Genomic DNA, 60312 nt, shown 5'->3' on the forward strand with positions numbered 1-60312 from the left:
TGCCAAACTTTTTATGAACCGGAACATTCGATGATCCTTTAGTCTTGAAGTCGTTAATCCATCGGCAAATATATACTCAATACAAGATGTTTGGTCGAAATGCTTTGTTTTGGTTTATTACTTACGCAACGAGAAATGTTGAAGTTAAAGAAATGTTTATTTACACTCTAGAAATAACAACTTTTGCCCTGCCCATCTGGGAAGAAGCTGAGTACAATCCGTATTTCCATGTATTCGAATCCGGCCTCCTCTATTTTCTTTTAGTTTTACTTAATATAAATGCACAATGTGACATATAAGGAGATGTGTTACTGCTACTAGAGCATCTTGCTTCTATATATTATTTAGTAAGGATATAGCCTAAGGAAACCTAAACCACTTGATATTGATAATGAGAGCATCTTTAGGTGAGGCACTATCCTAGCATCAAACACCAAATTTTTAATAATTTGATGTCTTTTCATTTTAAAGAGAGTCACATGTTGATGAAAACACCAAAGCAAACACCACCAAAATTTGGTGTTTGTTTTGTAATTATCCGGTTTTTTATGCTTTTCACCCTTGACTTTTTTTGCGAAAACTGAGTAAGAGATTTGAAAAGAGAAAAAAGAAGAAAGTTGATATGCGACACATCACGCGCGGACAAGGGCTTGGGCTTCTAAGGTGGATTTATGTGGCGCAATTTTGCGAAAGCTGCATGGGATATACGGTGCGGTTTATTCAAAACCACGTCGTTTGATGTCAAATATTTGATATCGCTGATGAAGTTGGTTGGTGTTTTTTTGGTTTGGTTAAAATATTTGGTGTTTTTTTTTTGTTTCTCTCCTAAAGATGTTCTGATGCTCACATTGACAACTAAGTTGCGATAAATTACTCGACGTTGGTTAGGTTTTCGATAAAACAATATATTGATTAATGAAAATACATTTCAAGCAAGTTATTATAGGCCTTCGACTAGAATCCAAAATTTTATCCAATTACAACTCTTTTTCTAATCATTTTGATGTGAAATTTGGAAATCAATTTAATATGATTTTGTTTTGGTAATCACCTTAATGAAATTTATTATGAAATTAATTATGAATGCATTTCTTTAATTAAATTTTATTTTGGTATGTTTCTAATTTGATTTTCCTTTAGCAATTTAGGTAGCGAACAAGTCAGAAAGGGAATGTGAATTTAATGCATTATTATGTACCTTGGCCTATTTAACTCCGCCATTTCCTTTCATTTTGTCATAGTACGTCTTTGGCTGAGTTTTTCTTTCAGTATAGTTTTAGTATAGCTGGAGATTTTCTTCTTATAAGGGTTTTTATTTCTATTGGTTAAGCCTTAGTTTTGTTTTTCAGTTAAGTTCGGTATTGACTGTTGACCAATTTAGTTTTCATCCTTTGGTAAATGTGTTTATACAAGGTTTTGAGGGCACTGTTTTTCTTCTACTATAGATGCAGAATGAGGTTTCTAACATTGATTTGTGAATGGGATATGAACCTAATACTGGTGGTTTGTTTCCCTGCAAATTCAATTTGGAAAACACTGTAAGGTTTTATTTTCTGTACTTTGTTCTTTATATATACCAATTTATATCTGATCAATCTGGTTTCTTGATAAGTTGATAATGGTCGTTTTATCATTTATCTTGCAGGGTTGTTATGGTTATAATGATTTATCCTCTCAAGAATATAAGGTAATTTATTTTGTAAACGGAACATTGTTTATCTGGCAGGGTCTCAGGGTCTTTTGGAATTCTTGTTTGATGAGCAAAGTTTCTCATTTTCTTTCCACTCAAGTCTGCAACATGGAATTCATGAGTTTATTTGTGTTTTTTTGCCCGCGACCACCCTAGCTTATTTACTTTTTCTTTGTTTGTGTTTTATACTAAACCAAAGCAGTTTTAGAACAGTCGTGTGTCTTGTATATTAATTGAGTTACATCTAAAGAAACTCTACAGTAACATTGGTTGTGCTTTTTAAGGCTGAATCCAATGGTCTGTCACTATCTATCTCTATCTCTCAAAATAACATTGTTATACGGATAGAGAGTAGGTTTGGGTGAACCAATGGTTTGAACAATCCTACGCCACTTGACCTAGTGCGGTTTGAAACTCGCTTTTTTTCACGCCACTTCGACCAGCGCAAAATGAAAACCACAAAAAAACCATCCTACGCCACTTCAAATGGCTCTGTATGAAATTGTATTTTATATTCCACGCCCCTTCAAGTGGTGCCATTTGGGTTTTTGCAAACCACGCCATTTCAACTCGCGTGGAATGCACTCTCTATTCCTCAATAATACTTTCTATATACGGAGAGTTATATAAAGTAGAGGAAAAAAACCACCGCCACTCCTTCCGCTTTTGAGGGAATGGGGAGCCATTGCACCCAGCCTAAGCAATCAGTGAACTAAAGAAAGTCTTTCGGGTCCAATGCAGGGATTGCGGAGATGCATACTTACGATTTGGCTTCTTTAACCTATGGGGGCAGGCACCACTGCACCATCAACTACCCGGTATGTACATTTCAAGAATCTTTCCTTCCATTTTAGTATCTTTCACTCGCTCATCAAGGGATCTGAGGCGGTATCAAATGAACTCCAGCGTGTAGGAAAAATTTCTTACACTAGTGAGTCTGATCAAGTTTGTCATATGTTGCTCTTATCTCAAGGTTTGGAGGTGACATCATACATTGCTGTATCTTGCGCTCATCAACCATTTTTGTTGTTCGTCACAAACCTTCAACAAAGCGTATCAAGCTCTCCTTATAGTTATCCCATCCCTCATTAGGTGAAGTGTGAAAACTATAGAAAAGGTTGTGAAATTTCTGAGCTTCTTTTGTGTTGCTATTATCTCGGGATTTGGGGGTGGAATCATACATTGCTGAATCTTCCGGTCAACAACCATTTTTGCTGTTGGAACAGTTATACATATTCTACCCATATATTGCATCTAGCTGCAATTAACTGCATATTTTTGTCTATAGACATTGTAACACGAGAACAATAATTAATGAAATATTATATTCAATTTCTCTTCTCTTATGTTTTTGCAATGTATCCTTCTTCTATAAGTACTGATGATTTTCGATCTCCATATGCTGGTATGCTTCCGATGAGGTCTGACCTCAATTTCCGCTTGCAGTTATAATTAAGGTGAATATAACACAATGCATTCCGTGCGGCAAGCGAAAACATATCCCTTAATTATGACATAATCATCGAGATATTTAATTAATAGACTCCCAGCTGAGCGTGCAATTTCTCTGATTAGTCCTAGTCCATATTTTGTTGAGATGCACGCAAGCACCTCAAATTATTGCTTTCCAATATTACAGTTCCTTTAATTTTATGAATCCACATGCAAAGTCCATGTGAATTTTTATTATGAAAAGGCTATGCAAGTTGCCACCAAAAGCGACAAAGTTGATTTACGCTATGGCCGCATTCCGGGAGTATGCTTCGCTTTAATTCATAGTTCCTGCAACGGGATTCTTTTGATAATAAGTTTGCAACCTATTACAGCTATACCTGTATGGAATCCTGTTACTCAATAAAATTTTATTGTGGCAACTACTACCTGTGGTCTGTGGAAACTGCTACACCGCATGTGGGTAACAACAATGAAATGCTCAGCTAAAAGAGCTGAGCATGTATCTCTCTAGCGCAAACTGAGGCAGAAAAGTTCTTCAAAGATGATAACATCTGTGACAAATTCAATCGAATACACATATCTTTACCCCAAAAATAATCCAATACACAGAAAATGTAATACTGTATAATGGTAAATCCTGATACATAAATTTATACAGAAGAGAAGTTATGGCTCTCGCCAAAAATGGTAATACTGTATAACGTACATATGTAGTCATATAGACAGAAAATGTCACAAAGTTAACCTTTACAAGCTAGCTTCTACATTTTTTCACGGATGTAAGAAGACCCAAGAGAGTTCAATCACCAATAACGGCGATTAAGTATGCTAAGAAAGCCCTCTGCTCCTTTCTGAGATGGTGTAGACATAGGCGCGAAACAACTGCTCCTGAAATCGTTCTAAATCCAACTTGACATTCTGCCCATCCAGATAGATTTTCTTGGTAAATTGCCACCCGTTTGCATTTATACTGTCTCGATCATTAAGTATAGGGTCATCACTATTATACTTGTTGTATAAAGAACTCTCCTTCGGAAGGATTTTGTATCCAATGTACTTGAGCCCAAACTTCCTCGAGGGCTCACCGTAGTAAGTTTCTGCAGCCCAATCTGTGCCAAGGGGTATAATTTGGATTAAAACAGAACTGGGTCTCATGAAGAGGAAATGCGTCATGGCTGCACCATGGACTCCAACCACGGCATCAGTAGAATTGAGAACCCGATATATCTTGGCCAGCTCAGTTGTTCTATCTGGCTTCAACACCATCACTTTGAATCCAATTTTCTCTGCTAAATGCACTAAAAAATGTTGATCAATTATTGCTCTTGATCCACCTCGGGATAAGATGACCAGTTTCGGCTTTTTATTCTCTTTGTATTTTGCTAGTTCTGTTTCTTCATCTTCTTCCAGTGCAGATAATGTTGGTGATGAAGACAATAGCGCCTTTTCTTTCTCCTTTCGAATCCATCCTTGTATTCTATGCCAATATGCTTTGTCTAGAACGTTGTGGAAATCACTAATACTCTTGTTTCCTTGCACTAACGAAGAATCAATGGCAAGCTCGTCATGGATTTTGAGACCAACAATTACCTCAGGGAAGCAATGTGTTCTTTTGTCATTACTGAAGTCGATCACATGGTAATTGGATAGGCGGGATAAGACATCACCGTACCTACTCATCCACCATTGATGGTACTCGAGTACTACAAACACCACATTCTTCTTCATATGTTCGGAAGTGATGTACAGTGGTATAAGCCCATCATTAAAGTCATGGTAAACATTGCCAGTATAGCCTCCGGTTGAAAACACAATAGCTGGAACAGAGTGTTTAACTTCACACAGATGGCAAACCTTAGAACCTTTTTTTTCACAACAAGGTCTAACTCCATAATGGTATCCATGATGCCAGTCTCCCATTTCCTCGTATAGGGTCTAATAGAACATTTCTATACTAGAATAACTGCATAGCACTGCGTGGCGTGACATAGAAAGGAGATGAGAGGGTGAAAATTTGAGAGAGAGAATGAAGAAGAGAAAATATTAGAAGAGGAAGAGGAAGAGGAAGAGAGAGAGGGTGGGGTGGGTGGACCAAGTGACATTTTGCCCCCTTTCTAAAGTCGATACAAGAGTTTGCATGACTCATGGATTAATTAACAAACAAGTTGAATAAAAAAATAAATAAAAATAAATAAATAATAATAATAATCTTATATATAAAGAGCTGGTCTTCAGTGCGTCACAGCGTATGGTACGCCTTGCGCAGGGTAGATTTAGCCATATAGAGTTTGGTCTTCGGTCTTGTAGAAATATCGTCGCTAAAGTAATATGGGTCGTTGGATTCAAGATTACTTCAGCCGTCCAATACACACGCACCCCCTGGCATGAGTGGCCCAGAATTCACAGCGTATGGTACGCCTTGCGCAGGGTAGATTTAGCCATATATAAAGCGGATACCAGATTTTCCAATTAGTTCCCATATTCCCGGTTTTATGCCAAAGTTTTAAATTGGAAGGGTACCGGAAAGTTAGACAGCCACTTATTTTTTGTTCTTCATTGAAAGGGTAAATTGGACATTTAAAGTATTCCCATAACTAACTATAAAGGTCAACTTCTTCGGCAAACAGAGAAAGAGGCACCGTTTCGGCGGGTTCACAATTAAAAAAAAAAGAAAACCTCTCGTCTTCTTCGTTCCTAACCAATACCCAAATTAAAATCGTAACTACAAATTTGATAATTCCTAACTTGATCTCCATCAGAACAATTTCTATTGAACCAATAGCCAATCATTTTAAAGGTTAGTATGCATTTTTCTCATTGTTTACTTTTTTCCCTCTTAATTATTCTTTTAACTTCAAACTGAATTCTATGGGAATTCTTAATTTTAATTTCAGTTTCTTAATTTTGATTGCAAGCACTCCTTACATAATATTCTTCTAATACATTTGTTATTATCTTTCCAGTATGCATACTTTGTTATTCATGTTGACGTTGTTGTTTTTTTTTCCCCTTTTCTTTTGGTGTGTGGGTGACGGTGGTGGGGAGGGAGTTATTGTTGTTGCCTTATTTCTAAAGACTGATACAGATTCACTTTGACTATGCTCACCATTATGCACAGCAATAGAATTTCCTCGGAATCTTTGCTGTTCTTATTAAATACAAGAGTTTTTCGCATCACTATGTTCTAATTTTACAGAATTTGCTGTTACCTTCTGAATTTTGCCCTCATAAAAAAAAATGTAGGTGAAGTAATTTGTGAAGACTATGAGCTTGAATATGGGACAGCTCGTCTAGAGATGCATGTGGGGGCCGTTCAGTCTGAGGAGAGTGCAATAGTTATAGATGATTTGGTTGCCACTGGCGGAACCCTTTCCCTGCAATAAAGCTTTTAGGTGAGATTTTAGAGGTCCTCTTTTGGCTCTTAGTGCTTTTTCTTCACTGTGGTCATCTGCTTTCTAACATATGCATGGAACTGTTTGGGCATCATTTTACCAGAATGGGTAGGAGCGGTGTTATGCATTACTCATTGGTAATTCGTTCACAAGATAATGATTGATACATGAGACCTCCTAGGTAACGGATACCCATTTTGTTGTCGAATCGTGTACTTGCATTACTCTTAAATGCAAAAAATTTAGTGCCGCTTTGTTTCAGTGTTTTAAATTTTATTTTTTGGTTTGTTGTTGTGTAGGGCGCGCATCAATTCACTGTGTGCTCCTCGTCTGCGAAAATACGTTCTCTAATAGATAGGTATGCACGAAAAAATTTCTTCTCTCCACTCTAAGTGATAATTATTCGTTTTTTTGTTTATCGCCCACTATTATGATGAAACTTACTTGATGATGAAATATATTGTATATCTGCGTCTGGCAGCTTTTGGTCATATTACTTGGGACTTTTTTGCAGATGGTGAAGAGGACAAGGAGGAGTATTTTTTCAATGAAATTTTGGTTCAACCAGTATTGGAGAACGATATTTGCTTTCTAAGTAACGAGTTTAGGTTTGGTCCTAATCTCTGTTGCCTAATCTCTATTGGAAAAAATGAAAATCTTTTGGTTGCTTATTGCTTTTCTCTTGCTTCCTTCCAATTTTGAAGAAAGGGAAAGGAGTGGGAGCGGTGAAAGCGCAACTGACGATATCGACAGACAAGAAAACTTGAAAACATATCTCGTGTATCATCAAGGGTATTGGTCAAAATGATTAGTTTTATTTCATTTTGCAGTTACATTAAAGTTTTGGAGTGCTAGGTCTAATTTCATTTTTTCATTTTGCAATTAAATTAGAATTTTGGAGTGCTTCGTCTGATTTCCTAATTTAAATGGGGTTGTATGATGTTATTTTAAATGGGGTGAACAAGAACCCTCAAAACTATGGTTCTGTTAGGCACTCAGGTAGTATGAGCTCAAGCATTTCCTTACATATAAAGCGGATACTGGATTTTCCAATTAGTTCCCGTATTCCGATCTCTCGGCTATTATCAATGTGTTGTCTTCTTCACCAAAGTTAATGGATGCATTTTACTGGGTAAAGTTTCTATCCTCTTTTCTTCTTTTGCTTGAGTTGTTCTTTATTCCCAAATTTTAAATGGTTCAAATATAATAAACTAAAGGCCTGTTACGGATTGAATGTGCAAAACGGGTAGGAGCGGTGTTACTTCAAAAGGTGTTACCCCAAGAATATTTAGGTGCGGTATAATAAACCCGGCCTGTTACTCACATTGATCAGGTAAAAAGAAAAAGTACATTTAATAAAAGTTTAAGATAGATAGACAAGACATTATTTTTTATTTATTCAATACATAATTTCTTTTTGTGATTATAGATGCAGGCCAAAGTGGAAATTCATACTCTTAATACTATCTACCCAAATCCTATATCCGAGCGTCCAAAAGTGAGTGATTCTAAACTAATCGAAAAAAAAAGTTTTTATTTAATTGTTTACTTGGATAAGCAAGTATATGTATATTAGAGAGAAAATGTGTATACCAATATGCTATTACACGTTTTTACGTGTAATTAGAGAGAAACTTTTGAGATAAGCTAATTGTTTTCACGTTTTATTTAGTATGTAAATTTACATACTAATACCTTCATTAGTTATGTTGCCTACCTTCTTCATTACTTTCCAAACCCTAAGCTTTGCCTACATATTCACTTTCGACCACTTCAAAAACTCAAAAGATGCATACTTTAGGATTTTGTAGGAAGGTTAATGTAAAGTTGATGAACAATAGCCTTTTTATTCTTCCTCTTTTTCCTTTCTCACTCATTTGAAGCTTTATCGGGAAAAGCTAATTAGACTTCTAGGTGCACGAATGCTTAAATTAGTCCGCGTAATATAAACCAATCCAATCATTAGCTTACATTCCATAAGAAAAATGTCATATAACCCATTAGAAAGGAGAGCCAACAAATCTGCAATCAGAGAAACCAAGTGAATTGATCACATTGCAGGATTTTCCTAGAGGGCAATTGCACAATGAACGCTAATGAATTAGCGGTGTATCATGCCACTGGTTTGATACCTATCACTGTGGATGAAGGGGTTGTTACTGCAAATTTAGTTGGGGCGTCACTTTTTATTTTTTTTATTTTTTTCCAAGAGAAGGTTTTTCTACAGGAATCTTCCTTTTTTGTAGGTAATTTTGATCCTACTCCGGATTTTGTGGTTAAGTTTTTAGAAGTTTGGGGAGCAAAGAATTTGGGTAAAATATCAAGTAGGAAATATTCCTCTTAGAACCAACAAGCCCTTACAATTTTGCCTGTATTTTCTTAAAAATGAGTTGGAATAATTCCCACAAATTAAACACACTCTTGGTTCTTAATTAACTCTTACGAGATGTCTAAGATTTTGATGAGCTAGCTCGGCATGTCTTGGGACAATGGTCGACTTTGTTTTTTAGTGAGTTAGTGATCCGCTCTCGGTAGCTTCAAACCATTAATGGACTATCCGTGATGATTGATATGTATCTCTCTCTTTATTTAGGTTAGGGATGTGTAGAGATTTGTTTGACCACGATGAATCCACGAGGTGCGAAAGTGCAATATCAATAGAAAAACTCTCGGGGACTTGAGTTATAGTTATGTTTGATGAAGTATTCTTGAAGAGGATGAAAAAGTATGGTTAATATGCTAGCATGTTTTTTTCATGCTTTATAATGAGATAAGTATGGTGAATATGTGCATGTTGTGTGTATATGCTTTATAATGAGTTAGTTGTTGAGCATGCGTGTTTCTGCTTCGCTATAGAGGTGTATGCATGCCTGTGGTTGTAGATGTGCTTACCTGCACCTGAACGTGTGTTAGTGACTTCGTGGGTATGCTAGCAAATTTTTTTCATGTTAGTGCGTGTAAGGTGCTTGGGTTCATGGATGTATATTATTTTTAAAATCTGTATGATTATAATGTTATAAGCCATACCATTGTTTTTGGCAAAATAATTAAAAATAAATAAAATTGTTAGTTCTTTCAATCTTCAATCAACCATCGGTAAGTTCTATGCCTTAAAGTATGTTATCTATTGCCATCTTTTATTATTTGTAACGGGAGGTGTTTCAATTAGAAAATTGAATATTATTTTGTTAAGAATCATGTCTTGGGCAGGGCAGCTAATTAGAAATTCAATCCTTCTTGATACAGATATTACCATTTGAAAATTCTGCTGAATGGCCTGGAATCTCAACTAAAGAAACAAAGCCTAAACGGATGTGTAGAAAGTCCGAATGTGTGGTAAATATACAACCGCAATGATTTTTAAATATTTGATTTTATCAATTCTTTATCCTTTATAACTAACACGAGGGGAAAAAATGTGCGTATTATGTTGGCACAGGAAATTTATCCATACAATTTTAATGAAACCGTGGAAACTTCGCCACACTATCGGCCGCATCTAAGAGAATCCATAAAAATTTACCGGGTAATAGACTTTAATTACGTTTCAATAAAATGTTAAACTTCCATCTATTGTTATATTTAGTTTAAATAAAAGTTTGATGAAAGAATATGTCGTTATAGGAGTGAATGTGTGTGTTGTGGATATGGTAGTGTATGGTGTGGTCTGGTTTGGTGGAGGTGGTAGTGTGTGCGTGTTTTGTGTTTTGTGTGTATGTGTATGCTGGCAGGTCATGTGCTAGAGTGTTTGTGTGTGTGACGTGGAGTTGTGTTGTGCTGTGTGTGTGGTGTTGTGTTGAGTGTTGGGTTTTATTCTTTATTGTGTGTACTTGGTTTTGCATCTACGCCTTTGTGTGTGTGTTGGGTGCTTCTAACTGCTGCGTGCTAGGTGTTGTTTTCTCACTACTATTATTATTCTTTCGCTAGCTTTGCTTCCAAGTCTTGCAGCTCTTCTTTTTACCGATGCACAGTGGTGGTGTGCGTGTGGTGTGGTGAGTGTCTTTGGTTCAGATCATGTGCGAACCGGTGTGTGATCTTTGTAGTAATGTAGGTGGCGGGGTTTAGTAGTGTAGTCGACTTATTATCTTTAGCGATCTTTGTGGTTTGGGATTGGAACATGTAAACGGGTTATAGGATTTGAATCTTTGGAGATGGATTGGACCATGTCGTTATTATTATTGTCCTAAACTTACTGTTGTTTTATTATTTATGGTTATTAGATATTTTGTTCTTGGAATTTAATTTGTATTGCAACAGTGATGTTACTAATGTCTACTAGATTTGCTCTGCCATGTAATAGTTGTGCGATAGGATTTACATAAATAGGTGTTCTATCAAACTACTATATTTGCTCTGCCATGTAATAATGTTCGTTATGATATTGGTAAACAAACACTTTCTTTGAAGGCCCCTCACGATTCAGTTGCAGCTACTGCCTACCATGTAGTATAACCATTGTTGCTTAATACTACAATGCACTTCAGCTGGGCTTTAGCTGCTCCCTTTGGCCGAATCCTTTAACTTAGATAATATTGGGGAAATTAGTGACTTCGCTTTGCGTGAGAGCTCGTTTCTATCTAGATTCTTTGACTGTACACAGCTAAAAAAATTGTTCAAAATCATTATTTGAGTTAATATCGTGTTTTTTATTGTTTCATTTTATTATCATGCAGTCTATCTCTGCGCAGGTATGAGTTTTTCCTCTTTGAATAGCCGCTTACTGGCGCACATAATCAGCATTAGATTTGTTTTAACTTATGCCCTTATAGCATGTTCTCGACCTTTTAATTCGAACTTGGGAAGTGACTAGCGAATTGCCTAATTGAATGCCTCTCAATTAAGCAGGATAGAGAGAACAATAGTTTGATTCTCCTGAATAACTTTTTCCCATTTCCCCTAGGAAACATATATTACATAAAACAAACAAAAAAAAATGCATATTGCAGTTTTTCCTTATGTGAGGAATCATATAGTTTAACCTGATTCACAATCAACTTGCAGTTCAAGCTTTTGTTGGGTGTGTCATGCCTTGGTAGCTCAAAGCAAAATGGCTAAGAAAAAAAATAAAAAGTTTCAGGATTGAAGGATTAGGTACTCATAAATGGCATGAAACCAAACATTTACCAAGTAGGGAACAACGTAATGGTAATGTTAATGGAAAAGTTAATATTTGGCCTCCATTCTCTTGACAAAAATGTTCAACGAGACTACCATTTGGCTCAATATTTATATAATTCTCTGCATCCTTGCCATTGTCCATGCTACCGTAAGCCCAAGTCAAGAGACTATGCACAAACACCATTCATCCAATGCAATCGAGATGCAAAATATCTGAAATCAATACTACATAAAATGACCATTCATCCAATGCAATCAATACACAATGCTCCTCGGAAAACCAAGCCACCACTACCAAGTACAAAGCCATGTCACCAACCAAGTCACAACGTCACCACCAAATGGCAGTCGACAACAGGTGCCAGCGTGGCAGTACTACTAAAGTTGATTTTGAAACCACTGCTGCTGATACAGATATTAAGTACTAACTTGAAATATTTGGAATCAGTCCCAGTGATATGTCGCTTACTCTAGATGTAATTCAACGATGCAGCTAGAATCCATAATTTCTCCCTTCTGTCGTCTCCATACAAATGGATTGAAAAAATTCAACCCTCCATCATTTGAATAATTCAATCTCCCTACACATGAAATAGATCCACATTATATTAAAAGCTTTTAAATTGTAATTTTGCCACATAGCCATCTTACCGAAAGCTATTATTTACACATTCAATTCAGTCCACATATTATATCCGACTTAAATGTGAACATTTCTAAAAAAAATTTAAAAAATGGGTTTTTTTTAGCTAGCAACAATTTCTCTCTGTCCAACCTACCTATTTTAAACTGACCAAAATATTCAACGACAAAAAAACAATTGCTAATGGATTCGCTAGATCATTTTGATGACAAAAATAAGAAAAAGATTATTCTTCTTGCATTTTTTTTAGATATTTTAATCTTCAGTTTAGAATACACATTATGTTGCACAACATGATGTAATATTCTTATATCTTACAGGTAGTACACTCATATGAATCCAACAATGCTCCTCCATCACATATAAATGCTTGACAAGAGAATTACACGACTAGCAACACAAAGGTAAACTTCCTCAACATAATATCTATTTTTTAGGTAAATTAGTTTGTGGCATATACAATACTAATTACATACTAACTAAATTACAGGCGGTTAAATACCTCTTCAAATATATTTATTCTCAAAGATGGCGGGCGGCAAAAAAAATTATCAAACAAAGAATAAAACTAACGTATTCAAGTGTTTTTTTTTTTTTTTTTTTCTTATTGAAGTTTTTTTAATATAAAATATTTTACATAATCCATTCAAACAAATTTAATATGTAATATTTTACATTTTACATAATTCTTTCCTTTCATTTTTTCTGCCCCGAACTTTCATTCCTAGCACGTGCAAAGCACGTGCCCGTTTACTAGTAATAATAATAATAATAATAACACCATTAATTAATGAGTGACAACCTATAAATTTTGTCTTAGTTTGTATAACTTCGATCTAAAACATAGATAAACCATAATTCAATGTCTGGGTCTGCTAGAGCTAGAGGTGCGTGGGAACTTCAATAAAAAATTTTGGGGTGCGAATTGTTACATTTTGGACATTTTTCTAGTTAATTACTAAAGTATTAATAGAGTTTATCCCAGATTTGTTGGGCCTCTGATGCACCCCATGCAACCCTCGGTTCCACTTAGGGCTGTCAATGGGTTTCGATAACCCGATAACCGATCCGAACCAAACCGATAAAAAATAGTTTGGGTTTTGATAATTTTGTTTGTCCTCTATCGACCCGAAACCGAACCAAACCGATAAGATATTGGTTTGGTTTCGAGTTTGCCTTCTACCGAACCGATATGAACCTAAACCGATAAGATGACATTTTAGTAATATTTATGATTAATTTTGTATATGTTTATCAATTGTGTGGCTGAAATTAATTGATTTAATTTAGGATTGAATTGATTTTATAGTTTTCGGTTTTGGGTTGCAATATATTTTATCGGTTCTGTTCAATTTCGGATGAGAAATAATATTATTGGTTCGGTTTCGAGTTCTCAATTTTCTTATCGGTTCGGGTTCGGATTCGGATTTTCCAGAACCTGACCCAAACCGATCCATTGACAGCACTAGTTCCACCTATGTTCTAAAGAGATCATTTTCGAATTTGAAAAGCTCGAAGGAACATATAAATTTTATATACATACGTATCTAGGTTAAATTTAAGAACAGATCTACAAGATATGTGTAGTGTCGCTAATACAAGTTTGGGAAGCAAGAATACGCACTCACTTTCGTTATCCATAATTAATTAACATGCATATATGCCCATCGAGGCGTGCATGATGATAATTAAATCACCGAAAAATGGGGTAGGTCAAATTGCAACTATTAATTTGGATGGGGAGCTTGTTTAGTTAATAACCCTAAAATAAGTTGTAGTTAAATCCTACCACATCTCAATGCGTACCTTTCAACTACATATATAGCAATCAAACCTACTCCATGCAATCCACTCCTCAACCTAGAATTAGTCTCGCTAAAGCATATGATGTGACCCTCATTCACAGGGCGGAGCCAAAGGGTGTGCAAGGGTGGGCAACTGCACACCTGAACTTTCCCCAAAAAACCATTTATGTCGTTGGTTTCCCTTTTCCAAAGATGTAAAACTTTGTTATGATGTTATCCAAATGTATTACACCAAGAGTGTGCTATTTTTCTATCACTTGATTTACTTAAGATTTACTAATTGAGCTGGGCTTTCACTAACTTGAGAGCACCTGATCAAAACTCTCAATTAGAAAGAAAAGAAAATTTTTTTTTTTTTTTTTTTTTTTTTTTTTTTTTTTTACGGAAAAACCGCTACTCGATCAAAAACTTGTGCCCCCTCAAGTGCAGTTAGTGCCATTGATTCATTGAAAAACTCTAATCTCTCATAAGTTCTATATACAACTTTTGAGAGAGTATTTTAAGCCTTGCACATTGTCAAGAATCGACTTTGGAATCGTATAGAAGATGAGTATGTGATTAATTGTCTAGTAACATATATTGAGATCGAATGAAATATTTAAAAGTATTGATTTTGTGGCGATTATGCAATGGTTTTAGAAAATGGATACTTGTTGTGGACACTTCTATTTTTTTTTTTTTTTTGATTTCGAGTTTTTCAACAATTTTCTTTTTTGGATAATTAATATGCACATGTTTGAAATTTTTGCTTTTTGGTGTTAAGAATTTTGAGTTGCTTTTTTAATGAATTGCATGTTAATTTGTCTACCCTGAACTAAAATCCTAACCGCTCACCTTAGTTAACGACTCACCAGTCAACAATCTAATAGCCTATAACGCTTTTTTATGTAATTTGAATATATGTAGCAATTTTTTATTTTATTTTGCTGTTTTTATTTTTTAGATTGGTAAGCCTATTTTAAATGAGATTAGTAATTCGGATGCTAGCGAGGTTCGAACCCCAAATCTCTGATATCATCACTCAAAAATTTGACCAATCTAACTAAACTAGCTAGCACCCCCGCATATCTAGCGATTTTTTTTAGGAGGTCAGTAGCTTTTAGATCAAATCTTTGGCCAAGGTTTTCTTGGCCGAAGTATATGGTCTTAATTGTAGTCATTGCTCCTCACTCTCTTGGCAAAAATAAATTGAATGAAAATTACGTAAGCAATGAGAAATGATAAAGAAGTATGATTCTCACGTCAATATTAGAATTAAAAGTCAAATACATCAACCCTGCATTTGGTCGTCTCTTTGTATGAAAGATGAAAGTCACAAACTTCTTTTAGACTCTAGAAACAACAACTTTGCCCTGGCCTCATGAGGGGCTTCACTTTTAATTTTTAGTTGTCCGTGTCGGATTATTTTGGGAGGAATTGTCAAAATATTTTAGACAATTTCATTTCTCATGAACTTGATTAGGAGAATTGATAATCATGCATCTTCCCATTTTAGTTTATTAGTTGTCCGTAAACGAATTGTTATGGGGAATTGTCGGAATATTTTAGACAATTTCATTTCTCCTAACCGAGAAATAATAATCATCCTCTCCTTTTAGTTTCTTAGTTGTCCGTAAACGGATTATCATGGGAAAATTGTCTGAATAATTTAGACAATTTCATTTTTACTGACCTTGGTTAGGTTTTAGATAAAATAAGAATTTATTTGAATATTTTGAGGGGATCATTTTTCCATGTTAGCAAGTTATACGGCTTTAACTAGAATTCGGAATTTCATCAAATCATGTTAATTAATTTTGATGATCACCTCAAAATATTCGAGGATCACCTTACTAATCATTTTGAAGTAAAAATATGGAACTTAATTTAATGTGATTAATTGCGATTTGGTTTCGTATTTCTTTTGGTAAGATTTCTTTTTGTTACACAATTTCTAGACTGTCAATTTTAATTCTGTAGCAATTTAGGTAACGAACAATTCGGGAAGGGAATTCGAATTTAATGCCTTAAAGTCTATTTAAGTCCATCTTTTCCTTCATTTTATCATAGTATCTTTTCCTGTTAGCTAGTTAATTACATCTTGGTTTTGTTTTCGAGTAAAGTTCAATAGTGTCCAACAATTCCACCCCCCATGTGGCCATGTGCTGCTCCGGAGTCTCGGTGCAGAATGAGATTACTAAAATTGATTTCTAAAACTGATATCAATGAACTTAATTTGGTGGCTTGTTTCCCGAATTTAAATGGGAAGAAACAGTAAGGTCTCTTTTGTTTATTTGTTTTTATATTTATACTATTTTTTAGGGCAACCAAGAGTTTTGGGCAGATCCGTAACCAAATCCGAATCACCTTTCGGTCGAATTCACCAAAAACCTACCACAAAAAAAAGTAAATTTTGGGCCAAATTAAATTCATCTCCTACTCTCATTTAGCCACCATTTCTTCCGTTCACACCAATACAATCTATTTCTTTAGTTACCACCCTTCAGTTCGCACCAAAAACTAAAAATTGTGCCAACTGTCATGTGTTCTCCCTCTTGATCTCTCATCCTCCGTTCAGCTGTCACCGTCAATCTAATGTAAGTAATTTCGAATTTCTAATTTGTTTTGTTTTGTATTGCTTTGATTACAATCCTCTTCCATGTCATTGTTATCAGCTTACTGACCTAGAACGACAGAACAATGCATATAGAATTGAAAGCATTGAGTTTCAATTTTCTGTATTTCTTGAATGTTGGTTAAACATATTGTCGGATATTTTCTCATCTTTCTCAATACAAACAGTTTCTCCAATAGTGTTTTAGTGTAGCTCTTCAATATCGATGGGTTTTAGTGTAGAAAACATACACTATGTTTGTTGAATTAGTTATATTATGTGATCAAATTCCGTAAGTGTAGTGTGTAGGAGGTTGTTAAGAAGTATGTTCTAAAAAGCTCAGGTGTTCCATTTTATTGTTTCGAAGTTCTTCCACTTAGGGTATTAATTTAGGGATTAGGGATTAGGAATGAGAGAGAAGAACAAGAAAAAGACTAAACAAGTTGCTTTCAGCTTACTTGTATTTAGTTGGGAAGTGCCCAACAAAAATTAAGATTTTTTTTGTCAATAGCAAATTTGTAAAATAATTTTTTTTTGGGTCTGCCCAACACAAAATGGGCCCATAGCGACTACTTTTTTTTATGTGATGGCCTCTTGATAATTGTTTTTTTTTTTTTTTTTTTGTAGGTCTACGTTGTTATAATGATTTATCCTCTCAACCGGGTTCTATTTTTCAATATTGTTCATGGTAACTCCAGCAAAAGTGTTACGTATATCACAGTATAGTAGCTCTTGTTGAAGACGTCAAAAACATCGAGGTTGGGCTTATTCCCATCCCAGATTATGAGCTGATTGTTAGCCGCAACAACCCTAAAGGCAGAGGCAAGGCAAAGGTCAATCATCTAGTACAATGTTTAAGAAGTTTTAATTAGCAATTTTTTTTATCGTGCTTAAATTGATTTTGTGTGTGTTGTTGTTTTGTAGTCGTGATAATGCGGTGGAATCAAAACAAGAAAGGAGACTGCCATGCATCCTGTTGAGATCAACGAATTGCATTGTTTCTGATAGTCTAAACTCTGTTTTATGATGAAAGTCCAGCAAAAAAGCTTACCGGAAAGCATTTAAATCGTCAATAATAATTCCGAGCGACATGTACAACAACTAATCCTACAGAAACATTCATAGCGACATGTACCACAACCCACTTCCCTGCATAAATTTTGCTGTCTTTTACACAGACATTGTAACTTAACACGTACGTACGAGAACAAAAATATTAGTGGAAACTTATTTATCTGCAATTTCTATTTTCTAATGGATTCGAATCTTGCAGATGCTCTTTGATCTATTCATATGGACTACGTAGTACGTACATACTAGGCCTGACATCTAATATGGAGTCGAATATGAAAATCTATTTCAAGTTAATACACGTGGAGTACGAGTATAGAACTATAGATGCACATGCATGTAGATATGTAGTGTATAAAATTTTAAAACGGGTCTATAAACGTACACACGTGCATGTGTGCATTAAATTTGGAAGTGTGTTAATTTGGAACGTAGAGGGAACCACGATTCAACTATGTAATTGAACTAAGAGACGCTGTAATAAAACTGAGTGAAAATCTTGGTGGGTGTGAATCATCTGGTCATTTTGCTAACAAATTATTAATGAAATACTGAGTTGTTTTTTCAAATTTTGGGGGGTTCCCTCTATGAACGTAACAAATTAAATGCAATTTGCATTCGTAGGCTGTAGATCTTGCTCAACGAGCATGTATGAAAACTAGTAGTTCAAATCTTCAAAGAAAATAAGTTGTCGTTAAATCATGCCAAATGTGGCCATTCCAACCTACCTATAATTATAGTTAGTAGCTCGTAAAGCAACTCAGAGACACAGCTAGAGCATGATGTGAATCTAATAATAATTGTAATAACAATAATAACAAAAGATCGAGAGGAAATTAGCATGATGGGACACCTTTAATCTGTGGACTCACCAAGTCACCATAGCTTGTCCAAACCTTTTCATCTCAAAAGTTGTAACAAAATCGGTGCAATTCCAAGTTTATTTTATCATGAGATTTATTTTATCATGAGATTTATATTAAAGAAAAAGAAAGGTGCGGTAACAGGCTTGGAGAATGTATATGAACTGTAGTAGAACTTTACAAAAAAAATTAGGTTCTAATTTACAAATCTAAAAATAAGTTCTATGGCGTCTTCCAAGATGAGCTGTCAGCCAAGGGAGGTTTTCATTCATACATAAATAGCAAAGTTGAGTCCATGTGGGTTGCTATTTTGGACTTGGTTGGCGGTGTTGGTAGTTTTTCAGTTATCTCTATGTTGTAAGAGCATTCCTAACGCAAGCAGATTTGATGAGGCAGCTTGTTTTTTTTTTTAATCGGGTTAAAAGAGGTGATATATAATATATAATAGGACCAAATATTATATAAAACCTGACATCTTCTCTTTAAAGGGAGACATTTGATAGCAGCTTGTTACTTCCACATATGCGCCACAGAGGACTATTTCTCCTCATACCTAGCTATCAGGGATTGCAATGCAGAGGTGACTTTAAACTTCGGATGGATTCCGTCTAAATATAAAAACCGAAAAAATATCGAAAAAACGGCCGAACGGAATGAAACATTCCGTCCGAATTGAAAAAAAAAAAACAAGAAAAACATGTTTGGGAAAAAACAAAAAAATTTCAAAAAACACCCAGACGGAATAAAACTACCCTCATTGTTCTTGAAGTGCAGAACTCACAACTCAGTAACAATCTCAGTAACAAGTGCTATCCTCATTGTTACTTAGCAAAAAACTACCCTCATTGTCACCTTTGCATTGGGCCATTGTGTTTTGCTCAACAAAAGTGACAAATTGTTACTTCCCCTCAAAATTGTGACTTATTGTATGGGCTTTCCCTAATGGGAGGCAACCTATATAGATAGCCTCCAAAATCCAAACCCTTCTATTTTTTTATTTTTTTTTATTATAATTTTCGCTTACCTAGCAAAACAAAAAATAGGTTGCTATGTTGGCTCTTGGTTGATGAGTATAATGGAGTATACAGTGTACCAGTATACTTCAAGGTTTGTAGCATAATAGATGTCGAAAAAACAACCTACAAATAAAGTACCTTGTTTTTTCTATTTAGTTTTAGTTATTTTCTTGAGAATAGATCAGTAGCCTTATAATCATTTCCTTTGCCAAACTTTTTATGAACCGGAACATTCGATGATCCTTTAGTCTTGAAGTCGTTAATCCATCGGCAAATATATACTCAATACAAGATATTTGGTCGAAATGCTTTGTTTTGGTTTATTACTTACGCAACGAGAAATGTTGAAGTTAAAGAAATGTTTATTTACACTCTAGAAATAACAACTTTTGCCCTGCCCATCTGGGAAGAAGCTGAGTACAATCCGTATTTCCATGTATTCGAATCCGGCCTCCTCTATTTTCTTTTAGTTTTACTTAATATAAATGCACAATGTGACATATAAGGAGATGTGTTACTGCTACTAGAGCATCTTGCTTCTATATATTATTTAGTAAGGATATAGCCTAAGGAAACCTAAACCACTTGATATTGATACTGAGAGCATCTTTAGGCGAGGCACTATCCTACCATCAAACACCAAATTTTTAATAATTTGATGTCTTTTCATTTTAAAATGAGTCACATGTTGATGAAAACACCAAAGCAAACACCACTAAAATTTGGTGTTTGTTTTTGTACTGTCAGGTTTTTTTAACACCGTATGGGATTGGACTAGAGTGTAAACGCTTGATCCACGCGGTTTTCGCGAAAATTGAGTAAGAGATTTGAAAAAGAAAAAGAAGAAAGTTGATATCGCGACACATCACGCGGACATGGGCTTGGGCTTCTAAGGTGGATTTATGTGTGGCGCAATTTTTAAAAGTCGTGGGATATACGGTCGCGGTTTATTCAAAACCACGTCGTTTGATGTCAAATATTTGATATCGCTGATGAAGTTGGTTGGTGTTTTTTAGGTTTGGTTAAAATATTTGGTGTTTTTTTTGTTTCTCTCCTAAAGATGTTCTGATGATCACATTGACAACTAAGTTGCGATAAATTACTCGACGTTGGTTAGGTTTTCGATAAAACAATATTGATTAATGAAAATACATTTCAAGTAAGTTATTATAGGCCTTCAACTAGAATCCAAAATTTTATCCAATTACAACTCTTTTTCTAATCATTTTGATGTGAAATTTGGAAATCAATTTAATATGATTTTGTTTTGGGAATCACCTTAATGAAATTAATTATGAATGCATTTCCTTAATTAAATTTTATTTTGGTATGTTTCTAATTTGATTTTCCTTTAGCAATTTAGGTAGCGAACAAGTCAGAAAGGGAATGTGAATTTAATGCATTATTATGTACCTCGGCCTATTTAACTCCGCCATTTCCTTTCATTTTGTCATAGTACGTCTTTGGCTGAGTTTTTCTTTCAGTATAGTTTTAGTATAGCTGGAGATTTTCTTCTTATAAGGGTTTTTATTTCTATTGGTTAAGCCTTAGTTTTGTTTTTCAGTTGAGTTCGGTATTGACTGTTGACCAATTTAGTTTTCATCCTTTGGTAAATGTGTTTATACAAGGTTTTGAGGGCACTGTTTTTCTTCTACTATAGATGCAGAATGAGGTTTCTAACATTGATTTGTGAATGGGATATGAACCTAATACTGGTGGTTTGTTTCCCTGCAAATTCAATTTGGAAAACACTGTAAGGTTTTATTTTCTGTATTTTGTTCTTTATATGTACCAATTTATATCTGATTAATCTGGTTTCTTGATAAGTTGATAATGGTTGTTTTATCATTTATCTTGCAGGATTGTTATGGTTATAATGATTTATCCTCTCAAGAATATAAGGTAATTTATTTTGTAAACGGAACATTGTTTATCTGGCAGGGTCTTAGGGTCTTTTGGAATTCTTGTTTGATGAGCAAAGTTTCTCATTTTCTTTCCACTCAAGTCTCCAACATGGAATTCATGAGTTTGTTTCCGAGACCCCTGCATTTTTTTTGCCTGCGACCCGCCCCTAGCTTATTTACTTTTTCTTTGTTTGTGTTTTATACTGAACCAAAGCAGTTTTAGAACAGTCGTGTATTAATTGAGTTACATCTAAAGAAACTCTACAGTAATGTCGTTTGTGCTTTTTAAGGCTGAATCCAATGGTCTGTCACTCTCTATCTCTATCCCTCAAAATAACAGTGTTATACACTTATACGGATAGAGAGTAGGTTTGGGTGAACCAATAGTTTGAACAATCCTAAGCCACTTGAACTAGTGCGGTTTGAAACCCACTTTTTTTCACGCCACTTCGACCAGCGCAGAATGAAAACAAAAAAAAAACCATCCTACGCCACTTCAAATGGCTCTGTATGAAATTGTATTTTATATTCCGCGCCACTTCAAGTGGCACCATTTGGGTTTTTACAAACCACACCATTTCAACTCGCGTAGAATGCACTCTCTATTCCTCAATAATACTCTCTATATATGGAGAGTTATATAAAGTAGGGAAAAAAACCACCGCCACTCCCTCTGCTTTTGAGGGAATGGGGAGCCATTGCACCCAGCCTAAGCAATCAGTGGACTAAAGAAAGTCTTTTGGGGTCCAATGCAGGGATTGCAGAGATGCATACTTATGATTTGGCTTCTCTAACCTATGGGGGCAGGCACCACTGCACCATCAACTACCCGGTATGTACATTTCAAGAATCTTTCCTTCCATTTTAGTATCTTTCACTCGCTCATCAAGGGATCTGAGGCGGTGTCAAGTGATCTCCAGGGTGTAGGAAAAATTTCTTACACCAGCTGTTTGCAGTGAGTCTGATCAAGTTTGTCACTCTTATCTCAAGGTTTGGAGGTGACATAACACATTGCTGTATCTTGCGCTCAGCAACCATTTTTGCTGTCCGTCGCAAACCTTCAGGAAAGCGTATCAAGCTCTCCTTATAGTTATCCCATCCCTCCTTAGGTGAAGTGTGAAAACTACAGAAAAGGTTGTGAAATTTCTGAGCTTCTTTTGTGTTGCTATTATCTCGGGATTTGGGGGTGGAATCATACATTGCTGAATCTTCCGGTTAACAACCATTTTTGCTGTTGGAACAGTTCTACATCTTCTACCCATATATTGCATCTAGCTGCAATTAACTGCATATTTTTGTCTATAGACATTGTAACACGAGAACAATAATTAATGAAATATTATATTCAATTTCTCTTCTCTTATGTTTTTGCAATGTATCCTTCTTCTATAAGTACTGATGATTTTCGATCTCCATATGCTGGTATGCTTCCAATGAGGACTGACCTCAATTTCCGCTTGCAGTTATAATTAAGGTGAATATAACACAATGCATTCCGTGCGGCAAGCGAAAACATATCCCTTAATTATGACATAATCATCGAGATATTTAATTAATAGACTCCCAGCTGAGCGTGCACTTTCTCTGATTAGTCCTAGTCATGTGAATTTTTATTATGAAAAGGCTAAGCAAGTTACCACCAAAAGCGACAAAGTTGATTTACGCTATGGCCGCATTCCGGGAGTATGCTTCGCTTTAATTCATAGTTCCTGCAACGGGATTCTTTTGATAATAAGTTTGCAACCTATTACAGCTATACTTGTATGGAATCCTGTTACTCAATAAAATTTTATTGTGGCAACTACTACCTGTGGTCTGTGGAAACTGCTACACCGCATGTGGGTAACAACAATGAAATGCTCAGCTAAAAGAGCTGAGCATGTATCTCTCTAGCGCAAACTGAGGCAGAAAAGTTCTTCAAAGATGATAACATCTGTGACAAATTCAATCGAATACACATATCTTTACCCCAAAAATAATCCAATACACAGAAAATGTAATACTGTATAATGGTAAATCCTGATACATAAATTTATACAGAAGAGAAGTTATGGCTCTCGCCAAAAATGGTAATACTGTATAACGTACATATATAGTCATATAGACAGAAAATGTCACAAAGTTAACCTTTACAAGCTAGCTACCTTCTACATTTTTTCACGGATGTAAGAAGACCCAAGAGAGTTCAATCACCAATAACGGCGATTAAGTATGCTAAGAAAGCCCTCTGCTCCTTTCTGAGATGGTGTAGACATAGGCGCGAAACAACTGCTCGAAATCGTTCTAAATCCAACTTGACATTCTGCCCATCCAGATAGATTTTCTTGGTAAATTGCCACCCGTTTGCATTTATACTGTCTGGATCATTAAGTATAGGGTCATCACTATTATACTTGTTGTATAAAGAACTCTCGTTCGGAAGGATTTTGTATCCAATGTACTTGAGCCCAAACTTCCTCGAGGGCTCACCGTAGTAAGTTTCTGCAGCCCAATCTGTGCCAAGGGGTATAATTTGGATTAAAACAGAACTGGGTCTCATGAAGAGGAAATGCGTCATGGCTGCACCATGGACTCCAACCACGGCATCAGTAGAATTGAGAACCCGATATATCTTGGCCAGCTCAGTTGTTCTATCTGGCTTCAACACCATCACTTTGAATCCAATTTTCTCTGCTAAATGCACTAAAAAATGTTGATCAATTATTGCTCTTGATCCACCTCGGGATAAGATGACCAGTTTCGGCCTTTTATTCTCTTTGTATTTTGCTAGTTCTGTTTCTTCATCTTCTTCCAGTGCAGATAATGTTGGTGATGAAGACAATAGCATGCCTTTTCTTTCTCCCTTCGAATCCATCCTTGTATTCTATGCCAATATGCTTTGTCTAGAACGTTGTGGAAATCACTAATACTCTTGTTTCCTTTGCACTAACGAAGAATCAATGGCAAGCTCGTCATGGATTTTGAGACCAACAATTACCTCAGGGAAGCAATGTGTTCTTTTGTCATTACTGAAGTCGATCACATGGTAATTGGATAGGCGGGATAAGACATCACCGTACCTACTCATCCACCATTGATGGTACTTTCGAAAGTACTACAAACACCACATTCTTCTTCATATGTTCGAAGTGATGTACAGTGGTATAAGCCCATCATTAAAGTCATGGTAAACATTGCCAGTATAGCCTCCGTTGAAAACACAATAGCTGGAACAGAGTGTTTAACTTCACACAGATGGCAAACCTTAGAACCTTTTTTTTTTTTTTTTTTCACAACAAGGTCTAACTCCATAATGGTATCCATGATGCCAGTCTCCCATTTCCTCGTATAGGGTCTAATCTTTTCATGTACTAAATCTTCTTCCTCGTTGGTGTAACTCAAGCGAGACTCAACAAACTTTTTGCCAATGCTAACGTTGGGCAAGTACAGAAAGACTGAAGATGAAGCAGAATGAGTCCTTACATCTCCTTTCAAAAAACAGATATCCGAACGAATACTATTTCGATCACAACAAATACTTCCTGATTTACACAGAATAAAACAGATAAATTTCCTTAATAAGCTTTAAAATATATATAAAATGTAAAATATAGAAGATGTCGTTATTCATTCAATTCAAGTGACTAATACTACTGAAGAAGAACAGCATACCAGAAGACATTGAAGAACAAAGAGGATATTTTGCTTCTGTATTAACAACCAAACCAATATTCTCTACTCCCAAAGAATCTGCATAGAGGAGATCCCTATCAGTTAGATTCCACATAATACACAGAGAAACAACGGGGTTGGCGAGGGAAGACATAGTTGCATAGGTTGTAAGAAACGACATGTAATATAAAGAGGTTTTTAGGGGGAAAAAACAAAAACAAAAACAAAAACAAAGGTAAGATAGGCAGACTAAAAATATATCCAACAACTTACGTAAGCTTGTAAGGCAGTAGAAAACAATTAGAATCAAATACTTAAAGAAGATGAACAACAAAAGGAGGAGTAGCTTGCATTTTGTTCCTTTGTAAGAAGAAGTCTTCGCATGTTCCAAAACAAGAGTTGGGATTAGGCTTTTGGGTTTAGACTCTTCATCTCCTTCTTCTCTTACTTCTATAATCTTTTCCAACCGATGGTACCTTCGATCTTGCAACATTTTCCTCTATGTTCTAGCTATGCTCAAGTGTAGTGACCACAAAAATTAAAATAAAAAATAATTTATGGGGAATGAGGGAGCAGGAGAGAGCTTAGAAGGAGAGAAAGCATTGTTGGAATTTGAAGGGGCTCTATTTAAACTTGTAGATGAAGTAACAATAGAAACAAGTGTATATGAGTGCTGTTGGGGTGTGGTTGCTGGAAACACTTGGTCAAATGTGTGTTAAAAGAGACAAACTGATAAACTAAGCTTTAGACTTTGAGATGGAGATGGCAATTAAAACAAATGAAGTCAACGTTTAACGTATCACAAAATTGATAGCACTTAGCAAACTGAGCTTCTTCGTTTAATAATTCATTTTGTATCTACTTATAAGTTAAGACTGGGTATCCAAGATAACGACCCAATGGGGGAAAAAAAATGGTGGAGTGGAGATATGTGTTTACTTGTCTGACATTCTGTGAATCACAAGAATTAGCTAGAAGGAGAAAGGAAGTTCCCTGCAATAATTTTGTAACATGAACTATGAAATAAAAAACCTAAAAAAGTTAGGATGAGTAGGGTTACTAAACCTGCTCTGCCTTCGGCTGATTTCTTAAGCCGCACTGCCCCTTCCTTCTTCTTTCTTTCCGAGAAAGAATAGTTCACTGAGGAAGAAGCAAACAACTGTACATTATCACATACTTCATATCATGCAAATTAAAGTGCTTTTCGTATACTTCTCCCTTATGGCACAACTTTCACTTGGGTGATAGTCACCATTAAGCCGTTATTGAAGTCTAGAAATTCCATGCATCGTCTTCGACAGAGGTAACTGGTAACACAATATGTCTGAATGAAATGGTTTAAATTAAGTAATCCAAATATCCAATTGATATGATCAAGCAAATTCTCCATTTGACTCTCAGAAGGATGTCCAATCATTTAAGTAATTAAACAAAAACTTCTACAGAGTTGAACAATTTTTTGAAGTAACAACTAAAGTATATGGGATTTTTTATCGTTAAAACAAAAAGACATATTAACAAGATGGTAGTTAAAAAGGAATCACAATATAGAGCTCATGTACAACAAATAGATTTTCCAGAAATTATTTTCTCTCCCATCTCACCATGAGGTCATTTAAATCAACGCCTCTTCAATAGGTAGGGTGAGACACCCAAGCGCGAAAGTGCTAACCAAACCCTTTCCATTACTTGTTACAAACGCGCAAAAACATGACCTGCTAAACTTTCAGGCAACGCGGAAACAGCAGCCTTGATTTCATCAGGTCAAAATAGCCAGGAGAAGAAGTCACAAGAAGTCAAGAACTATAGCTTTGTTACATAACTCTCCTGCATGACACACAATCTCATTGGGATGGTATATGACCATAATACCTTGCCTTTTCCACTGTCCTTGCGGCGTCACATATGCTCTCTCTACTATGAAGAACTTTTACCTCTAGAACATCAGCATTGTCTGGGACGACTATAACATCATACATGGTTTCTCCAGTAAAAGCAATCTCCAGCAAGAAGAAGCTTGGTCAGCAAGAGCTCCTTTTATATATGTTACAATGGAGCACTGCCTGCCTTTTTGAGCTTTCTAGGGTGATGAGTTTCTTATCATGTCCAATGTGTCCTAACTTCTTACTATGAACAGTTGGGGGATAACTACTCCTTAGTCTTTCCATCATATGAGATTATATACCATACGAAGTTTAGGGAATACACAAATTAGGAAATTTAATTATGTCAATTTAATTTAATGTGTGTACGCAAAGAATAAGATGCTTGGATTCTGCTACGTCAATCAATAGACAGAAGAAGACATGCTTTTACATAAAAATGTACAGAAGATTACAACAACAGAAACCTTTACACAGAATCTACCTCTGGATAATGTCAAGTGAAATAAAAATAATTAATTTTTACCCAAAATTTTGAATGACTAGACAATGAAGAACCAGGAGAGGCCGAATCACTAAATGCGCCAAGAATGTCTGCTTTTCCTTTTCGAGATGGTGTAGTCATAGGCACGAACCAATCGCTTTCGAAATCTTTTCAATTCCAAATTCACATTCTGCCCATCAAGATAGATTCTCTTGGTGAACTGCCACCCCTTTGCATTTACACTCTCAGGATCACTAAGAATAGGGTCATCATTATTGTACTTTGTGTATAAAGAACTCTCTCGTGGAATGATTTTGTATCCAATGTACTTAAGCCCAAGCTTCCTCGAGGGCTCACCGTAGTAAGTTTCTGCAGCCCAATCTGTGCCAAGAGGTATAACTTGGATGTAAACAGTGCCTGGTCTCATGAAGAGGAAATGTGTCATGGCTGCACCATGAACACCAATCATGGCATCACTAGAATTGAGAACCCGATATATCTTCGCAAGCTCGCTTGTTCTATCTGGCCTCAATACCTCCACTTCAAAACCGATCTCCTCTGCTAAGTTCACCATCAATTGCTGATTGGTTATCGCTCTTGATCCATTTCTAGATAAGATAACCAGTTTCGGCTTCTTAATCTCTTGTTCCTTCTCTAGTTCTTCGTCTTCATCCTCTTCTTCCAATACTGATGGCACTGGAGGCGAAGCTAATTGTGCTTCTTCTTCCTCTTTTTGAATCAATCCATGAATTCTAGGCCAATATGCTTTGTTAAGAACATTATGGAAATCTTTGATGCTTTTGTTGCCTTGCACTAATGAAGAATCAATTGCAAGCTCATCGTGTATTCTAAGACCAACAATTGCCTCAGGGAAGCAATGTGTCCTGTTATCATTACTGAAATCAATCAGTGGGTAATTGGATAAGCGTGAGACAACATCACCATACTTACTCTCCCACCACTGATGGTACTCAAGCACTACAAACACCACATCCTTGTTCAAATGTTGGGAAGTGATATACAATGGAATAAGCCCATCATTGAACTCATGGTAAACATTGCCCGTATAGCCTCCAGTCGAAAACACAACAGCTGGAACAGTGTGCTTAACGTCACACTGATGGGAAACCTCAGAACCTTTTTTCTTCACAATGAGGTCTAGTTCATCAATTGTATCCATAACACTAGTCTCCCATTTCCGCGTATAGGGCTTAATCTTTTCGCGCATTAAACCCGCTTCCTCTTTACTCTTATTATTCAAACTGGACCCAATAATCTCTTCACCAATGCTATTGTTGGATGAATACACAAAGATTGAAGATGATGCAGAGTTTGTCCTTACATCTCCTTTCATAAAACAGATATCCGAACGGATACTACTTCGATCACAGCAAATAGTTCCTGCATTTATATACAAAATACATAAGCTAAAGAACACTTTTTTCTTCATTCTAGCCAACTATCCAAGTCATTCACACTACTTAAGTAGAATAAGAATATAGAGGAAAACTTACCACAAGACATTGAAGAACAAAGGGAAGATTTTTCTTCTGTTATAACAACAAAGCCAGCATTCTCTAGTCCCAAGTTATCTGCAAAGCAAAACCCAAAACAGTTATTAGATTAGAAAAAAGATTATTTTTTTCCAAAAAAAAAAAAAAAAAACAGAGGACAACTTACATAAGGTGATAATTTGAGGGAGAAAGATGAGAGTGCAAGAAACAAGGGAGAAGAACAACAAAAGAGGGAGAAGTTTGGGTTTTGTTCTTCTGTAGTAAGAAGCATTCCCAAGGTCCAAAACAAGAGTTTGAGTTTGGTTTTTGTTCATCTGAGACTCTTCATCTTCTTCTACTATAACCTCTTCTCTTACTTGTACACCCTTCTTCAACTGATGGTATCTATGAAAATGCACCATTATTTTTCTCCTTTTTCTCTATGCACTATGCTTTTTCAAACTTTAAGGTACAGTGTCCAAGGCTTAAGCTTAAATATCCAAGTGGTATGGAAGAAAAGAGGAGAGAGGTTGGAAGGAGTGAAGGAGTTGGTATTACAACACACTGTTACTTGTTGGCATCTGAGGAGAATGGGTTGTGAATGTGGTATTATTTAGGCAGTATAGAATATAGATTACAGAAGAAGAAAACAAAGAAACAAGGAGGTATCTAAGAAAGGTGGCTTTCAAAGGGAGTGCTGCGGTGTAATAGTGTGCTGGAAACAGTCAGTCAAATGCGTGTTAAGGGAGATAAACTTCGCTTTTTAGACTTCGAGCCACCTTTGGTGACAGGAAAGAGTGTACAAAAGTTGGGAATCTCTCTCATAACCAACAGTTTAAAGTATTAATTAGCACTTAAATATTGGTTGATCGTATTAATGTTTGATTCTTTATCCACTTAAGACTGGGTTATCCAAGATAGTAATCCAATAGCTCAAAGTTGGCGTCGGAAAATTGAGTCCAATTTACGGATTTTTGGCAAAAATGTTCACCTTGGAGATCCTGACAAGTGCTTGTATTTTTCTTCGGAAGTCTACTTAATTTTTTATTTATAAGATATAAGGATATGTAATATGCTTCTAGCACTTCAATTACGATTCAAGGCATATTTGCCCTATAAACTATAATCAAGCAAGTGTTGCTAGTTTGCTACCTAATAGTTAACCACCGCTAAACCAGGTCCTCATCACAACTCACGAGTTAGGGACTAGATTATGTTGTGAGATGTGATGAATTGCCTTTGCAGCTGAATGGTCCGTGAGAGTATTGGTTTCAATCCGCACCCTTTTTCAAGCATTTGCTGCTGTTTCGCCTGTTTGTGTATCCTAATTTCTAAGTCATACTTCTAATCATGGAGTTTATGATCTAGTCTATGCAATTTCGATTGAAATAAAAAATGGGGAAAAATATGTGGGCATCGAAAGAGTGTAGACTGAACTCACTGAAGTGGAATGTTGGAAAGATTTCGTGCCAAATAAGTATAGACTAAGTCTAGGATGGTGATTTTGGAGTTGATTTTGTTCGCTCTCTCTTGTTTTTTCGATAAAGATTTTTGTTCAGAATCAGAAGTCACTGATGATGAAAGTTCATGACTGATCCTCAATTTGGCATACATTATACTATTTTGAATGAAATACCAAAGACGAGAACCAATGAGACACTAGTACGTGAGCAATTTGTTATAGTGATTGACGCTGGTGTTAGTGACACGGTTGAATTTATCAAGATAATCAATCCTTCTTGAGACATGCTGAAAATGATGCGCACCAGGTTAGTAATAAAAGAGATTAGCGCAACTCTATTAAGTGGTTTTTGACCGTTTGAAGCGATTACAATCTTTTTAGGTGAATTTTGAGTATGACATCTGACGATGTTAAGCATATGTCATGTGTCAGTCTGCCCAAATATATACTTGAAAATATGGCAATTATAGAGATGGCAGGCAAACGTCATCCGTCGATACCAGCACAAAATATAGCTATTACCAGCATAGTACAATTTCGCGATAAATATTCATATTTCAACAAAAAATATATAAATATCACAATATGTTTAGAGATATATAAAACTATAAATATTTATTATATTTTGATGCTATTTATGATATTTGGCAATATTTTGAGATATTTGGCAATATTTTGTATAAGTAATAATTTTATTTAATATTTATTATTATATTTCAAATAAATATAAATTATATATCATGATATATCAAGAAATATCTATAATATCTATGATATTTATCAATATTTTATATATATCTACGATATTTGTATATGAAACAATGTCAAATGTCTCTAAAGAAAATAATATATCCACGATATATATCTATAAATCAGAAATCGATATTTTATCATATTCTGATATTTTGTACTATGATTACCAGTATTTATATTTACGATTTGACAGCAAATATTTGCACCAAGAAGGCCAAAAACACTCATGCATTCATTTATGCGACTTTGTGGTGCATAACACCTTATTCAAATAAAGTAATATATAAGTGTCTCTTAAGATAATCAGATTCATCTGAACTTCTGAAGGCAGATTGGGTGCATGGATGAGGAGTTTTCTAAAGTTTCGACGGTCATAACTTGTAACCCTTGCAGAATGGTAAGCTCTCTAAAGTTTCGATAGTCGTGTAACTCGTAACCCTCGCCAGAATGCTAAGTGGCTAAGCACATATATATAGGCATATTAGCATACAATATTATAGCATATTACTATATTACATCAACGAAATACCAGTAATGCTAGACTGACCCATTTATTTGACCAACTCTTTTGATTTAATGATGTGTCAAAAAATTTAATTATTGATTTACATAGAGATACGTGTCCGTGCGTATTGCAATGAAAACCAACCCTATCAAAATAATGAGTGGCAATAGTAGGTCCAAAAAATAGGTCTATGTCATAAAGTACCCAATATCAGCCATGCGCCTTAAAGGTCCAGCAAACCTAATGGGTCGCCATACTTCGAAAATAGAAATGTAAAAATTAAAGATGGGCACATTCAACTTAGAGATCTCATCGACAATAATACTTTCAAATCATCAATCTACAATTCGTTTCATTCAAATTTCAAAGTTTAGATGAACAAGCAACTACTATCCTAATTGGCTTGTTTTTCAATATGATTGCGCTGGTCCAAATTGAAAAAAAAAAATTGCTTGAAAAAAATTGCATTGAACTGTGATAAGGTGCAACATTATTAAGCTAGCAAACCGAATCAAGAAATTTTCAATGATTTAATTAACATATGCTTATTCAATAAATTATTAACTAACGACATTTTTAATCTCTTACCGGCTCAAATAATGCAGATTAAAAAAGGATTAGACATTTAGACCATATGAGAGATATGACAATAAAGTTAAAACGAAAAACACGTGGCAATTATAGACATTATAAAGAGCTAACAATGGCGGTACTGGTAACATTAATTTAGTGCCATTAAAGAGCTAACGTTTGATACAATTTTACCTAGATTATATATAATACGTGTTTTTTCGATAATAAATATATATAGTAGTTACCGACTAGCAAAATTGGTAAAACTTAGTTGGTAAAATTTTTAAGTAATGATATCAAAAGTCTGGGACTCGAACTCTCAAAGAGTTACTGATTTTATTTAAAAACAAACTTAACAATCAAAAAAATATATATATAGGGATTCAAAGAATTTACCATTCCAAAAAAGATGCATTGGAATATTGGATTCTTAAAGCTTGGACAATGAATTAACATTTATATATGGGGGATGGTGGAGGATGGTTATATGAACTCTATTTAAAATAACTCTAAAAAAACTCTACTACTAAATACAATAAATCAGAAGTTAATTTTTTGTGGAGATGTTCTCCACACAATAGATATCATATTCACAAAAAATCAATTCATTTGAAGATATACAACTTTGTCAAAAATCGTTTATAATGTTATAAAATTATCCAACGATTCATATTCTTTTAAATTTGGTACAACTTTTGACAATATTAAACATATTCAATTGAATTGTTTTTTTGTAAAAATATTATTGATGCATATCTCTACAAAAAATTAACTCTCAATTTGTCTCGCAGATCAACTATTAGGAGTAGAGTAACTTTAGAGTCCTATACTCCTATAAGGTAGAATTCATATAACCATCGCTTTATACATATCGTATTAATTATTTGTATATATATTTGTATCTGATCTGAAGCCTAAAGTCTGCGTCAATTGGGATTCCTGATTAGCTGAATGCCTGAATCCACATATGGTGATGTGGTCTATCATGTGCATGGTCGGACCCTTGGAAGCTCCATAGGCATAAAGCTGAGATTCCCTGACACCAAAAATGTTTGCACCTTAAACCCATCAACCCAACGTCTATATTACTATATACATACGTACTTTGCAGTTCGAGTGGCAGTGTGGCGACATGACACATGAGAGGATCCAACAGGAGCAATAATGGATTGAACATGCATCGTTACCACTGTTGTGTACTTGTGTCTTCTTCCTCCATAGTTTTTTTTTTGATAGTGAAATAAATGGTTTGTGGGCGGACCATATATAGCTTAATTTGATCTGTGAGCTGTGAGTATTTTAACTCCAATAAGTGGATAATAATCACTTATTTAATACTAATCGCTTCCTTGGTTGTGCAATGACCAGGCAAGTGCGTGCGCAGCAGAGAACTTAGAAGTTACAACTTACAACTTACGACTTTGTCCTAAATTTGAGGAAGGATAATTTTTTTGAGTTCATGGTTAGAAATCTCGAATTGAGTGGATAAAGAACTGAATACTATATATTATGACGGAAATGTTAGCGCACATGCTACAAAATTTATGCTAAATGCAAGCTAATAGTGTCAAAATTTTGTAATACCAAAATATTCGTGGAAATCTTTAAAGATGTATCGGTGATTCGGTGGAGTTTCACGAAACAAGTCTATGTACGTATATAAAAAGTAAGTTTGGTATCGTCTTAACTGGTCATATATTACGTTCATAACACCTCAACATATTACTTGAACGCAACTTCTTTCGTTCATCATGATTTCTACATTAAACCTTACTCCTTAGCTCATCAAGGAAAGAGTCAGATCGCGGTAGTAAATCTACGTAGTAAAAAATATATATCAGTTAGGAGTTTAGGAGCAAATCTAGAACAGTTTCATTGCAGTCATTGAAGGCGAAAAAAAATGTCAAAAAAAACAAGACCACTTGGATTTGTGGTGAAGACTGAAGACTGAATGATATAGAATTTGGCATTTAATGTCGAAGTTCATCTTCCTTACTGGACAGAGAGACAGGTCACATGAAAGTACTATGGACAAAGATACTTCGTATTCTTTAATCTTTTGCACATTATAGAAAGAGAGGTCTTTGCTTTGACTGCGGCTTTTAATATACTAGCCTATTTGTACGTGTCTCTGCCACGTAAACAAAAAAATGGCATGACCTGTAATATTTGGGTTTGGCAAGGGGCAAAATCGGAAAAAATAATAATAGCGTGATGAATTTACTGTTGAAACTCTCGTTTTCTTTAACAATCTCTGATTTTATTTTATTTTTCATTAATTTATAGACGTGAAACTACTATTTTACCCATGCAAAAAACAAAATAAAACAAACAAATGGCATGAGCTGTAATATTCGTATTTGGAAAGGGACAAAATTAGAAAAAAAAAAATTAATGGCGTGATGAATTTCACTGTTCCTGCCACCGTTTTCTTTAAAGAAGTTAGATGTGGATTGTGGAGCCTTTTTCTTTTTGCTCAAATTTTATATTATGTTTTGTGCCCGATCGTCTTTCAGTATGCTTTGAGAGCGCCAATGGGGGCACCATCCTTACATTAATGGTCTAGGATCATGATTCAAAGGAATATTTTTTGTATGTTTTTGTGGAACATACCCAAAGAGAAGAGAATGCTCTGTGCTGATCAGGGGTCAAGATCTATGTGAGTGGACTCATTTCCATACTATGTGCCATAATTTAAGGACGCAATTGGGCCGATTTTGTCACTCGTATAACAGAAGTTTGGTTGTTTGGCATTGGTCATGTCATAAGATTTTTGGTGTGGACCATAACTTAGGTTGGAGATGGGAGTACCGGAGTACACACTACACATAGGCACATAGCTAGGCTAGGTTGCCAAAAAAATCAAATCAAATTAGTACATGTTTCTATGGTTGGGTAAAAATTTGTTTTCTTTGTAAGTCCAAGATTAAATTTTGAAATGGGTAAGGGACATTATGTTCCTTAGAGCATCTCTATGTGGTAGTATCATTTTTTTATTTTTCCAAATTTGTTTTCAAAACTCGAAATTTTATGGAAATCCAACTTTAGGTGGAAGCAAATTCAGTTACATCACCTATCTAGCCTCATCCTTATAAATAAATATGGGATTTCAGATGCGGCACGACAGTGATACTGTCGCGCCATTGCAAATGTCGCACCAATTTTTTTTTTTGACTTTGACAAACACACCGTGTCATTACTAATCTCGCGCGCCATTGCCAATATCACGTGAATTATTTTTTTTTTTACTTTTTCAATTTGGCGCGATAATGGGAATATCGCGTGGAATGTCGCGTGAGTTTTTCAATTCGGCGCGACAGTGGGAATGTCGCGTGAGTTTTTTTTTTTCAACTTGGGGCGACAGTGGTAATGTCACGCGATAGTATCAATATCGCTTAGTAGACTAATATTTGCAACCACTTAGAGTTGGTCAAAATTTGCTTCTAATTTCTTTAAATTTCGCCTTCAAATTTAAAGGTGATATTACCACCACCTAGAAATGCTCTTAGTACTAGCAGACATTTACATTTATTGCTTCTAATTTCTTTAAACTTCCCGCTGTGGTCTATGAAAAATATGACCATGCATGGAAGACCAACCCATTTACTAGCAAGATTAATATGTTTTGTATGCTGATGAACCTTAAAAGAGAGAAAGAAAATCTGTTACACTTGCACACGTTCTAAACACTAAAAAATTAAGCAATTGCTTGGAGTTGTGGTCTTAGTAGGGCAATGTTGCCCCTATTAGACGTCGACGTTTGAAAACCTGCTTCACGTTGCACAGAGCACAGTTCTCATTTCTCACTCCCCGAATTAGTGGAAACTTTTGGGAACAAATTACAAACTTCAAATCCTTTTTCAAAAAGCTATGTCCAAAACAAGCTATGCCCAAAAAAGTAGCGCGATTTTGACATTGTTTTGTGCACTTATATAAATCATCGGGTATCTCTGTTTATCGAAGAAAAAAAAAGCATTGGGCAATGGGTATATCTTCAAACTTGATATTTGAAGTTTGGGCCATGGACTTCTTACATAGGCAAATCCAGCGTTGAAAAATAAAAGGGAAGACTCGGCCCTATTAGTAGTCTATTTCATGTTTGTATTATTGGGCTTGTATGGAAGTTGGAACTCGATTGCTGAAGGTGGCTCGGCCTAGATGTGGCAATTGGGTCGGGCTGGCCCTAATCTTACTTTCGGGCCAAGCTCACACTTGAAATGCTAAGCCCAATCCCAGCCCTTATCCCCATCACATATAGGGGTTTTGGATTGGGCTTCAGGTCATTGGCTTTTCACACACAAGTATTAAAGAAAATGGTTGACATAAAACACATTTGTTCTTGATTTGTTTTTTTTACACCAATATTTATTATTTTATAGCATGTATCTATAAATTTTTAACCCCAATAAATATGTGTTTCTAACCTTATTTCTGTTATTTCACTTACAATTGGTTTTCTATCTTGTTTATTTATGCTATAAAACAAAATGAAAAACAAAATATATTTAGCTTGTAGCGAATGTCACAAGGTAATTAGCTACTACAAACAAAGTGTGAGTGAAGTTACAACTCATATTGCTAAACAAGACCAAAAAAATGAGTTGAATGTAATCATAGAACACATTTAGTTCTCAAAAAAAAAATAGGGCTTATTATTATTTAATATGTAAATTAGGGTGGGGCCAAGTGTTCATGTCAGGCCGGGATTTTCTGGTTGGTCTTGGGCCATTTTTAAAGGGCCAGATTACGGGTAAAATTGCCACCTCTAGCTCGGCCCAACTTTTCTTTATAATACCAAGCCCAACAGACCACTTCATACTTCATAGAGAATCTTTAGGGACAAATTGGACAAGTCACATTTACTAAGACTACTGCTACCAATCACCATTAATATTGAGTTTTAGAAAATGCTCTCAACTTCTCAAGGGAACACATCAGCACAAAATAGAAAAAGAATTCTCTATTAGTAACGACACATCAGCTTTTATGTGAAAAATCAATATTTTGGGCCAAGGAAAACAAACACAGTGCACGCCCAACATTTGAAATTGTTTGTGCTAAATAGTAATGACTCAAAAAGCCGTAAAACCCTTGGCAAAATCCAAACCCCAACTTTACCAACAAAAAAATAAAAACCTAATTTGACTCCAAAACCTAAAATACTTAACATAGGTATTCTTGTTGCCTTCTCCCGGTGGAAAACATTGATTTTTGTTCAACTAAAATAAGTAACTCTCTAACTGGTGGAAACCTTAAAATACTAGGTCATAACAAATTAAATGGTTACATACTTCATTTTTTTTTCCTTTAAAAAAAAAAAATACATGCAAAATGAGGTATTCTTTCTATATTCTCCTAGTCAATGCCAGCTCGTTCGTCAGGCGAGTTAGGCGGTCGCCTAAGGCCACATATTTGGGATGGACTCCAAATTTCTAAATTAGCCTTATAGAAATCCTCTTATTTCTGTTTTCAATGTGGTATTATGGTAATAAACGATTGATATAAATGGTAAATGTCAATTCGAGGTAACTAAATCCTTTTACTCCACGCACTAATTTTCGAGAGAGAATTAATTAACTATGGTACACATTAATCTAGTGTTCTTCTATCATATGCTAATCTCGAAATTTATCAAGGATCCGATGATCAGAAATAAGTCATAAGCTTTGTATTTTGTGAATGTGTCCTTAGTTAATCAATTTTTCAAAAAAAAATAAACAATTTTTTTTTTTATTTATTATTATTTTTTTTTTAACCATAGAGCCACGTTCTCTGTTCTTCTCCATATTCCCCACACCTTCCCTTCACTTCTCCCCTCTCTTTCTATAATACTTCAACGGTTTATACATTATTTTTTGAGTTCAACATCATTTTCAAATAATATATATATATATATATATATATATATATATATATATATATATATATATATATATATATATATATATTTCTTAAATTTTTTGTTTGGATCTATATTATGGTAAATTTGGTGTTTTATTTTCTAGTTATATATAACGATTATATAGTTGATTTTAATTATTTGGTAATTTGAATTTTCGTACAATGAAACATGGTACTTAAATGGCGATGATGTGTGATGGTAGCGGTTTATTTCTCTATTAATTTAAGGCCACAAATTTTGTTTTTGCCTAAAGCCTTGCTTTGCCTAGAACCGGCCCTGCTCGTAGTGAAGCCTATTATGCAGATTGTCCAGGCTATGTACTATTGAATGGTTACATCCTTACTTTGTTATCTTGTTAATCTCATGTAATTTGTGGGTGGATTATGTGTAAGGTTCGAACTTTTTGACAGAGAAAGAACCCCGACTCTATGTTATATTCATGAATTTATTGAACAAAATCTTGAAAGTGTGTCCCTTTTAATTGCACGATCCAATAATTAAACTAATAACCAATAATGGTTGAACTCAAAATCGGTGGAAAGTGCATATTTTAGGCACCATATTTAAAATGTTTATTAGGTGGAAAGCGAAAGTGCGAATTTTAAATGTTTATTAGGTGGAAAGTGCAAATTTTAAATGTTTAATCAGAATCTCCTTGCAAAATATCTCTAGTGTCTTTATATACCTGCAAAATATCTCTAGTACCTGCAAAATATCTCTAGGGTCTGTAAAGGCATGTTATTCTTCATATCTAACAAGATCATATCACGTTCTTCCCTATAGCTAAATGCTTACTAACTTGGATTATGTATTCTTCTTAACCACATTTATAGAAATAGTAGATCAAGCCTATCTTTCATTAACCTTTATTGCACGAACAACATTTATTTTTCTGGAAAACCTTTCTAAATACTAAAACAAATGTATTTATGCAATTAAGAAAGAATGTCTTCATACCGTGTCCTGTACTGCTGTACATAGGACCAAAATTCTTGATGCTTTTAGCCTTCAGTTGTAGCTTAATTAACCATATATAAAATAGAATAAAGTGCAAATGATACTTTATGTATTCGAGAACAAAATGTTGTATCTGAATTAAAACTAACTAGCTACTGGGCACGTGGTACCCACGTAGGATTCATAGAATATATTTTTTTATTTTAAAATTTATAAATGTTAAAATACTATTTTGCCCCTCAAAAAGTTAAAATATTAATAAAAAATATATAAAATTACCAAAATGCCCCTACATCCACACACCTTAACTATTCACTCGACCCCTCATTTTTCTATATATTAAAGATATATATATATATATATTTCTGACAACCAGGCTACTGGACGGATTCATATTTAAGTTGGACTATATCCCCGCCCCTTCCCCCCTCACCCCACAAAAACAAAAAACATATATATATAGTGGTCACTATTCATCAATTATATCCAAAACAAAAACAAAAACCAAATAGTAGTGGAGAATCCTGCATCCGCCCTCAACATATGTGTATTGTTGGCATTAATAGGAGAAAAGGGAGGCTAACTTCAAAGTTACAATTAGGGATGTCCATTCTGCCAAACCAAAACCGCCCTAAAACCCGAAAAAAAACCGTATCAACCACCGCCTTGAGCCGACAAAACCCGAACCCGAACCCGGACCGAAATACATAGGGTCGGGTTTGGTCACACTATCTAAACCCGGACCGACCGAACCCGGCGATAATTTGGCCCTAAACCCGTTAAAAGGGTTAAAAAGCCCAAACCATATCCGCACCGAACCCAACCCAAAACCCAGGTTATATAGGGTAAAATGCCCGACCAAAACCCAAACTGAACGGACCATAATTCCCAACAACTATATTTTCATTTATTATCTATTTATCTTCAACAAACTTTTAGTGCTTTTTCTTCATTCTTATTTTTACTTTTGGTCTTGAAGACAAATTACCTTTTGATGCCACTTTACTCTTCTACTCTTCTCTTCCCTCCAACAACTCCCCAAGAACAAGACAACCCAATCACACGCTCATGATGAAGAGATTGGTAGGTTTGATGGTCTTCTTAAATTTGCATTCACTCGGAAAATTTGCGGACCTCCTCAAATATCTCTTTCTAAATGTGTGAGGTTGCGAAAGAAATCAACAGTCGATTCACACCACCACAAAGAACCTGAAACTCCCAAAAGCCATCAATTTTATTGTCAAATTAACAGGTCAGATTCACACCACCACAAGAAGTCGAAACTCCCAAAAAAACCATCAATCTTATTGAGTTATTGTCTTGGAATTGCTTGGTCTACTTTTCTCTTCTTTTGCTTTTAAAAAATCACGATCCCGTGTTTTTGAATCTTTGATGGCGTTGGGTGGTTTTACGATGTTAAAGTTAAACAGATCAAATCCAATAAAAGAAGATGACTTTTGATTAATTAGATAAAAAATAGGTTTTTTCTTGAGATCTAATAACTGAAAATGACGTTCCTGATGAAGAGATTTAATATTCTTTTATTTCATATATTTTGGGTTTTACCATAATTAAAACCCGAACCCGAACCCGACGGGTTGCCGAAATATAGGGTTAGGGTAGGGTTTGGTCACATGTATCCAACAAATACCGAGAACCCGAACCCGACCATAAAAAAAAGGGCCGGGCCGGTAACCGATACTCGTTCAAAACCCGAAAAATCGGGTTCGGGCCGGGTCGGGTACCCGTTTGGACATCCCTAGTTACAATGCATTACAACAAGCTAGCTAGTTAACAACAAATACATGTGAGACTTATATTAGCTCTATTATTGATGCTTCTGTTTACTCTATTTATAGCATCTTCAATTCATACACTTCATTTTGAGTCCAAAGTGATGTCATCAAATACACTTCATTTAGAGTCCAATGTGATGTCATCAAATTAAAAGATGATGTTAGTTGAATAATCTTAAAAAATTATCCACACCAACACACATATTCTACATTATTGTTTTTATAATGTAACTTATCTTATATACTCATTGGACACTTAGAGCATTCCCAATGCAGGTCATTATTTTTTCCCTCTTTTCACCTCCACGCATGCAGTATTTTCTCTCTTTTCCACCGTTTTGGTGAAAAATAAGGTGAAGCTGCCCAATGCAAAGGTGAATATTAATCTCGGACGGGATGTTATATTCTGTATGGATGTAAAAATCGAAAAAACGTTCAGGACGGAAAGAAATATCCCGTCTGAAATTAAAAAAAAAAAAAAACCGAAAAAAAATCCGAAAAAAAGTTGAAAAATTATGCGACCGAAAAAAAAAAAAAAAAAACACACGAAACGGAATCCAACATCCCGTCCGAAGTTCACAACTCAACCACTATCTCGGTTGAAAGTTTCACCTTCGTTTTGACTTGGAAAAATAGTTACCTTAATATTCATATTTGCATTGGGCAAATGTTTTGAACCATTTGGAGATGAATAAAGTCACAAACCCACCATAATGACTTGCATTGGGAATGTTCTTAAGCTAAAATATTGTGACTACTCTCTATTTGCCAACACCCCACATCTTTCTTTCATATTTAACTCTTAAAATGGAGTGCAGTGATGCAAAAATAATAAAATTGATTATTTACATATGTGGTAAGCTTGAGCATAGTTCGGGATTTCGGAATTTTCAGAATTCCGACAAATCCAAAAACTGAAATTCATCAAATTTCAACCGCTATCATATTCGGAATTTCTAGATTTCAGAATAATTAATATTTCAACTCTATATTCAGAATTCCGATTTTTTTAAAAACCAAAATATTGGGCAGAATTCCGAGGTTTCGTTCGGAATCACGAACACTAGTATAGAGTGACACTTGAAAAAGCAAATCAAACTCTATATTTGACCCCAAAATAGAGTGTGGTGAGTTGTCAACTTGATATAAAACATGAGTTGGTGTGAAAATTTTGAGGTGCCCACTCAATAGGTAGAACTATAGAATACAATTGAAGATGCTCTCAGTATGTCATTACAAAGGACTTACTCCAAATCAGGATAACAATATCTATGTTTTCTTGACGCAGATAGAATACACTTGGATAACAACGTAGATAGAATACACGTGTGCAAATAATCTTCAATCTTGACCGTTTATTTGGTAGGCCACCAATCAAATTGTAGAGATATCAAATTTTACTAAGTTTGGAACCGTCAAAACGACAATGCCAATAAACAATATAAACGTATTAAATTAGTATATTAAACTCCTTATCATTCATCTCAAGCTTTATCAATTATCAGTTGTTTACTTGAGTTATTCATTTGATTACAGACACATACATAGAGACAAAGTTGCATCTCAATTAGTTTGTTATGGTCCATTGGCCATCATCATATATATTCGTCACCGCTTAGAAACTATATTTATTGTTCCTTTTTTTTTATCATGTTGCAATCACTTTTACATCACTTAAAAACTATAAACTAATGCATGGTTCATCTTTTGCAATCGACGTGTAGATGCTAGTATATGAAACTATAGAGCGAGCCTCAGTTAACAATGTGCGTGTGCTTCTCTTGATAGGGTGTCAACTATGAAGTATAGAGTCTTCATATATAGTCAACATATGTTGCAGGGTGTTGGTTTAATTTCCGTCAAGATTACTAATCTCAAGCTTTCACTGACAATTAATTGACAAACATCAAAAATAGATTATCCGAACAAAGTGTTCATTTTCGGGAAAATTTATTAGTTTACTAACAATATGGTAACAAGAGACTATACGAATGTACATAGTTTTACTCCTATAGTCCTATACCGATACTCCTATTAGTTCAGCACAATGATAAGGGGATTTTCCTCTCATTTTCTTAATAGATCATATAGTAGAATAATAAAACATATTCAAAGACATTTGTGAATATATATATATATATATATATATATATATATATATATATATATATATATATATATATATATGAAATTTTCCAATTTTCAGATCCATAAGCTAGGTCACTTTTCCTACTTGATCAAGTTTGATGGCTCGTTAATTAATATAATAACTTTACATTAACCCACTAGGCCACAACGAGTGCATAATGTGAATGCACTTGTGTAATGCACCCCCATATATATACGCTCTCATCAAATCTCAATATAAAAAAAATAAACATATTCAATTCTAAAGCTTCGTCATCATATAAGTCCATCTTTTCCCTTTATATAGACCATCTCCCAACACCATCATCACTTTGTCTGCCACCATTTTCACCCTCAAACCTTCTCTCTTTCTAAATCCGTAGTGTTTAGTACTACTAGTTTTCCTATACTATTGCTTTAATTTTAAAACAAAATGAAGCTAGACGAACTTAGCTTATATAGAAGCGGCAGCTGTTCTAAAAGCACTAAGCAAATCCTCCCCTCGAATTACGTTCAATCATCACCATATCAATTAGACTACAACGAGGTCTCAGACAGGCCATTGGTCCAAAAGTTCCGGGTCATCCAACTGACCCAGTGGTACAAACCCCGAAATGTGGTGGAAATGATCCGATCTCTTGTGGGGTTGTTTTCGTTTTCAAGCATACTACCCACATGCAATAAGTGGCTAAGCAACCCATGTAAAATGTTGGCTCTATCTGGATCAGGTAGTAATGTAACGGGTACAATGTTTGGATATAAGAAGGGTCATGTAAGTTTTGCAGTTCAAGAAGATTCAAGATCGGAACCCGTTTTGCTACTCGAATTTGCTGTCCCAACATGCATGCTAGTGCAAGAGATGTCGTCGGGCCTAGTACGAATCGCACTGGAGTGTGAGAAGGGCTCCGGTCGGGGCATAAAGTTGTTGCAGGTAAGGAATTATCAATACGTTTAATTTGACCTTAAAATATGAGTGGGATGCATTATGCAGGAATTGCAATAAAATCAATGTCATTTATACTCATGATTTATTATGGGATTTATTACAACCATAGAAAACATGTTCGGATTCAGGAATTTTATAAGGGTGGGAATGTCTCAATAATTTATTTATGGTCACATTCCCCAGCACACCTAGAAAGGATCCTTAGCAGGCCAACTAGCATTGGTTACAATTGAATTTGATTGCTAGCTGTTTTGAGTCCAAAACAATATATGGACGACATCACGACAGGCAGTCAGGCATTGGATTGTTTTAACCTTCTGAATTCAAATTATAATTCCAAGGTCCTTCTATTTCTTCCCTAAACAACCACCATAATCCTAAGTATCGGTAACTCATTTACCATTTCAATTGGAACTCAGTTGGGTATGTACTACTGAGGAAGCCTGTTTCACTAATGAATCAGAGTTGTTTTTCTTTACAATTAGTACAAAAATTGTTGTGCATGAATAGCACAAAAGATAAATGATATTGAATTGGTATAGACAATTCATATGTCAATCATTCTATTTGTCCAATTTTGACATGCGGTTAAATAATATTTATTCTCCGGCGATTCTTACTCATTTTCCCTTTATCCTTTGGCCTTAACTTTATGCGTATATTATTTGTTTCTTTTTCCAACATCATGAAGTCGTTCTCTATTTTCGTTTACCTTATTGAGTCCAGGCCAGCTTCTCTTACCTTTCTCGAGACTATTGTGGGTGTATTAATTAAGATGAATATGATTGTGCAAACATAAACTAATTAACCACCAAAATATGACCATTTCATGTTCTAATTGCAGGAACCAACATGGACCATGTACTGTAACGGTAAAAGATGCGGGTATGCGGTTTCTCGAACTTGTTTAGAATCAGATTGGTACATGTTGAGTGCTGTGCAAAGTGTTTCAGCTGGTGCTGGTGTAATTCCAATTGACAAGAACAAAATTACTACTAATGGCATGGAAGGTGATCAGCTCATGTATATGAGAGCTAAGTTTGAACGGGTAGTGGGAAACCGCAATTCTGAAGCTTATTATATGATGAATCCCGATGGTCTTGGTGGACCAGAGTTGAGCATTTTCCTCCTTAGAATGTGAGGCATTTCACGCTTGTTTTAGGCTAATATAATATATTTGTGTGACTTTGTTATCTGTAGATCTGTTCAATTGTTGCTTGAAAATCAATTTCATCAAATCTCATTTGTTCTGTTCATATGCAAAGACTCTCTTCCACTGTATTTGGAAGTAGGATATGCCAGCTTTGTGTAAAATCCTCTTGATGCTGATCGAGCCAATACAAAATGGTCAACCTCTACTGTGTTATTTCTTCAACTAGCCATTTGGCCCGGCCTATGGCCGGACTTGCTACATAGATAGCTAATGTCTCAAAAGCCTAAAGTCTACTTGAATAAATAATATATGTATATTGATACCTAATGATTCATTACTTATAATATATGTATACTTTGTTTGAAGGGTTTATGTTTTTTTAATTTTTTTTGAAAGGGTTTGAAGGGTTTATGACCAGAGAGTTTTTTCCACTATACATTAAGTGGAGGGGCAAAGTTCAAAATAGCATCATCAACCACACTCAAAAACGTTGTTAGCAAATCCAGCAACTGCTTCGTTACCCCCTAACCCATGATGAATCATGTAACTGGTAGCTTCCTACTTATATATTTTACCATATTAAATATTAAGACAATACCAAGGTGCATGTCATCTGCCATCAACTATGTCACGCCCTAAATTTTATAATGACTGATTACCAAAGACACATGACATCTACAATCATGAAACTCGGGACGTGATCAGACCAACTAAGCAAAACTCAAACTAAACAAAGACAGAATAATTTTACAAAAATTTCGGCAGAATCTCCTCTGTATTTTCAACATTTCATAAACTTAAATCCTATCATAACCTGAAAATCATAACAATATACATATCTCATTGTTTAATCCAGTTAGTTAACCGTCTCGACGAATGCCAGAACAGTTAAATAACCCTTACACCTCGAGACAATTTAGTTTCTTCCCTAAGAAGGCATTAGTTTCTCTAGCACGTCTAAAATGTACTAAAAACATTGTATAATTTACATCATGACTGTTAGTTTCTCTATACATTGTGAGGCGTCATTTTATCAAAGTTATTCAACAAATAAAATAGATTTACCTTGTCCAAAAATCTTTATATGGTAATCCACCCCTACAAAAAGGTTAGTATACTTACCATCCTGCAAAACATATTTATATTGAGTCTGAACTAATCTCCACATTAGTGCAAATCACCTTCAAACAACCATTAGTGCCTGCTTCCCTTGCTTATTATTCTCTAAGTGAAAGCATGAATTTCAGGAGCGGGTTCGGGTCGGATTCTCACTCAAAACTCTTTACCATATTTGGATCAATCCGAATTCGGGTCGGATTTTGGATATCCATATCTATTAAAAAACACAATAAGCAAGGGAATCCGAGTTTCAGATTCTCACTCAAAACTCTTTACCATTTATATATCCTAAAAATATAAATCTTTTTAAAATGATTCGAGTTTTCGGATATTCGGGTTGGATTCTAGTAACAAACATATAAACCATATCCGTTAAAATGGATTCGGATATGGTCGGATCCGGGTTGCATCCCGTACCATTTCCATCCCTAATCCCAACTCACGGGTGCGAAACTCTTCGACGACTGGGAAGCTCAAAGAGGCTAGTTGAATTGAGCGGTCACCAACCATTCAACAAATAAGCTAACTAATGAAAGTCTAAACCTTACCATCTCTTTAGAGTCATTATGTCATATTCAGCTCCAACACGCCATGCATGATTGTGCCATGCATTTCAAAAAAATAGTACGCGAGTACTAAATGGTTCGGATTAATCAATGTGAAAGAAAGTAAATGTCACTTGCATTCGAAAAATGTAAGCAAAAGAGAATGCCTCTTCTCTCAAGTCAATTGACCAACCTCCATAGACTATAATACCTATTTAACATGTTAAAAATGTGTTGGCCTCCTCATGAAACTCGTCCAAAAAACAAAGATGGCAGTTAACTAATGCTCAACCTTCAACCTTTATCAACATGATGACAGAAAAAACACCTAAATCTATTATTCAATATAACAATTTGAAAATAAATAACCGTCCATAGTTCCACACAAATTCCATTTCCAAATCATCCCATGTTTAGGCTTGCTATATATTTCTTGTTACTCTGTTACAAACTAAAGACTACTTTAGGAATTCTGAGGCTTTATTTATTAGGGTACATACACAATCTCTCCAGCACTTCCATATTACTTCTAAATAGCATACCAAATAATCAATAAAATCTTGCATCACAAACTTAATATACTGAGCATATTATATAAATTGCATGCTAGCTATCAATCAAAATGGTCTTAGTTCACCAATTAAGTTTAATCAAACTAACAATGTAATAATATCATGAGAGTCACGTGCAGGATCGCTGATCGTGTTTTTATAATTTCCCATTTTGATTCGCTGATCGTGTTTTTATAATTTCCCATTTTGATTATTACAGCAATACATAAGATCAACCCATGGTATATGCAAAAGGGATAAAATCTTTGAGTTACCAAATTTTTCAAGTACTCATTTCGTGTACATCTAATATAAGTATGTAACTCTGCATATTTCCAACTCAATTCAAATGAAGAACCAAGAATTATAATTTTTTCGATAAAATTCAACAATTCCATATGTAATACTTGGCAATATACCAATATGGAGAAACTACTTTGAATGATTGCTAATACTTAATACATAGTTTCAACCATACTCCAGATTATGCTTTTCTAGTAGCTTATGAAGTAAGCAAGTAAATCAAACCAACATTTGAGAATTATTATATCAAGAGTTTGACTGGAAAAGTATTTCTAGACATACTAAAGTGAGAAACTCATGCTGATATTGAAACAAAAATATATATTAGATCCAAAATGTGGGTGCAAAAAAGAAGAGTGGTGCTAAGACTAAGTGTCATACCAAAGAAAACATTTCTAATTCTATAAATACATTTTAGATTATGAATCTATCCCATCAGGCCAACACCAAGAGTTATGCAACTACGTCTCAGGACTATTAAGTGCTTTGCATGTGGTAATTGGATAGTGATTCCACTGCTTCAATTTTTTGTTTGAGTCAGGCTTCAATACTTCTAAAGCGTGAGATTCACTTGCTACTTGATTTGATTCGCTCGCCATTTTTTATTTATTTATTTCATAGGTATCGATTTTTTTTTAGACAACGGTAATCGACTGGGATGTAATCGCATGGGGGATTTGGGGCGTTATTATCGCAAATACCATGTTACTTATTTTTGGATGAATTGTTTCATCTTCCGGTAAACATTTGGTAACCATTCATAGTTCAATTACAAAATCAATGAGACCTTGGATTCTTGGAAGGTTTGAAGTGGCCTAGTGGAAAGTCCAAGGTCCACCCATCGGTGTGCCACATTTAACATAGTAACCCGTCATTACTTGAAACTTGATTAACCCTTTTGTCAATCTCACCTACTTGCATGTTATAAATGATGGAGAGCTAACTGAAAGTCTAAAACTGAAATCTCTGTCAATTTGACTCCTCCTCAAAGAAAAGTTAGTAAGCATTTACTTGGGCAGCCTCTTGCACATTGAAGAAAGATGTTAAGAGATTATCAAGTTTCACCTAAACACATTATTCATAGCGATGATTTTCATTTGAGAATAAGCTCATTGCATCCTAAGAACGGACGAAAAGATTAAAACAAAACCAAATAAATAATAAAAAAGAACGGTAACTCACTCGTTTGGCAAAAGTTCAAGGAGGGAATCAACAGGGCATTGGCAACCATGGTTGTAGCAGCAGAAGGTGGCCATCAGATTGTTTTTGCTCCTCTGTTCAAATAACCGATCATATATACTGAGTCGCGAGAGAACATCTTTATTCCCTACTCCATAGCTTTCCTTCTGAAAAATAGAAAGAGTGGATAATCAATATACACCAACAATAGAAGTTTAAGAAAGATCAAAACAATAATGGGAAAGCTAAAAAAAGAGTGGGAAAGAAGATATACGGAGATAAGAAATAAGTTACAGGAAAATCTCTTACACGCCTTCTTTGGTCGGTACTTGGATAATGTGCAAAATGCTTGATCACCGATCCCGATTGAATGATACCTATTAATTCTCCCTTCATCCCTTTCAAACTTTAGTCCGTCACTCCTTTGTATTCCTGTCATTTGTTTGTTTGGATGCAATACACATTTTACAGTGGAATTGGTTGGGACCTATATCTGCTAGTTGTTATAGGTTGTCAAATAATAAAACTAAATTGAAAACAACAGTAGGAAGTTTTTTTTTCTCAGTCTAACTTCACGAACCTCGTACAATTAACAAAAATCAACTTTTCAACAAAGCCATCAACTTATTGAGTAAAGCCACTAACCTGCATTGATCTCATTCATTGCTCTTTTCACATGTTCATCAGGTTCAATATCCACGATAAGAGTCTGAACTATTTTATATCCGTAATGCGACATTGCCTGTAACACCAAAATAAATAAGAAGAAAACCGATTCATACCTAAACTACTCACTCTCTTTACTCGCGTGTTTCCTGTTTTCAATATTCTACCAATACATGGAAGATCGAAGGATTAAATTCAAGACTATATCTAAATCCAAATCATCTAATTCATCACTCGAAACACCCTTTCTTCCTCGGCTAAGTTTGAAAAATAAGCCTGCGAGATTGGCTTCAGCTGTTTTGTTTGGGATTAATTCAGCGATTGGGTATTTTCTCATGTTGGCAATTATGTCATTTAATTGGGGTGTTTTTATTGCTATTTAACCAAACAGGAGAAGCCAATGCCCAGAAAATCTGGGTCAGACAGAGGAACTCCTTGATCCTTGTCTTCTGGTGACTGTCCTAGGTAAGGATTAGGAGTACCCAGCCAGCCTCTTTTACGTCAAAATTAGAGAATCTTGTATGGAGAAGGTAATGGACAACGAAGTGCAGATATTGAGGAACAAATTGCAGACCTAGCTTCTTCCAATGCAGAAAATACCAAAGTGGTGGATCTGGTATTATTGGATTTTCCCGGTGGTCTGAACAATTTACAGTCTTATAATTTCATAATACGGGGACATGGAGGACATGGTCAAGGTGTCAAGGTCAGGAGAGCAGAGAATAAAAGATTTTGTAACAGACCATTATGGATACAATGCCAATTTTATGGGGCCAGCAGCTGGAGTTTTGGTTGGTTTCACAATGTTCTTCGCATTCTTATTTGTGTTCGCCATCAACAGATTCAACTTCCAGAAAAGGTAGAAGTTAAATGGACCAAATGCTTAGAGAAAACTCCCCTTAGCATCCTTTGTATCAGTCATATTTGGTGCAAATCTCTCCCTAGTTGATAGAATTTGGACAAAGGATCGGAGTGCTTCAATGGCAAAATAAAATTTGTCCTACTTGAATGCTTTTCATAGTATTTAGGAAGAACTTTTGTGTATCTAGTGTTTTCTTCCAGAGATTGATTAGAAGGTCATGACTCATGAGGAAAAAAATTGTTTAAACTTTCAAACAATCAAAATTCAGCGATTCCAATATAATTGGTGAATCAATCAATTATATTAACATAATGACTCAATCACCAGTTCGACCATATCTCCAATATCTAGAAAATCACTATATTCCAATAATTGTTATATAAATAGTTATAATAACATAACTATTATTTATATAACATAATAGTTATATAAATATTTATTGATTAGACATATAACTATTGATTATAGTTATATAACAATAGTTATATAACTATTGTTATATAAATATTTATAACCCTTAACAGTTATGTTAATAGTTATTGTAAATATCTAGAAAATAGTCATTATATAAGGGTTTAAATTACATAATGTGATATTTAAATATCTATTGATTTAGTCCAAAAAAGTGCTAATAAACCGGATTGAGTGAAACCTATACAATAGTTTCGCAATAAAGGTAAGCAACTAAGCATGATATTGAAGATCTGAAACAAAAAAATAATGATTTTGATTTTTCTAGTACTCTATCCTATTTGAATAATTCATAGAACAATATGCCAAGATTGTTCAAGATTGATAGGCATACCATCAATCAACTGTCAATAGCTACAACAACAGCAATGTTAATGTTGCTATTATATGTAAAACTACTTCCATCTGTACAGCTAGAATTCACAACTGGGTGTTTAACCAATGCAAGAGCAGTCGCCTTTGCAAGCAATGCACTCAAGTGACTCCCTTCGACTTAATCTATGAATTCCACTGATACATTATATATATATAAGAAAATTATATCAAAATCAAAACAAATCAATAATGCATGGATAACTATACATTCACAACATCAACAACTTCAAATAAGATATTACCTTCTTGTAAAGACTGTCAAGAGCATCAGTAGTAATAGTATACCCAACTCTAAACGTCGATACCAAGAGACTCTCAATTCCTACTAACAGCACTCTGCAGTAACTGTAGTAAAAGGAACAACAAAACCCAATTCCACATTCAAAGAAAGAGTTGGTTTCGAACTTCCATTACATAGCGGAGCGTGCCAGAGTCTGCCTCGACATCTTTCGCAACAGTTTTCCCCAACAGTCCACTTCCAACTACTGAACTCAATTCCACACTCAACTCATAAGGTGATGCCACTGCTCTTTTCCCTCAATCAGAAGCATAATGGACCGACGCCACAACAGAAATAGTCGGTAAAGGTTTCGACACTGGGGGTGGTGGTGGAGAATTGAACTAACAATAGTAATGAAGTTTCAACTGGTTTTTCTTCCTTAGAAACCGCCCCGCCATCTGCCGAATCCGCCTTCGACCCTCGTCTTTGGTTTCAGCAAGATAAGCAATAGTAGATCCAATAGCAGCAACATAGAAACTAATATCCATATTAGCTTTATCTGATTCAGCAACAACTACGCTTTCACCTTTCAATAATTTATCACCTTCAGACTTAATCCAAGACACAATTTTTCCTTCAGTTATTGTTGAACGACACGAATATTTCACGAATCTTAGCTTGAATTCTTGTTCTGCATATTGGGTTTGGTGTTGAAGAGAAGTTTGGGTTTATTCTGATTGGACTGGGGTTTTGACGAAGAGTTTTTTTTTTTTTTTTTTTTGGTTATAAGGTTTGGTGAGAAAAAGAAGTTTGGGTTATAAGATTTTGTTGACGAAAGGTTTTTTTATCCACTCTTTTGTTAGATTCTTACGCGAATAGTTCCCAAAATCTTGGCGTGAATTTGTTTTTTTGGTACCGAATTATTGTAAAATCTGATGTGTCAGTCTCAGAGAAAAAAAGGAGGCTGACGTGGGTCACTGGGAGCATTCTCAACTACTCAGTATTAATGGTCTTTGATATGGGAGGAAAAAATCGTCAAACCTATCACCTAAAGAATTTTTAGATATATAAGATGAAGATACACTAAGAACATCTCTAGGTGGTGGAGGTATCAAGTGTCATGTTTGAGGCAAGCATCTACAAATAATGACCGACTCTAGATAGGAGGCAAAGTTAATAGGACCCATTTTAGTCGTTAACAATTTTTTTAAAAAAAATTCCTAAAAAATTAGGTGTATTTTGGTTAAGTGGGTCACATTTTAGATTTTTTGGTATTAAAATATTCATTTTCCCATAAAAAAGTGGCGATAGTAAACCCAACAAAAACCCACGTGGCACTCCCAATGTCACACAACACTTGGAATGTCAACCGGAATGTTGAAAAACGTATAAAAAAAAACATGCGACGGCGACACTTCTACTGTCGCACGATAGTGAGAGTGTCGTGCTGCATCCGCAAACGAAACAACAAATTTGCCTCCACGGGTACAGCTAGACACTTGATGCCTCCATATTTGCCTCCACCTAGAGATAGTTTTTGCTGAAAATCCGAATAGTGGAGGCAAATTGACACTTAATGCCTCCACCTAGAGATGATCTAATATTGCATAGGGTGATGATATCCACACTCACCTTATTAATTACTAAACCCATTTATGCACTAAACCCACCAGCCAAAGAATTTGCACCCACTTTATCAATAAACCCACAATATTTTTAAGAGATTGCTATTTTAAAAAATCAGCACACAAGTCTTCTCAATTGAAAAGGTATAGGACGTATTCATGACATGTGGAGTCATAGATGGCAAAAGGGTCGTATGCAGAGTAGCGAAGAGGAGACATGATGCAGCGGATCAGGTCCGCGGTAACCTAACTGCCGAGAATTGCCATATAGAGAGTGGGACATGTGGGGAGATGAGGAACGCGAGATAGGGGAGAGATGAACGAACCTGATGAAAAGAGAAGTTAGAAAAAAGAGACAATATATAAAGAATAAAGAGAGAAAAATAGAGGGGAGGAAAAGAAAAGGAGAGAGAGAGAGACCCTAATACAAGTGAGTTCATAGGTTGTAATATTTGAGTATACATTTTGGCGCCGTCTGTGGGGAGAGCGAAATAAAATGACCACCGTAACAAAAAAGGGAGTAGGAAGACCTAGGAAAGAAGTTGTTCGAGAGGCAATAGAGGAGGTTGTGAGCGAAGAAAGGGAGATGGGCGGAGAGGAAGAGATATCTGATGTGGCGGCAGACGCTACCAGACTTATGCAAGAGGAAATAGTTAGGCTGAGGAACGAGAATGTCAAGTTGAGAAAGGAAAGGGAGACCACACAAGAGGACATGGAGCGTGGGGATCATCGAGGCAGTGAGTTGGAAGGGGAAAATGAAGAGTACCAGCCCCGGGGAGTAGATCCAATAGAGGGCATCACGCTGGAGGTAGTACAGGCGATGATTGAGAAAGATAGAGAAGTGAACCGTGCGGCTGAAAAAGTGAACCAAAGTGCCGCTCAAAAGGAAGTTGCTAACCTCAATAAGAATCCGCTGGTAGATTCGATATGGAATTCGGAGGTGCCTAAGAGATTCAGTCAACCAAGATTTGAAAGGTATGATGGGAAGGGCGACCTAACAGATCGATCATTTGCATCACTTTAGGCAACAAATGCCGTTGTGGCAGGAAAGTAAGTATGATGGACTGCGTTGCATGATGTTCCCTGCCAGCCTTAAGGGGGGAGCCTCGGATTGGTATTACCGCTTGTCTTCGTGGAGCATCAGTAGATTTGAAGAGCTAGAGCGCGCCTTTGTGGACCATTTCATCCACCAAAAAGGAGGGTTGTGGATATCGCGGCTCTATTCAACATCAAGCAGAGGTCACTGAATCATTAAGGGAATTTCTGTGTAGATTCAAAGAAGAAACCCTGAGAGTGGAGAATCTGGATGAACATACAACGGTCATTGCCTTTCAGCACGGCTTGAGACAGGGAACTATAGTCCACGAGTCAGTGTCTAAGATAGAAATCACCACTTTGCACGCTCTATACCCAAAGGTAGAAAAATATATTCGGTACGAGGACATAATGCAAAGAAATGCGAGGGAACAAAAGAGATCCGGGAAGCGGCAGTATAGGCTGTGGATTAGGATGATCGAAAAGATAAAGGCAAGAGAGAAGTTGAGACAGAAGCTAACTCCAAAGCTAAAGATGGATATTATAAGTACATTCAATGGGAATTAGGCTTGCTAATAAAGAACTTTAGAATGCAAAACAATTGACATTGAATACCTGCTGGGCATACCCAGAAAACCAGGCAAAAGACATAGTACAAAAAGTGTCATCACTCAAAGTATGTGAATTACAAATACACAAAAGTACAAAACACAAGTTTCACTTAGACAAAGACAGAAATTCCATGGAGTTATTGCTGCCGCTTCAATCGTCGTCCTCGGGAGGGGACGCCAACTCCCCTTCACCAGAGGAAGGAGGATCGTTATCCACGTCAATGGGAGAGGCGACCACACTGGGTGTGGGTAGAGGCATCACTTGAGTAGCAGCAGGTTTGGGGAGGTGGACCGGAGAGGGAGCGGAAATGGAGCGAGGGTTGGAGTATCCGCTATCGAGGGGAACGGGAAGAAGGCCCCAGCCCAACAAGTTCTTCGAGCTGTTGTTTAAGTTCGCGGCCAATCTTCTTCTCAGCGAAAATGCTCCACGGCCTCCTTCACGGCTTTATCTACAGCGGCTTGAGTGGCGATCTTACCCGCCTCTTTTTGGCCCTCCAGTTTGGATGTCACACCTGCAACATAATCGCGATGCTTGTCTTCAGCCAGCTGGAGCGCCTTTTGAACCTTCACGGCTACAATTCGAAGATTATCACGGTCCTTCTCCACCTTGGCGTATTTAGCTTTCCAGCCATAAGGACCTTCAATCTCTTGTTTCATGGTCTCCAACGATTCCAGCGTGTTGGTTAGGTCGCGCTCCACATAGCCGATGTCCAAACTCAGCTGAAAAGAATGATTGATTACCAAATTATCCAAAGAAAAAGATAGGATATAAGGGGGGGAAAAAATTAAACCTTTTCCCATCCGTGGTAAATGGATGCTCCATGCGAGGCGAACGTGCCAGAGTCTCCATACGCTTGATCTTTAGGAAGATGCGAGTTGAAGAAAAGAGAAACCGCGACAGCAGTGTTATCTAGGGCCGAGTCGCGAATCGTTATATCACGATCTCTGGCCCTGAATTGAGGGCGTCATATGTCAATTGCACCAGAGGACAAGGACCCAGAGGGGTAAGGGTCTTTTCCAGGATGGCGCGTGGGAGCAATAGGCCGCGCCCGGTCTGAAAATGGTTTCGATGAAGGCGAGCAGCGGTCCCCAGCCTTTTGGTCGGGGACTCTTGGCCGCAACTTCGGTGGGCTCATCCCCATCCGAGTCACTTTCCCAAAGTTTGAGCTTGTTAGTGGCCATGGCAGCTTCAGTTACAGTATAGGAGGGTTGAGCAAAGTCGTCTTCCCAATCCGCCACGGCAGAGTAGGAAGAGGGGGCAGTATCTGGAGTAGTGGTATGGGATTGGGCGGCAGCTCATTGGGCAACAACTTTGGAGTGGTATATCTTGTTGGTGTACTTGAAGGATTTGTAGGCCTTTCTTTTAGGGTGAGGGGAGGATTTGGGGAGTCTTTCTTTGGGTGGTGCTGGGCGGTAGAGTGGACCTTGATATTTACCAATATTTTTCAACGAAGGATCAAGGAGAAGAGGGTTGCCCTTTTCTGGATCTATGTCGGGAACTTCACACTGGGCACTTCCCAAATCGCGGAGTCTTTGGAATGTTGCTGATGAGACGCCGGTGTAAATTTTAGATCGCGAATAAGGGCTCCAACGTGTGTCACAAAAGAAAGACAAGTTAAAAGCAAGTTAGGAAGGGGCACTGCGAACCAAAAGATTTTACGTACCACTAGTAAGGAAACTGAGATGCCTTAGAGAAACTTCAGATGAAATATCCGCCGATAGAAAACTACCGGACACATATAATGCCACACTTTGTCAGAGGTAGTAATGTGGAGGACAAAGGATTTCTTCTGCGGACATGTACAGAAGGACTGATATCCTACACTACCAAATTTGGTGCTCTTCTTGATATAATAATGAGCTATTATATCGCAGAGTTGGATTTTGGGAGAATTGGTTTCGTTGTAATGATTCGCAGCATATAGGATGTGCCAAAAGTTACCAATGCCCTTGGCATGGGGGGATATTGAAGTGGTTACATACCTCGACTCAAGAGGAGTTAAGGGAAACCGCAAGCCTGCCGCTATCTGACCTACAGTAGCGATGAGACAACCGGGTCGCGGTTTGACTAGATGCAGGAAATGGGTGACTCCAGGCACGTGCTCAAGGATCACATTGGCTGGGATGCCGTAAGCAGCTTTAACTACATCTAAGTTGGGTCTACAGTGGTATGAAGGGGGGAGAGGAAGAGTGGCTTTCCTTCCTGAAGTGGAAGGTTCTGCGACAGGGCTAGCAGTGCCCGAAGCCGTTGACTCGGATCGTTCCGCAGTATGACTGCTAGATCTGGGAGTGGAGGGCTCCGATCCATCGGATCGAGTAGCTGAGGTACTCACTGATTTGGACTTTGACATCATAGAATAAAACAAATTGGAGAGCCCCAACTGAGTTAACAAGGGGGGAAACAAACCACGAAGGGAAAGAAAGGGGAACAGTAACGCGAATGAGAATAATCGGAAACAAATGACAGGAACAAAGGGGATGAAGACAAACCTAAGTTACTAAGCAACAAAGAGCAACGAAAAGAAAAACTCGAATCTTGAACAACCAAAGATCCACCAGAAATGAAGAACAGTGAGAAAGGTTGAGCAAAGTGAGAAAAGTGAGAAGGTTTAGATACAAGAGTGGGGGTTTTGAAGAAAGAGAGATGTTTGAGCGGGATACTAAGCAACAGGGGCAAAAATGTAATCTCAGAAGAAAAAAGGACCAGGGGAAAAGAGACACGTGGGGCCTCGAAAATCGAAAAGACAGGTTCGATGCACGTGCGCCGAAAAGACAGGTTCCATACACGTGCACCTTGGATACGTGGATGTAATGATGGCGCACGTGCCAAGGAGGTACGTACCACAGATGGAAAGGAGAGGGGGAGTATTAGGTGGATTCTCGGACCCGTCGTCTATCTGCGGACCATAAATGGTATCGTGGAACGTCAACGGGACCGAGAGGGGAATCTGTATAGGACGTATTCATGACATGTGGAGTCATAGGTGGCAAAGGGGTCGTATGCAGAGTAGCGAAGAGGAGACATGATACCGGATCAGTCCATTTGAACCTAACCGCCGAAACCGCCATATAGAGAGGGGACAGTGGGGGAGATGAGGAGCGAGATGGGGAGAGATGAACGAACCTCGATGAAAAGAGAAGTTAGAAAAAAAGAGACAATATATAAAGAATAGAGAGAAAAAATAGGGGAGGAAAAAAAAAGGAGAGAGAGAGAGACCCTAATACAAGTGAGTTCATAGGTTGTAATATTTGAGTATACAGAAAGTTTTGTCGTGTTGCTTTTCAATAAACTAACCTATTTCTTGTGTCAGTTTATTGAAAAGCGACACATTTATTGTGTGGGTTTCTTATATACCCGACACAACCAATTTTTCTGAACCAACATAGCAACCCCTTTTTTTTAGTAGTGTTTCCACGTAGGTAAGTAGGTACGGTTTCTTTCTCTTATGGTCTCTCTCTCTTCTTTAAGGGTGTCGATGGGTACCCATTTAACCGGAATCATAGAAAAAATCATGGTTATGGTTCCTATTTTTAGGAACCGTTTAAAAATGGGTACTAAAAGAAACGTACCATATAGAACCAAAACCAAATGGTTTTTTAAACAAAAAAAACGGACCAAAACCGAAACCGAACGTTATCGCACTTTTAACATAAAAAATATAAAAACTCAAAACGTTCATTTATATATTACTAAATTTTATTTATTAGTGTAATATGTAGTTTTCATAATATTTAATGTTATAAATAATATAAAAATATAGCTTACAACCTTAAATATATGGGTTTATTTAACTTATTATTGGATGACATAATTACTTATATCAATATTTAAAAAGCGACTCGTTCGTGCCGTATTTTTGTGTTTTTAGTACACATTTTTTAATATGACCAATAAAAAATGTGTGGTCTTATTAAAAAATGTGTGTAAATAGTGTATATCTTAAGAACTGAAATTAAGAACCGGAACCGGGAATACCCACTAGGAACCGATAGTTATAGGTATAGTTCCACAATTTTAAAAATTAAATGGTTCTTGGTTCTTACAACACTAAGAACCGGACCGTTGACACCCAACCGGACCGTTGACACCCATACTCTTCTTGATATTAAAAGAAAACATAAAACAAAACACAAAACACAAAACACAAAAAGCATAAACGTACACATACATGTCAGGAAATTAGCAATGGTTAGAACCGATGGAGTTTATGCCATCAGCTCCATCGGCGGACAGCTCCGTCGGCTAGCTCACCCACGCCCCTTATAAGTAGTAGAGATAAAACCCCAAATGAAAACTAAGAAAGGCAAATCAAAGATATTCATTCTTTCTCCAATTTTGTTAAATTAAAGTAATAGTTGTTTCACTTTTCATTATCTAGAATAGTTGGAATGGTGTTCCATCATTTGCTTCCACTTTTTATTCACATAGAAAAGGGGTTTAGTTCTTGTTTGGTTGATAAAACATAACTATTAATCTTAATGGAAATCACCAAAAAAAACATTTTCTTGCTCAACGACATCCAATAATTCAATTTATCCAACAAAACAAGAACACAAAATTATATCATTACATGATTCATTAATTATAAAATTTATATTATGATGAATATTTGTTTAGATTGAAGTATATATCAAATTCTAATCATGTATTGTTTAGTTGTTATCTTTGTTAATTGTTAGCATAAAAAAGACCCCTTGCTTGAAAAATTAAAACGTGAGATGACATGCAATGTGATCAACAATATACGGGGACAATCTTGTCCAAACAAAACAAGCACTGCACTTTAAGTGGGTGTTGTGTGTAAAATGGTGGGTTTATTTATAACACCACCCATTGCATAACATAGATAGGGTGGGCTAGCCAACCAAGATGAAAACTAGCTAGACAACCTGCACCTGGCCAGGCTTATCAACAGGGAGTGACTCTCAAGTACAAATCGGACCAAATAGTATCACTCTTAACACCACATATTTTTAGCCACTCACAAATCCGGGTAGATAAAAGGTCAAGTATACTCTTGACGTGAAATAAAAAACGGCTCAGATAGATGAAAAGTCAAGTATACCCCTGATGCAATATAATAAACGACCTTGCCCAACCAAAACGACCCGGTATATATTTTTTTTTTTTTTTTGTTTGGTAAGCCTGTTTTAAATGAGATCAGTAACTCTTTGCCCAACCAAAAGGTTTTACCGACTTTGCTAGTCGACACCTGCCCGGTATATATAGTATGAACAATCACTGTTCATACCTCAACATAATGTATGATCAGTAATTAAGAACACCTATTGGAGTATGAAAAATCACTGTTCATATATCAATAATGTTTATACCACAACATGAGCTATGAACAATCAATGTTCGTATAAACATACCTCAACATGAGCTATGAACAATCACTGTTCGTATGAATTCTCATTGTTCATACCTCAATATATATAATGTATGATTAGTAAGAACACCTATTGAAGTATTAACAATTATTGTTCATACATATTTGGGGTATGAACAATC

The 60312-nt window shown here is 36.0% G+C and overlaps 2 protein-coding genes, 3 long non-coding RNA genes and 3 pseudogenes across 7 annotated transcripts; 4 read left to right on the top strand and 4 right to left on the bottom strand.

Moving 5' to 3' along the window:
- Positions 1 to 1170: 1170 nt before the first annotated feature.
- On the top strand, positions 1171 to 3024 carry LOC147485325 (uncharacterized). The gene is made up of 4 exons (XR_015203111.1): positions 1171 to 1538; positions 1646 to 1687; positions 2432 to 2508; positions 2664 to 3024. It is a non-coding gene; the product is annotated as an uncharacterized LOC147485325 (long non-coding RNA).
- A 746-nt stretch (positions 3025 to 3770) lies between these two features.
- On the bottom strand, positions 3771 to 5080 carry LOC147485326 (xylan glycosyltransferase MUCI21 pseudogene; annotated as a pseudogene). The gene has a single exon (XR_015200921.1). The product of XR_015200921.1 is annotated as a xylan glycosyltransferase MUCI21 pseudogene (transcript).
- A 669-nt stretch (positions 5081 to 5749) lies between these two features.
- On the top strand, positions 5750 to 10017 carry LOC147485327 (uncharacterized). The gene is made up of 9 exons (XR_015201627.1): positions 5750 to 5942; positions 6389 to 6537; positions 6641 to 6718; positions 6837 to 6895; positions 7052 to 7145; positions 7242 to 7870; positions 7967 to 8035; positions 9784 to 9873; positions 9977 to 10017. It is a non-coding gene; the product is annotated as an uncharacterized LOC147485327 (long non-coding RNA).
- An 11013-nt stretch (positions 10018 to 21030) lies between these two features.
- On the top strand, positions 21031 to 22913 carry LOC147485328 (uncharacterized). The gene is made up of 4 exons (XR_015203091.1): positions 21031 to 21399; positions 21507 to 21548; positions 22306 to 22382; positions 22541 to 22913. It is a non-coding gene; the product is annotated as an uncharacterized LOC147485328 (long non-coding RNA).
- Positions 22914 to 23534: 621 nt separating this feature from the next.
- LOC147485329 (xylan glycosyltransferase MUCI21-like) lies at positions 23535 to 27180 on the bottom strand (annotated as a pseudogene). The gene is made up of 4 exons (XR_015202728.1): positions 27066 to 27180; positions 26267 to 26377; positions 25202 to 25279; positions 23535 to 25071 (listed from the first exon to the last, which is right to left on the bottom strand). The product of XR_015202728.1 is annotated as a xylan glycosyltransferase MUCI21-like (transcript).
- Positions 27181 to 27492: 312 nt separating this feature from the next.
- Positions 27493 to 30442, bottom strand: LOC147485330 (xylan glycosyltransferase MUCI21-like). The gene is made up of 3 exons (XM_086570303.1): positions 29249 to 30442; positions 29083 to 29160; positions 27493 to 28969 (listed from the first exon to the last, which is right to left on the bottom strand). Exons 1-3 carry the CDS (start codon positions 29481 to 29483, stop codon positions 27660 to 27662), a joined length of 1623 nt encoding a protein of 540 aa, XP_086426429.1. The 5' UTR covers positions 29484 to 30442; the 3' UTR covers positions 27493 to 27659.
- A 12937-nt stretch (positions 30443 to 43379) lies between these two features.
- On the top strand, positions 43380 to 45338 carry LOC147485331 (protein MIZU-KUSSEI 1-like). Its single transcript, XM_086573434.1, has 2 exons — positions 43380 to 44067; positions 44927 to 45338. Exons 1-2 carry the CDS (start codon positions 43570 to 43572, stop codon positions 45221 to 45223), a joined length of 795 nt encoding a protein of 264 aa, XP_086429560.1. The 5' UTR covers positions 43380 to 43569; the 3' UTR covers positions 45224 to 45338.
- A 5933-nt stretch (positions 45339 to 51271) lies between these two features.
- On the bottom strand, positions 51272 to 53179 carry LOC147485332 (dihydrolipoyllysine-residue acetyltransferase component 5 of pyruvate dehydrogenase complex, chloroplastic-like; annotated as a pseudogene).
- Between the last annotated feature and the right edge of the window lie 7133 nt (positions 53180 to 60312).

The sequence above is a fragment of the Coptis chinensis genome, chromosome 7 (assembly GCF_015680905.1).
Source record: "Coptis chinensis isolate HL-2020 chromosome 7, ASM1568090v1, whole genome shotgun sequence".
In the NCBI taxonomy this organism is placed as follows: domain Eukaryota; kingdom Viridiplantae; phylum Streptophyta; class Magnoliopsida; order Ranunculales; family Ranunculaceae; genus Coptis; species Coptis chinensis.

Coding starts and splice junctions, on each gene's coding strand:
- LOC147485331 (XM_086573434.1), top strand. CDS start 43,570: ATGAAGCTAGACGAACTTAGCTTATATAGAAGCGGCAGCTGTTCTAAA. Junction 44,068..44,926: donor GGGGCATAAAGTTGTTGCAG/GTAAGGAATTAT, acceptor TTCTAATTGCAG/GAACCAACATGGACCATGTA.
- LOC147485330 (XM_086570303.1), bottom strand. CDS start 29,483: ATGGTGCATTTTCATAGATACCATCAGTTGAAGAAGGGTGTACAAGTA. Junction 29,161..29,248: donor CCCTCAAATTATCACCTTAT/GTAAGTTGTCCT, acceptor TTTGCTTTGCAG/ATAACTTGGGACTAGAGAAT. Junction 28,970..29,082: donor TTGTTCTTCAATGTCTTGTG/GTAAGTTTTCCT, acceptor ATATAAATGCAG/GAACTATTTGCTGTGATCGA.